At 34.4% G+C, this 72089-nt stretch overlaps 5 protein-coding genes across 35 annotated transcripts; 1 reads left to right on the top strand and 4 right to left on the bottom strand.

The window, feature by feature from the left end:
* Positions 1-11500: 11500 nt before the first annotated feature.
* LOC114323590 (ARM repeat superfamily protein) lies at positions 11501-14402 on the bottom strand. 3 transcript variants are annotated; one of them, XM_028271222.2, is made up of 2 exons: positions 14289-14402; positions 11501-13041 (listed from the first exon to the last, which is right to left on the bottom strand). In XM_028271222.2, exon 2 carries the CDS (start codon positions 13024-13026, stop codon positions 11614-11616), a length of 1413 nt encoding a protein of 470 aa, XP_028127023.2. In that variant the 5' UTR covers positions 13027-13041; positions 14289-14402; the 3' UTR covers positions 11501-11613. The 3 variants fall into 3 exon arrangements, with proteins under 3 accessions (XP_028127023.2, XP_082740584.1, XP_028127024.2); XM_082884458.1 differs by having other exon boundaries at positions 11501-13728; positions 14289-14394; XM_028271223.2 differs by lacking the exon at positions 14289-14402 and adding an exon at positions 14048-14274.
* A 27885-nt stretch (positions 14403-42287) lies between these two features.
* On the top strand, positions 42288-46835 carry LOC114323591 (zinc finger CCCH domain-containing protein 18). Of its 24 annotated transcripts, none has more exons than XM_082884471.1 (10): positions 42396-42580; positions 43243-43327; positions 43625-44238; positions 44335-44553; positions 44650-44817; positions 44899-45078; positions 45331-45407; positions 45761-45922; positions 46042-46177; positions 46342-46835. In XM_082884471.1, the coding sequence occupies exons 3-10, from the start codon at positions 43643-43645 to the stop codon at positions 46391-46393; spliced, it is 1590 nt and encodes a 529-aa protein (XP_082740597.1). In that variant the 5' UTR covers positions 42396-42580; positions 43243-43327; positions 43625-43642; the 3' UTR covers positions 46394-46835. The 24 variants fall into 24 exon arrangements, 16 of the variants coding, with proteins under 16 accessions (XP_028127028.2, XP_082740593.1, XP_028127026.2 ...); XM_082884466.1 differs by having other exon boundaries at positions 46339-46835; XM_082884467.1 differs by lacking the exon at positions 43243-43327 and having other exon boundaries at positions 42304-42580.
* A 2218-nt stretch (positions 46836-49053) lies between these two features.
* On the bottom strand, positions 49054-53658 carry LOC114323593 (Mitochondrial transcription termination factor family protein). 5 transcript variants are annotated; one of them, XM_028271231.2, is made up of 7 exons: positions 53186-53658; positions 52298-52370; positions 52127-52230; positions 51364-52056; positions 50502-50976; positions 50257-50424; positions 49054-49392 (listed from the first exon to the last, which is right to left on the bottom strand). In XM_028271231.2, the coding sequence occupies exons 1-5, from the start codon at positions 53501-53503 to the stop codon at positions 50665-50667; spliced, it is 1500 nt and encodes a 499-aa protein (XP_028127032.2). In that variant the 5' UTR covers positions 53504-53658; the 3' UTR covers positions 49054-49392; positions 50257-50424; positions 50502-50664. The 5 variants fall into 5 exon arrangements, with proteins under 5 accessions (XP_028127032.2, XP_082740598.1, XP_028127031.2 ...); XM_082884472.1 differs by having other exon boundaries at positions 50257-50400; XM_028271230.2 differs by having other exon boundaries at positions 50257-50394.
* A 968-nt stretch (positions 53659-54626) lies between these two features.
* Positions 54627-59896, bottom strand: WRKY20 (WRKY family transcription factor family protein). Of its 2 annotated transcripts, none has more exons than XM_028271233.2 (6): positions 59429-59896; positions 58053-58247; positions 56904-57453; positions 56658-56820; positions 56400-56558; positions 54627-55496 (listed from the first exon to the last, which is right to left on the bottom strand). In XM_028271233.2, the coding sequence occupies exons 1-6, from the start codon at positions 59672-59674 to the stop codon at positions 54995-54997; spliced, it is 1815 nt and encodes a 604-aa protein (XP_028127034.2). In that variant the 5' UTR covers positions 59675-59896; the 3' UTR covers positions 54627-54994. The 2 variants fall into 2 exon arrangements, with proteins under 2 accessions (XP_028127034.2, XP_028127035.2); XM_028271234.2 differs by having other exon boundaries at positions 58053-58225; positions 59429-59850.
* A 2452-nt stretch (positions 59897-62348) lies between these two features.
* On the bottom strand, positions 62349-65504 carry LOC114323596 (truncated FRIGIDA-like protein 1). Its single transcript, XM_028271235.2, has 3 exons — positions 64481-65504; positions 63188-63363; positions 62349-63089 (listed from the first exon to the last, which is right to left on the bottom strand). The coding sequence occupies exons 1-3, from the start codon at positions 65277-65279 to the stop codon at positions 62541-62543; spliced, it is 1524 nt and encodes a 507-aa protein (XP_028127036.2). The 5' UTR covers positions 65280-65504; the 3' UTR covers positions 62349-62540.
* Positions 65505-72089: the final 6585 nt, after the last annotated feature.

Genomic DNA, 72089 nt, shown 5'->3' with positions numbered 1-72089 from the left:
TAAACTTCCTCTTTTTGTTATGTGGTTTGTGAACTTGTTCAACCACATTAGCCTTAGACTCGATGGGATTTTTCCCATTCCTCTTTTCAGCCTTTCGGTTATCTTCCTCAATTCTGAATCTTACAATTAATTCATCCATGGTCATCTCCTTGCATTTATGTTTTAAATAATTTTTGAAATCTTTCCAAGCCGGTGGTAACTTTTCCATTAGAGTAGCGACTTGGAAAGACTCACTAAGAGACATACCTTCTGAATGAATATCATGCAAAATTATTTGAAAATTTTGAACTTGAGAAATTACTGTTTAGGAGTCTACTATAACAAAGTCCAGAAATTTACCGACAACAAATTTCTTCATACCGACATCCTCTGTCTTGTATTTCTTCTCCAAAGAATCCCACAATTCTTTTGCTGACTTCAGAGGGCTATAAACATTATACGGCATGTTGTCAAGGCCATTAAGGATGTAGTTTCTGCATAAGAAATCTGAATGTTTCCAAGCATCTACAGCGGCAACAACTTGCCGATCACTTTCACCCTCTTTAAGTGCTGGAGCCTTTTCATGGAGAAACCGGGCCAAATTTAGAGTTGTAAGATAGAACAGCATCTTTTGCTGCCACCTCTTAAACTCAGTACCGTTAAGTTTTTCCCGTTTTTCTTCATGATTTATTGGTACTTGAACATGGTTCTGGATAGGGACCGGTGTTGGTGTAACAATTGGAGTACCACTTCCAGTTGCAGTAGCCATAATATCTGATTACAAAAAATTAGGAAAAACAAATCACAAATTAATTTTCTAGTTACTAAATCCAGAAAATAAATTATAACACAGAATAATTTTATTTTCCTTGTTACTAAAACCAGAAAAATAAAATACCACAATAATTTTCTATAACACCAAATAATATTCTGCAATTGTTAATGACACCAGTATATTACTACTAGTTGTCAAAGAAAATAGACAATATATTACTACTATCTGTCAAATAGTTTATAAATACTATTTGTATTTTCCAACTAGAATATCACTTTGTGAAAACACAAAAAATTAAATACAATAAAGATACAAAAAATATTAGGTCTTAAGATTGTAAGACAATCTTTACTGTATTTGAAAAATAAATTATGTTGTGTACTTAACAACAAACAAAGTATATAAGAAATAAAAAAAATGAGAGAATTTGTTTGATTACAAAAATCAAACAAGAAAGATAAAACAAAATAAATAAAAACAGATTTTTATTTTGTTACAAAAATAAAATCAAAATCTGATTTAAATAAATAAATAAAACACAAAATAAATAATCAACTTACTTGATTAATTCCTTGAATAATATTCTGATCAAGTCCAGTGTTCGATACTGTGTCCTTAAGACAGATTCGTCCTCTCCACAGTGCTTTCAGAATACGGACGTCTATCTCCCAAGATAAAATGATCAATCTACGAATAAATGCAGCACTACAATTTATTTGTATAACGCACACACAAAGTGTATATACTCTTTCTCACTGAAAACTAATGCAGCAATATGAAGAGAATAATAGCATAATTATTAGGGATGAAAATATTAGTGTAATGATCGAATTGAGGGACTAGTCTATTTATAGAGATGAAGTGGTGGCTACTAGTTTTGAATTAAACAGGTACAATACCTGTTTAATTTAAATTAAACAAATACAAAATCTGTAGGCACTATTTGGTTTTGAATTTCAAACAATTCAAAAACCTATTTTGGTTGGATTTGAAATCTGAACAGATTCGGTTTAGACAGATCCAAAACTGTACAATATTTCTGAAGAGGTGCAATAATTTCGAATTCAAAAATTTGAAATTAATCTGGACAGAAATTCGGAATGCATTCTTGGAAAAATTTAATTCAAAAAATAAAATTTAAATTCAAAATTTTTTGGCCCAAAAGGATTAGTATTGGGCCGAAAGCCCAACCCAATCTCACACCACGCACCCAAGCCAGCCCGACCGGACGGTGGCAGCGTGCGCTTGGTGATTTTTGGGTCCAATGGGTCTAGCCCATTTTGCCCATAACCTCCCTCTCTACAAAACTTGGGTACCCCTTGGGGCACACCCCAAGTTCCAATCCCATGCCTTATAAACCTACTCAAAACTTTCCACCAAATCAATATGGGACAAGTCATTTTTCAATCCTTTAAGAATTTTCCAAACTGCATTTCCATGGAGCACACTTTGGCTTCAATTTCTCATTCAACCGATAATGGTTTTGAGCAACCAAATGTACCACGTGATTCACAACGCGGCATAGAACGCGTTACCACTTTGACCCACTAAATTCGGCATACAGGTCCTACCTAAATAATAGACCAAAGTTAGGGAAAAATTATGTTTTTACCTAATATTTTCCAACCATTTCTAACATTACCAAACTCTTATGATGCATTGAAGACTTCAATCAAAACACGATCTCAAGGAATCACTATGGAAAAGCTTTCTTCATTATTGTACTCGAAAGCTATTCATATCGAGTCTAAACTCAAGATTCCTTTCAATTCGGATTTGACAATGGCCTTTTTTGCTATTAAAGGTAATAACTCTTCAAGCTATTCTCCTTCTACACAGTTCAGAATGTTTAATAACACCAATTAACGACGGAATCGATCTCCAAATCAGTCACAAAGAGGTGGACATTTCTCTAATTCTAGACAGAGAAGTAGTAATGGAAGAAACTCTGGCTATGGTAATTGCAATAGTAGACAGTACTCATAAATTTCCAGCTTGCCAAATCTGTGGCAGAACAAATCACATTTCCATTGATTGTTACCATAGACTGAATTTGGATTATCAATCCTGCCATTATCAAAATGTATCATCTGGTCCTCCCTCTGCTACCAATTCCAAAGCTTATGCAGCTAATAGTGCTGGTATTCCCGCTTGTTCTATACAGTCCATTTAGTTTGTTGATTTTCCTACTTCCACACATATGACCAATGAATTTGGTAATCTACAAATTCATGAACCCTATTATAGTCCTGATCAGGTAACTATTGGAGATGGCACTACTATTTCAATTCAACACCCAGGTATGTGTATCTTACCAACTCAACACATGATTTCTCTTTGAATAATCTTCTTCATGTTTCTCATTTGTCTTCTAATCTCCTATCCATGCATCAATTGACCAAAGATAACAACTGCACAAATACTTTTGATTCTGATTCCTTTGTGATCCAGGACAATGATACCCAGCATATCCTTTCTAGAGGCCTTCATTCTCAAGGTCTTCATCATCTCACTTCCAAGTCAGCTGTTCTGTTACCTGATTGCTCTCTTGCTTCCGTCATAAGCTCTACATGGCACCAACGGTTGGACCATCCTTCCTCTTATGAACCTTGATAAACCAAACCAAGCCTTAAATTCCATCAAATGGGGTTGTACTAGAAAAGATTTTCAAACTTTATGTACTTCTTGTTGTGTTTTTAAGTCACATTGACTACCTTTTTATTTGTCTATCACAACTAGTAATTAGCCCTTGTCACTGATTCACAGTGATGTGTGGGGCCCCTTTTCCCCTTATGAAGATGGCTATCACTACTACGTACTGTTTATTGATGACTATAGTCAATTCACTTGGGTTTTTCCTCTCTATAAAAGTGATGTAACACTTCGTACTCTTGGGACTAGTGGGATTGCTTTTGACTCTCTTATTATTGTAATTAGAGCCTCCTTGAGTGACATTAGAGTATTGATCGATGTGGTATCGTGATGGTAAAGTAGGATTGAACTAAAAACATTGATTCGAATAATCGTCCTTTGAGTAGTCATCACTTTTTTACCTTTTTCTCTTCACACTTTGAATCTTGATGCAAGACTAGAACCATTGGAAAACTTATTTTTGGGGCTTCGATTTAGACACAAGAACGACCCAAAAAGGAGTCCGGACAAGAGAGTTATGCCCATTTGAAAAACTAGCACCTGAGTTGAATTGTATAGTTTGCTTGAGCACAAGGATTGCTCGAGCGGTCTTTTATAGGCCTAAGATACTGGGAGCTCGAATTTACCGCTCAAGCTCAAGAATGAACATTCGAGTGGTCAATTCATTTTGTCTTCGCCACTATAGCACAAGAATGAGCGCTCGAGCGGTTTGTTTAAAATTTTGCATGTAAAAAGGCTTTTTCTCTCTTTTTCATCACTTTTCACACACACCCTCTCTCTCTTCTCTCATTCTACCATTGTTGAGCCCCAAGGTTCTTTAAACATTGATTTTATCTCTTTTTACAAAAAAATCTCACCCTAGTTCTTAAGAACTAAATGCGTGGATCGTCAAGGGCTATGTTTTGAGCCAAGTAAATCACATTTTCATCACTGTCAAAGTTTGGGTCTTCACCCATTCACTCTCATCTTTGAGGTAGGAGTTCTCTTAACTCTATATATCTATGATTTGGTATGATTAAAGGACATTTTTGTAATTATGAGTTTGTATAAGAGATTTTTTAATATAAATGTATTATTGTATGAAAAGGAGTTTTCATTGACATCGTGCAAATGTTTTGTATAAATCTTGAGTGTGTGGTGTTAAATTATAGATTTTGAAAGAAAAGTTGTTGAAAAATAGGAAAACTCTCAATTTTCTCTAAAACCCTTAGTTTGGAATTTGTTTAAAAGAGGGTTTGCAAACTAATCAAGGTTTCATAGTGAAATTGAGATTGATTTTATGTTGAAAACACTTGGGAATGTTTGGAATCACATAAAGATTGAATTTGGTTTAAATTGTTGACAATGATGGAGATTATTGAGTTATACAAATAGGATAATTTTGCTCATGTACTATATCATTATGAAAGATGAATTTTTATAAAGGACGAATTACATTAACAGTTCATATAGTTTGAGACTTGTGTCACTTTAGTCCTGACCTTTCAATTGTGATACATTTGATCATGAATTTTGAATCTCATTCTAAATAAGGACAATTGAAGACATTGTTACTCCATTTGAAGGGCAAAGTCGTCATACAACTTATTTTGTATTGGTTAACTTATATGTTGTTTGAAATATAATGGCCTTTTTTTTTAATGAATTAGAACTTTTTTTGTTATGAAATTCTGTTTGGTTTGGTTTTTAGAATCTATTTTTAAAAAAATAAAAATATAAATTTTTATATAATTTTATCTTTTGGGAGGGTAGAAATAATTTTTTAAAATTTTTTTTTATATATTTATTTTCGTTAAATTAGTTTTTATTTTTTTCAAAAGTCAAACATGACGACAACTTTGATATCATTATTAAACCAATCCATTAAATCTAAAAATTCAAAATTAAAAATATTTCATATATTAAACATATTGATTCTACATTAAAAGTCTAATAACCACCCATTACATGATAACCATCCAAAAATATCTATTAACAACAAATGCAACGATCTATTATATGATAACGATAAAAAAATATCAACAAAATAACCACCCATTAAATGATCATCATTCAAACGCATACTAAAAATTAATTTGGTAAAAAAATTAAAATGTAAAAGATTTTATCATTTTATATAATTTTATATTTGGTGAGTAAAAATAATTTTTAAAAATTTAAAAATATTTTTTGATATTTATTTTTGTTAAACTACTTTATATTTTATCAAATTGATGGCTTTGCTCTTAAAATTGAGTGACAATGTCTTCAATTGTTTTTATTGGGAACGAGATTCAAATTCAAGATCAAATATATCACAATTGAAATGTCAGGAATCAAAGTGACACAAGCCCCAAACTACAGGGACCGTTAGCATAATTCGCCCTTTTATAAATAAAAGAGGATGGAAATGATGAAATGGAGCAAGGATGAGAAAATTAAGAGGATGTTGATGACTTGAGATATGCTTGGAAGTGATGAAAGATAGGTGATGATGATGACAATGATGATAATGTTGTTTTCAATATAATAGTTATGTAGTTATTTATTTATTTATTTTTTATTTTTTTATATTTTGTAGAAGATAATGTTTCGATTATCAATGGAGTATGGCATGTGATTATAATAAAATGGAAATTGAACCTTAAATAATTTATGAAATTGAAATCCATGCATTTCATCACACCCTCATGGTTTTGGGACATGTGTCAAGTCATGAAAAAGTGTGTTCTTGAAAATGCATTGTGTGTGTTGAGGTTTTCCTAATTGCCTTTCTGTGCTCGGAGATCAGAAAATGCGGAATGTTTTCGGAATATAATTGCGGTGCCCAATTGCCCTTATGTACTTGATGCTGGTAAATTTGGGTGATATTGTTGAATATGTTATCGAAGTGCCCAATTGCCCTTCCGTGCCTAAGGCCAATAAATGTGGGAACGTGGTTGGAAATGTTGTTGGGTGTTCAACTGCCCATCCGTGCTTGATGCCGGTAAATGTGGAGATGGATTTGGAAATGCAAAAAGGTACCCAATTGCCCTTCCGTGCTCGATGGCCAGTAAATGTGAGAGTATTTTGACAAACGTATTGTGAACTTTGTTACTAAAAGATTTTTAAAACATTTTAACTAAAATACTAGTGCTGAGTTGAACGTGGGTGACATTCGCATGTTGAGCATTAGTTTTCTTTTTCTTAAAAGAAGTAAAATTATAGTTCTCGTTCATGACACGGGCAGTATATTGCATGAGCATAATCATAAGAAACATATATATAGTGTTAAGATTATTTCTACTAGGCGTAAATGCTCAATCCATTTTATGGACTAGATATACAAAATTCTAGGTTTTGATGATGTGCCTCCACCCTGTTGACGAGCGAGCGAAGATCTAGATGGAGCACGAAAGCTCATTTTGATGTTTTCTTTGTTTACAACTATTGAGCTCTTACTTGTCTGGGATAGGATTTATAATTTTGTTGAAATCAAGACCTTAGTCTTGAAAGATGTATGCCCTTAGGGAACCTTGGATGTGCTTTCTTTTCCTTTTTATTTTACATGTATTGTAATCTAATGTATGTAATCTTATGAGGAATTTATTAGAAAAGATGTATTTATTTATAAAATTGTTGTATTTATTTTCCTTATTCACACTTATATTATGAAATTGGATAACAATAATGGATTGGTAATTATAAAATGAGTTATAAATATCGGTGCATTAAAGATGTGTTTTCTAAGTTTTTACTCTTTAAATCCTATGCTAAAATCAATTTGCCACTGCACTTGAGATCCTTAGAACTGATGGTGGTGGTGAATATGATAATAATAAATTTCATGATTTTATTTCCTCTAAAGGTGTACTTCACCAACTATCTTGTCCCTACACTCCACCCTAGAATGGAATAGCTGAAAGAAAACATTGCCATCTTGTTGAAACCACTATCACATTACTCCATCAATCTTCTCTTCCTATCCTAAATTGGTTTGATGCCTTTGCAACTGCAACTTTTCTTATCAATAGGACCCCTAGCTCCAAGCTTCAGTTCCTTGCTCCTTTTGAAAAACTTTTTCACCAACGTCCTGATTTTCAGTCCTTTAGAGTGTTTCCCAGTAGGTGTTTTCCATGGCTCAAACCCTATACATCTCATAAACTTCAGCCCCTATCCATCCCTTGTTTTTTTTCTTGGTTATCATCCTACTGTCAAGGGCTAAAGATCCCACAAGTGGTAAGATTTATATGTGGACATGTTTTTTATGAGAACCTCTTTCCTTTCTCTAGTACTATTTCTAACATCACTTATCACTCCTTCTTTACATCAACTTAGTTCCTTCTTTTGGTCTCCTCAATCTCCTTCTTTTAATTCCTCCTCGTCTAGTCTTCCTGTTTGTCACGCCCCGATATTTATACCACAATATGCTACCAACTCAATATCTAAACAATAAGCAAAGGTATACAATTCAATAACTGGAATCTATCACATTCTCATAAATTTTTTGTCAAGCTCAAAGTAATGAAATTACAATACATGATAATATAAAAATATCTATCTAAATTGCCATAAGGGCTTACACCTTTCTAGACTAAGATCCTTCATTTAACAAATAAAATTCCTAACTCGACAAACAAGCTTAATGATTGTAGGCAAACAACATTAAAGAAGATTCGGCGCTCCGCATTAAATTCCATTCATTTTTCGACACTACATGGTACACATTCAACACTTGGATTTTTAGGATATCCAACCCATAAAAAAGGAGTAAGCTTTGACGCTCAGTAGGATATAAACTTAACAACAAATAAGTATGCTCAAAGTGATTATGTTCATGCAATGTCATGCCATGCATATAACTTGACTTTATTAGAAAAGCAATTTGTAAAACGCTAAATTCGTATTCCAAGTTTGACCCAATTTGTTAACCATTGATTTAACCATGAACCATCATTTTGTAACTAATTCTACGTTACTTGTCACAAACACTCGCCACATTTACTGGCCACCAAGCACAGTAGGGCAAGTGGGCAACTCTTACTTCTAGAAACCTCTACATTTACCAGCCACCAAACACGAAGAGGCAATTGGACACCCATTTCATTCTTAAAATATCTCCACATTTTCCGGCCACCGAGCACGGAGGGGCAATTGGACACCCATCAACCATTGTAACTTTTCCCCCATATTTACCAGCCTACAAGCACGGAAGGACAATTGGGCACCTTTATCAACATACCGTTAACATCCCATATTTCCCGGCCTACAAGCATGGAAAGGCAATTGGGCACCTTTACCAACATACCGATAACATCCCCACATTTTCCAGCCTACAAGTACGGAAGGGCAATTGGGCACCTTTACCAACATACACAACACATTTCAAAATAACCCATTTTTAATTAACTCTACACACTTGCTCCCAAAACCATGAAGATACGATGCAATGCAATACAATTGGTTTGCCAACATCATAGTTTGCCTAAGGTTCAAATCATTACTATAAAAATAATTAACATGAAATATAAGCAATGCAATCTTAACAATTTCCATAATCATCTAATATAGCAACATCAATCCCAAATTCTCTATCGTTCCAACATCATGTGAATATCAACACAAAATGACTCCAATTCCACTTATAAACATTACTCAGGTAAGTTATCTCATTTCCATTAAACTCCCAAGCTAAGGTTCCAAAATGATTTAATTCACAACTTCTATCCCCACACTAATTTCATCAACTTATTAGGATTTACCCATTTCATAATCTCCATGTATTCCAATACCTTATTAATGTCAATATTAACATAAAACTATCAATTAGTTTCAAAAACCCCTTTTTACTCAACATTTTAAACCTGGGGTTTTAAAGAAAATTTGGGGTTTTCCTCTTTTCTTAGTCAAATCATCAATTATTATTTATCAATATGCCAAAACATTCAACACCCTTTAAAAATTTGAGTGAAAACCCCATTTGTACTTAAACAACTAGCCATTAATGTTTTCTAACCCATAATCAACTCAAAATCCCAAAATGTTACCAAAATCACTTTGAATCATAAATATTTAAGGCTAAGATAACTCCTTACCTCAAGATTGGAAGTTAAAGGTGAAGACCCAACTTGATACTCCAATGAAATCGCAAAACAATCGGTAGAAATCTTAATCTATGCTTGCTCTTCAACCTTCCTGAAAGATTTGGGGTGAATCTTGGGTAAAAAGAAGAGAAATCAAGAGTTTGGAAGTTAGGGTTTGGGGTTTGGATGATGGAAGGAGAAGAGAGGGAGAAAAACAAAGTTTTTGGGTGTTTGCTAGCGACCTGGTCGCTCGAGCGAAGGAAGGTTGGCTCGAGCATAGAAAATAAGCTCCCAGAATCTCTAAAAATCGTGCAGTTCGCTCGAGCGAGGAAAAGCTCGCTCGAGCAAGCGACGAGAATGCTTTCAGCACAGAAACTCAAAATTCAAACAGGCATAACTCTCTTGTTCGAACTCCGTTTTAGGTAGTTCTTGTGCCCAAATCGAAGCCCCGAAAACAAGCTTTCCAATGGTTCTAGTCTTACATCCAACTTCAAAGTGTGGAAAGAGAAAAGGGTAAAAGAGTGAACATTGGTCAAAAACAAAAACTCAAATTTGGAGCTTTTGATCTAATTTTGCCTAAATACCTTGTTAAGGCTTCAATCAATGTTCCAAACATCACCCAAGGGTCCTCAATTATAATATTTAAGGTTCAGTTTGCCAACCCATCAATACCAAGAGTCCAACAACCATACAAGTTTTAAGGTGACGGGCACCACTTTACACTAATCCGATACGTATTAAAATCCGAGTCATTACACTGTTTCTCCTTTTTCTGGTTCTCATTCTTTGTTCTCTAGTTTTCATTCTTCATCTTCTATAGTCAGTTCTCCACCAGTTCTTCCTCAGCAACCCAACTCGTCCTTTATTGACAATCCTACTTCTTCAGTGCAACATCATACTCTCTCCAGCTTCTCCAAGTCAAAACATTCATCCTATGGTCACTAGGGCTAAAGTCGACATTTCTAAACCTAAACACCCTCTGTGTCTTTCTGCTTCTGTTCCCACCTCCATCTCTACTCCATCTCCATCTTCGTCTGTCGTTGTTCCAACTGAGCCTTATCAGGAAGCTCTTAAGTCCACTACGTACCAAACATTGCAAAAACATAGAACCTGGTCCCTTGTCCCTTTACCACCCGGAACCTGGTCCCATGTCCCTTTACCACCCGGCAAGTCTCCTATTGGCTACAAGTGGATTTTTAAACTTGAGAGAAATTCAAATGGGTCCATTCCGTTCTATATATGTAATGGAAGATTTTCATTACATATCTAATAATTATAAAATAAGAATGTAAATTTATAATTAATTTAAATTAAAAAAAAATCATTACACTCATCGTTGGATGATGGAATGGAACATCTCCATTACAAATATAGAATGGAGAGGATCACAATCCCTCTAGGCGAATCAAACGCTTCATGAAATTCAAAATTTGAGGATTTGTGACTTGCACTTCTTGAGATTGCAGAGATGCGCAAACAAGTTGGGAAGGGGAGAATTATCTCAAAGAGAATAAGGAAAATAAGAACTGCAACATTTGAAGGGAGGGCATGCATGCATGCATGCAACACGTGTGTTTTGCTCCTAATTTACCAACCCAAAAAACATAAAACCGAAAAAGAAACAAAAGTAAACTTTACCCAGAAAAAAGATCTCTAATTTGATTTGAGGTTTTCTTGTCCTTGTACTATTATGTCACAGGTGTGATCTCAGTGACATTGTGAAGGAAGGAAAAAGACCAGGTGGTGGTGACCAGAGATCAAGCTGACACAGCTGGCTTGACTTAGCTCATCGAGGAAGAAGATTGGGTTCGCGAGCCTGGGAGGTGCCGAAGAAGTCAAGGAAAAAGTTGGGAATAAAAATGACTCCATTCATGGCAAGCAATGACCTATTCAAGTGGTTTATGATCCAAATGACCATTTTAAGCAACACTTGACAAGAACACTGCCTAAAAAACTACTACGTGACAAGCTACAAGCAATAGTCTCTTATTTGAAATCATATTTTGGATAGTTATTAGATCCATCACCAGCCAGCCAATCACTGAACCTACCCTTTGTCAACATTTTTCTTACATTGATGCCATATTATTACAAAACAGACAAGTTTCACTCGTTTTAGAAGTTGAAAGAATTTACAAGGAGAAAGGGTGTTGGGAGGAAGAGTAATTAGATGAGACCTGGGTCCCAAGTGAGTTGATCAATGCTCATCTGTCTCAAAGACCTAACCAAATGCACATTAGAATCATGAGCCTGAATCATTACACCTCGCATATTCTGAAAACCGGACATACTGAATCCATCTGATACTCTATCATGCAGTAACGGGTCTTCTGAAAAACTGGCAAGTGCTTCGGCAGCATTATCTCTCACCTCCTCTGACTCGTCGTCCAACGTGTCAAGGAGAAGTGGAATTGCCCCTGCATCAGCAAGGGCAACTCGATCAGCCCCATGGTAACTCAACTGCGAAACAGCCCCAGAAACCTTCTCTCTAATATCAACACTGCCATGTCTCAAAAGCTCGACCAGAACAGGAATCGCACCAGAGTTCCGAACAACAAATGATGCATGCTTGTAACCCAAGAGATCCCAAAGAACATCAGCAGCCGCGGCTTTGGCTCCGTCATCGCCCCCTTTAAGGACTCTCACCAAGTGTTCAGCGATTGTAACAGCATTTGCTTCGGCAACAGCTAAAATGCAAAACACGTCCTGCGCTATCTCCTTACCCATTGGTTCAGGTCCCTGAATAAGCTCGACATATAAAGGAATTGCCCCGGCTTGAGCAACTGGCCGAATATAATCGACGTGAGATGAGATTACACCAAGCGCATTACCTGCTACTAGTTTTGTTGATAAATCTCCAACCCGAAGCAATTCGATAAGCACAGGTATAGAACCTGAATCGATAAGCATACGCCTTGCTCTTCTAACCAACCCGAGTAATCCAATCGCTTGAGCAGCTCTTGTTCTAGAGATCATGCTGCCAAACGTAGCAGACTCAACAAGAAAAGGTAGACCTCCCAAACTGATGATGACCCTCCTAACTTCTCTCAACAGAGCCAATGCGCTAAAAATTTCTAACAAGAACCGCCTCAAACCATCTGAGGAGGCACTAAACATATTCAGTACAACTTCTAGCCCACCATTTTCAACCACAATTATGCAATTAGCATCTGCAAATGTAACCATATTGCGAAGGCATTTTAACAGAACTTTCTGTAAACGACCCTCAGAATGTGGTAACAACTTCAAGAGAGAAGGAATGGCACCAGATTGGCCTACGACTACAGCCAATTTACCCTCTCCTTGACAAGTAATGCATTTTAAGCAGAATGCGACAGCTTCCTGGATCGACAGACTCGAGGAGCCACTAAAAGGACTTCCAAGAAGTTTCACAAGTATTGGTATGGAGCCTGCTAATATACTCTCAGGTGCATGGTTGGCAAGATGAGCAAGCTTGATTGCAGCTCTTACTTGCAAAATCTCATTTCCACAGGCAATCACATTCTCAAAACGATGAAATGCTTGCTCCCAATCAGTGCCTATCACTTGTTGGCTTCTCTCTAGCTCTGACCGATCCATAAAGAAAATTCAAGCCTGGTAATTATCAACACCTCCAACTCAATCTTTGGAACTTAAGATAAAAACCATCAATTTCTACAACTTCAGAAATACCACACAGAAAGTAACATAATATGCAGTCTTTATAATAACTTGGGGATATATATCAACAGCTAAAAGAACAAGATTGATATAAAGGCCAAATAAATCACTGTAATGTGCAATTCAATAGAATAAACTTGACTTTAAACATTGACTACCCAAGAAATTCCTGCACATCACAGTAAGGACTCTGCCCGTGATTATGTTCATAAAACATAATACATAAAAGCAAACTTTCAGTAAGTCCAGCATTTCTTTGTGACAAATTTTTCCACAGCTAGACATTTTTTTGGGGAAAATCTGAATCCCTGATTCTATAATTAACAATTTGACCAAATTAATTTTGTGTCAAAAGTATAATTGACCAGAATAAGAAAAAGCCCCAATTCCTGACTCTATAAAATACCCACATAGAACAGGTCAGCATTTTCAAGCAAATAGCAATAGTAAGTGCCCTATCATCATAAATTCACTTTTACAAGACAAATCCTATCGAAGCAACCATGTAAATCCCACATTTTCTAATTCTAAAAAATTGATGAATTCTTGATTCTCAAAACCACATATCCAGAAAACCAAGGATTGTTTTTCTTCTTCTGAATCCTTTTGTACTTCGAAACCCTGTAAACCCAACAACAAAATGCACATCACAGCGTAAAAGACCAGTTTTTTATTTACTATACTGACGGGAAATCGAAAAAATCAACCCAAAAAAAAAATGAAAAAGTAAACACATTTCTTACACTTTATTCAAGAGGTGTCAACATAAACAACATTCAAGTTAACAACCAGAGAACCAAATGAAGAACAGTTAGAATCATCAAAATTACTTTACATAGCTAATTTTGCTTTGGTGTAATTTGAACTTGATCTTTAACTCATAAATCCCAGAAACAATACCAACCCAGTTGATGAACCAGTGTTTCCTAAAAAGGGTTACCTCAAATTTCATAAAAAAAATTTATAGCAGGATTCAAAATTTTGAGCTGAGACTGAATTTCCTGCTAATATTCGAATTGAATTGCAATCTAAACCAGAAAAGCCATCAAGCGATCAGATTATCAGAAAGATTATATGAAAACATCAACAACGAATTAAAGAATTTCATGAATTTGTAAAACCACTATAGAGATACACAAATACAGAGAGAGAGAGAGAGAGAGAGAGAGAGAGAGACTCGCCTTGCTTCGTAAAGATTTTGCCATTGAAAGCATCTCGCACCGACTCAAAGCATCTCGCCTTGCTTCGTAAAGACTCGGTAGTGTAGTTTGGAAGTGGGTTGTTTTTTTTTTTTTCAATTTTTAAGCTGGGTTAAAAAGTTTAGTTTGGAAAGGACTTTTTAGTTTTTTAGTTTTTTTATTTTTTTTTTAGAGAAGAGTGTAATGATTATGAGTTGGATGTAATGTTTTGTTTGTTGTTGTTAAAATAACATATTTTGTCTTTTGTAGCTAAAATAGTCACAAACCATCTTCTCAAACCTAGCCTTCGTTTGGAAAGTATACGGTGTTTTGAAAAGTTGGTAAAAAGTTTATTTTTGACTTTTTTAGCTAAAAAAGTTAGTTTTTTTTGTAGTGACTTGGATAAAAAAGTTAATTTTTTTTGCTAAAAAAGCTAAAAGCTAAGGATGCGTTTGGTAACGTTTACGTTTTCAGTTTATATTTACAAAAATTTTATAAATTGGTTTTTGTTTATTTTTAGAAAAATATAAACTATAAACGCGTTTGGTAATTGACAAAATGTTTTAAAAAATTTAAAAATATAAAAAAAGTGAGAAATGGCAAGTTACGGCCGAAGACGGTGGTGGAAAGTGGTGACGGTGGGTAGTGGGTAGCTGGTGGTAGTGGGTGGTGGCGAGTGGGTGGTGGTAGTGGTGGTAGGTGGGTGGGTGGGTGGGTGGTGGTGGTGGTGGTGGTGGTGGTGGTGGTTGTGGTTGTGGTTGTGGCGGGTGGTGGTGGCAAGTGAGTGGCGAGTGGTAGTGGTGGTGGAGGGTAGGCGATAGATGGTGATGGTGGGTGGGTGGGTGACAGTGGCGAGTGGTGGGTGGTAGCGAGTGGGTGGTGGTGGTGGTGGTGGGTGGTGGTGGTAGGTGTGTGGCGAATGGCGGGTAATGGTGGGTGGGTGGTGGTGACGGGTGGTGGTGGTGGATGGGTGGGCGACGGTAGCGGGTGGTAGCAAGTGAGTGATGGTGGTGGCGGGTGAGTGGCGAGTGGTGATGGTGGATGGGTGGGTGGGTGACGATGGCGGGTGGTGGGTGGTAGCGAGTGAGTGGTGGTAGTAGTGGTGGTGGTGGAAGCGGGTGGTGGGTGACGGTGGCAAGTGGGTGGCGGATGGCGGGTGGTGGTAGTGGTGGGTGGGTGGCTGGTGATGGCAGGTGGTGGATGGTGGGTGGTGAGTTGTGGTGGCAAGTAGGTGGCGGGTGGTGGTGCCGAGTGGTGGATGGTAATGGCGGGTGGATGGCAGGTGAGTGGGGGTGGTGGCGGCGAGGGGTAGGTGGTGGTGGCGAGTGGGTGGTGGCTGGTGGTGCCAGGTGGACGGTGAGTAGTGGTGGCAGGTGATGGTGGTGGGGGTTGAGTGGTGGGTGGTAGTGGCGGAAGACGGTGATGGAAAATGGTGGCGGGTGGTGGCTAGTGTTGGGTGGTAAAAAAAAAAATTAAAAACGACAACACATTTTTTGTGTTTTCATTTTTTGGTCAAATTTATAAACTGAGACCACTAATTTATAAATCAAAAATTTTACCAAACAAATTTTTATTTGAGTTTTTTTAATTTTTGTAAATATAACAGAAAACTGAAAACGTAAGTATTATCAAACGGCACCTAACTTTTTGCTAGCTTGCCAAAGCAAGGCTATGTGTTTTTGAGTTTTTAGCTTTTGGTTATTTTAGTTTGGGTTAAAAAGTTTTATTGATGATTTATTTTTTTGTTTTTTTGTGAAAAAAAAAATTTATAATGATTATGAATTAGATATGACATTTTGTCTTATTAAATTAAAAAGCTTGTTTTATTTTTTTTAGAACTAAAATAATCTCAAATCTAACCCAACCTGAGTTACTAGACGAAAGCAAAATATTTTTTTAGAGTTAAACTGAAAATATGACATTTAACTGTGCCATCATGAAATTTTTGATAAATTAAATTTATTTTCAAAAAAAATTTATTTTTATTTTTATTTTTATTTTGTTATAAAAGTAACACTAAATTAAAAAATATTATAAACATATATGTGGCAAATATTGTTTAAAAAATATTTAAATAAAAACATGTAGAATTGTCCCCTAGTTTTCTCTTGGATGAAAAAAAAAATTAAAAAAAATATAATAATACAGTAGTGTAAGATTTAAATTTATTTTCGGCCCATAGCAAAGCAAAATCGGAAATTGGGGAACTTACGGTAATTATTGCATTGTGATGTCCCTTTGGGCTCCACCCAGAAAATATGTGGGCTTAGGGTGGGATGGTTACTTGAAAACCAAAAGTTTGATCACTTCAAACTTAAGGCCCTGCAACCCAAGCTTTATTGGGCCGACCACACGCCCATTGAGCTTGAGTTGTTGGGTTTAATTTTACTGGAGTATTAAGGTTGTGTTTTGGGCCTTGAATTTTGTAAAAAAATTCAAGGAAATACTTCATTCCTCTTCCTATATTTTTCTCTCTTTTTTTGGCTGTATAAATCAAATACAATCACATTTTTTTCTCGACAAATTTAAGATTCAAATAAAATTTGAATTTTTTTTTTCCTTTCAAGTTATATAAATGGGAATGAGACTACAAACTCAAATCCAACTGGTAAGGATGTAAGAAAAATTGACTAATCCGATTGAACCTGACTAAATCAACTATATTTGGTATGTTTTTTAACAAGAATTTGTTTGTGCGATTTTTAAATTTGATTTTTTTGGATTTTCAGTTCAGTATCAATTAAACCGAAACCGACCACTTCAACATATATTGTATTTATAATATATATATATATATATATAACTAATAATATAATGAAATTAATAAGTATAATAAATTACTAACCTTAATTAATTAACCATATCATCTTTATAATTTAAGTTTGTAAACTCTTATTATATATAATCTTAACTCTAACTCATTATTCTTGAAACTTTAGTATTTTTTAACTTTTTTTTTGTTTTTAATAATTTAAAAATATTTATTAAATGGATTGATTGAATATGTTTGAAATGGTGGACAAATAACTAATTTAATATTTTTATATAGATTAGTCATTATATTTAAAAATGGCTCAAATTTGAAAGATCTTAGACCGATTAAACCGCACCGAACCGAACCAAACCATTTCAATCGATTCAGTTCGGTATGGTTTGATTGGAAAAGCCGTCTGTATCGGTATTCAAAATAATAAAACTGACATTATCGATTCAGTAAATTTTTTTACGTAAATATCGATCATACCGAACCGATTACATTCCTACCAACAGGTATTTAAATCCAACATACCAACAAAAAGCATACAAAATCAACTAAGGCTTCTAAGAATTAGGTAAAAAAAAAACTAATTTATTAACTAAAAATAAATCTGCAAAAAAAATTAATGCCTAAAAAATTAATTTATTTGACACGCTTCTAACTTTTTCAACTTTTCTAATAATATTTTAGAAAAGCAAAAATAATTTTTTTTGACAGAAAATATTTATCAAATGAGCTAAAGAGGATTTTTTTTTTTTTTTTTTTTTTTCTAACATGTGAGTTTGTAATTATTATATACCAACCAAACTTTCAAAACTTCAATTAAAGTACATGCATGTATTATTATCCACTCTTAAAGGTCTTAGCTCAATCAAGCACATGCTCAAAATACAATTTCAGACGACGCTCATTAAGTATGTGGTCTTCAATTGAGTATGTGGCCTTCGATTCACGAACATGCAATGCAAACGGGGCATTTCATTTCAGTTGGGGACAGTCTCCAGTCAATACAGCGTAGGAGTACCAATTTGCAATTTTTCATGTCTTCAAAAATTGTGGCACACGTTGTTGTGGCCCGTATGTTTCTCTTTTTTTGTCAATTGGCAAACTAAAACATCTATCTACATATCTTGTCTTAATTACAAGATCACATGAAATGTTGAAGACAGTTGAGAAGGAAAAACTAGTGTTAGAATGTAATGCAAGACTTGGTTGCTTAATTTGTCTCTTATTCACTGACATTCTCATTCACTTTGTTTGTTTTTGGTATTTCAAAAACATTTTTCAGAAAATTTTATTTTTTTATTTTTTGTGTTTTTTTATTTTTTTATTTTTTTTGAATATTTTTAATATTTTAAGTAACTTTTTTAATTTTTAGACACACTTAACATAAATTCACATAAAAAGTATAATTTTTGTAAAAAAAAATCTTTTAAAAATTCACTAAATATCAAAAATACAAAAAAAAAAATTACAAGAATTCAGTATATTTTTCATATTTTTATGTATTTAGTAATTTTTTAAAATATTTTTTCACAAATTTTATACTTTTTAGATAAATCTAAGTAAGGTGCATCTAAAAAAGTAAAAAAAAAAATCTTAAAATTTTAAAAATATTCAATAAAAAAATGAAAAATAAAGAACTCAGTTTTCAAAAAACTTAATTCAAAAAACTCAAACCAAACACAAACATTTGCTTGGTTCCTCTTTTCTAAAAACACTTTTCAGAAAATTCTATTTTTTTATTTTCCGTATTTTTTTGTTTTCACTGAATTTTTTTAATATTTTAAGTAATTTTTTTTACTTTTTAGACATACCTAACATAAATATACCTAAAAAGTAAAAAAATTGTGAAAAAAAACCTTTTAAAAATTCACTAAATACAAAAATACAAAAAAAAAAAGAGAATTCAGTACATTTTTTATATTTTTATATATTTATTAATTTTTTAAAATATTTTTTCACAAATTTTTTACTTTTTAGATACATCTAAATAAGGTGCATCTAAAAAAATAAAAATAAAATGTTTAAAATTTTAAAAATATTCACTAAAAACAAAAAAACACAAAAATCAAAAAATTCAATTTTCAAAAAACTTAATCTAAAAAACTCAAACTAAACACACTGATATGACATAATTCAAAACCCATAAGAAAAGATCCAGTCAAAGAGGATTTGGATTAACTTATTCTAAGAATAAAGTGTAAATAACCCACACTATCTATTTCTTTTATTATATAGGGTTGTGGGTGATTATAATCCTCTCATATAATAATACTTGGGACTCCCATGACCTCCAAAATGATGTGGACCAATCATGTGTTTTTCTTTTTTTTTTTCTTTTCGGACCAATCACAGGTGAGTAAAGATTGTAGGGGCTGTGTTTTTTGAGGGTCTGCAACATTGTTGAATTTAAGCCTATCTAATGAGTCTTCTGCAATCTTATCTTTTTCTTCTCTCTCCATAGAAATACAAAACAACCTTTGTACTATGAATAGTATGGATAATTCTCTACTAGTTCTATCTCACTATTGAGAACTATTCGAGTTCATCATGGAGGCATGTGATTCACCCACATAATTCATGAATTCAGTTTGAGTATAAAAGGTATGACCAAATTCGTTTATTTCCACGGTATATTACTTATAATTTTCCTACAATTTTCTTAAATTATTTTTTGTTACATCTCACACGAGTTAATGATGAATTTAACTATGTGGTGTTATTAGGAAATTGGTAAAAAGTTGACTTTTGACTTTTTAACGAAAAAAACTAACTTTTTGAGTAGTGACTTGGATAAAAAAGCTAGCTTTTTTGACTAAAAAAGTCAAAAACTAACTTTTTGCTAGCTTGCCAAAGTAATCTTATGTGAATATAAATATTTTTGAATATTCTCCCCTTGTGTAAATTTTTATTCAAAGAATTAATATCATATAGTATTAGAGTCAACTAGCACGTTGAGTATGAGATTAAATAAGCTTCTTGTTTAACATAGAATTATAAATACAGTTACACTCACTCAATGATAGAGGCTAGGTCACTATTTTGTTTTAAAGTATGAACAAAGTAAACACTTGAAAATGTATAATTATGACCTACGAGATAATTTACTATAATTAGGGATTAAAATTCTTTACCATGAATCTCTGCACAATAGTCTTGCTATAGTAATTCAATGAATTAGGTTTAAAGGTAAAACCAAATTATATTATTTTAGGTTGTGTAGTTTAAAATATACCCAATATTTTTAATACTATTTTACTTTAATTTTAAACTTAAACTATTAAATTACGTATTATGTTGCGTCTTATCCTGATTAAAAGAAAAAAATAAAATAAAATAAAATAACAAATGATCCTTATTATCAAGTAATTAGAGTGACATTGCAAGTACTATACTATTGCATGAGATCAAACTATTGCATGGGATCAACATTCATCTAAATCATCAGATCATGAAAATAAGATAACATTGTATGGGTTAAACACACACATGCTAAGATCTTGCTTTTTCTTCCCTTTTGCCTTGTTTGTCAAATATGTATTTTTTCAACATATGTTGCCAGAAAAATCTAGCAATGATTGGAGGGACAAACATGTGAAGCAGCTAAGCAAAAGAGACCTTTAACATGTTGTGTGGTCTATTTATATGTACTCATTTGAAATAAAAAAATTATATCACCATAATTTGCAAATGTAAAATTATCATTATTATATTATTCTGTATAATTTTTTTATATAAAAATTTTGTATGCTTAAATTTTTCCTTTTTTTACATATCCTCATGAGCTTTCTATCTTTTTTGTTTTACTAAACAATTTTCATGCCCGAACTATCTAAGCACGTGTTTGAAGTAGTTAATTGCCTCCTAATCTTCTTGCACGTGGTTTTCTACTTTCAGTCTCATGGTTGAGGGAAAAAAATACTCAGCAATGAAAGTTGAGAAATGTTTTAAATTCTAAATTATCCCCATTTAGAATTTTTAAATACAATGAAATACATTCAATTCAATACTTGTATTTATTTGGATAGATTACATGAATAGTTTGTGTAGTTTAAAACTCATGTCACTTTAGTCCTTAACATTTTAATTGTGTTACATTTTATCATGAATTTTAAATCTTATTTTAAATAATAATAATTGAAGACACTGTTGCTTTATTCAAAGACATAGTGGTCAATTTGATAAAACATAAATTAAATTTGACAAAATATATGTCAAAAAATTATTTTTATCCACCAAAGATAAAATTATATAAAAATGATGTATTTTTTTATTTTTTTTTCACAAATTTAATTTTTAATTTTTTAGAAAAAATTTCTGAAAATATATTCTGAAAACCAAACCAAATAAAACTTTATAACCAAGAAAGTTCTAACATTATTTATTAAAAAATAAAAGCAATTACATTACAAACAACATACAAGTAAACCAATACAAAATAAATTGTATGACGACTTTGTCTTTGAAATAGACCGTTTGTAAAAGAAATATTTTTTATTACCCTTATTTGGAATAAGATTCAAAATTTATGGTCAATCAAAATTGAAGTGACACAAGACCCAAATTATAAAGATTATTAGTGTAATTCTTCTTATTTATTTTCATAACTCATTTTCAATGGATTGTTAATATTAACTTGAAATTTGGAACAATAAATGGGGATTTACGTATAGGTCTTAGTATGTAGACTTATTATCCAATAGGTCTTGTAAAAATTAATGACATTTTTCATTAAACACTATTAAAAAATGTCACTAATTGTTATTTTTCAGCGACAGTTTGAAAATTGTGTCACAAAAAATATCATTAATTACAAGTTTTAGTGACAATTTAAAAAAATTGTTACAAAAATATTAATTTTTAACTTTCAGCGACAGTTTAAAAATTTGTTACAAAAAATATCATTAATTATAAATTTTAACGGCAATTTATATAAATCGTGACAAAAAAGAGTCACTAATTGTCAATTTTTAACAATATGTGCAAAAAAAATTGTCACAAAAAATTATTTTTAGTGACGGTTTTACTATGACTTATTTTTAATAGGACTGGATAGGAATTAATTCCAACTATTAAGACCTATTAATAATTTATTTAACAATAAATTTGTACATATAACAATAAGACAACATAAGATGTTACAATAAAAACGATGTTTACGTGAGAATAAAATCAACTTATGCAAAAGAAAAAATTGCGTAAAATGGTAGTGTATGTTGCATTGTCGTATGAATCATGATAAAAGCCATTGGGCGGTTTCAACCTAATTGAAGTGTCCAAATTTGTTTTAGTGAAATTCTAAATTATGAACAACAAACAAAACAAATATGATTCTTGAAAAACATTTAACTTTGTTCGAGAAACTATATTAAATCACTCAAATCATGATATGAAACATCATTTGTCTACTTGACCCGACCCGGGAATATGATACGGTCAGACAAATAATACTCCCTCCGTCCCAAAATATTAGTCCCTTATTCCATTTTTATTGTTCCAAAATATTAGTCCCTCTTCAAAAATCAAGTACAAAAATAATATAAATTTCCTATTTTACCCTTCTTTTAAATTAATAAACAACATAAAAAGTACAATTATGCATTGATATTCCTAAAAAATGTACTATCAAAAGGATAATTTTGGAAAATCAACTTTTTTCAAATACAATAATTGTACTACCAAAAAAAATTGGATTCCCTAAAAGGGACCATTATTTTGGGACGGAGGGAGTATATAAGTTAGTGAAATCATACAAGTGGGTGTCCCTTGCTTGAGACTATGAGCTTCTAATTAGATTAACTATTTCACAATTTATATATTTACATAAATGACAATGAAAAGGACTGTTTTATAAGAGGTTATAGTAATAGGAGCATCCCAGCCATCCATTTTTTTTTTTTTTCCTACTTTGGATGGCCGTATATTTTTAATCGGATAATAACAAAAATAAATAAATAAACATGAACTCATCTTTTGGTATTACATGTGAATTAATGGTCCTTTTCAACATTATTCATTCTTTCATAAATAAGCAATTTTTTTACAATTAATACATGCATCAATTTTCTTAGATTTTATTTGGATATTGAATTTGGGGTTAATTTGTGAAGAATAAAAAAAGCAACGTGATGGAAATATTAACAAAAATTTATTTATAATTTTCTTTTTTGTCCACAAACTTCTCATCAAATTCAAGATTTATAATATATTGGAATTGAATAAATGTAACATGAAAGATAGAATACATAAGGTGCCGTTTGGTAACACTTACGTTTTCAGTTTTCTGTTTATATTTACAAAAATTTAAAAAACTCAAATAAAAACTTGTTTCGTAAAATTTTTGATTTATAAATCAGTGGTCTCAGTTTATAAATTTGGCCAAAAAATGAAAACACAAAAAATGTGTTTCCATTTTGAGTTTTCAGTTTTTTTTTTTTTTTTTTACCACCCAACACTAGCCACCACCCGCCACCATTTTCCATCACCATTTTCCGCCACCACCACCCACCACCCACCTGCCATCCACCCGCCACCACCCACCACTCGCCACTACCATCCACCGCCCGCCACCACCACCTACTTGCCACCACCACTCACCACCCACTTGCCACCACCACCATCCACCACCTGCCACCACCAGCCACCCACCACCACCACCAGCCACCTGCCACTCACCCGCCACCACCACCGACCAGCACCACCACCATCACCCACTACCTACCCGCCACCCACTTGCCACCACCACCTGCCACCACCCACTCGTTACCACCTGCCACCGTCACCCACCCACCTATCAAACCCACCCACCACCACCACCATCCGCCACCTACCCGCCACCACCCACCACCACCTGCCATCCGCCACCCACCTGCCACCACCACCCACCACTACCCACCACCCACCACCCGCCACCACCACCACCACCACCCGCCACCGTCACCCACCCACCCACCCACCATCACCACCCGCCATCTGCCACCCACCACCCACCACCGTCACCCATCCACTCACTACCACCACCCGCCACCACCACCCACCTACCACCACCACTCGCCACCACCACCACCCACTCGCTACCACCCGCTACTATCACCCACCCACCCACCACCACCGCCACCAGCTACCCACCACCCACACCGTCACCACTTTCCACCACCGTCTTTCATCGCTACTTGCCACCACTCGCCATTTCTCACTCTTTTTTATATTTTAAATTTTTTTTAAACATTTTGTCGATTACCAAACGCGTTTGTAGTTTATGTTTTTGTAAAAATAAACAAAAAATAAACAAAAACCAGTTTATAAAATTTTTGTAAATATAAACTGAAAACGTAAACGTTACCAAACACACCAACAATCCATTTTTATTTTATTATTTGACTATCATCACGAGAAATTTAGAAATAAATGACCACTTTATTTCAAAATTTGATTATGGACTATGATTCAACTAATCAATGAGTTAATTTGTTGATTAGAATTCTTACATCTTAAGGGTCCGTTTGGGGAGGATTTTTCCGGACTTTTTTGGCTATTTTAGTCATAAAAGACAAAATAGGCTATTTTAGCCACAAAAAACAAAACATCACATCCAACCCATAATCATTACACTCTTCTCTCACAAAAAAAGTCAAAAAAGCCAAAAAGCCCTTCCCAAACCAAGCTTTTTAGCCCAGGCTAAAATAGCCAAAAAAGCCAAAAAGCCAACCCACTTCCCAAAACGAAAGCTTAAATAGATAATAAGAATTTGACTCTTTTAATTCGAGTTTTATTCTTTAATGTTTATTTTGAATATGTTTCTTTCAGATTGAGAGTTGATCTAATTATAGTTTATGATATACTAGATTTTATTATAATTACTAATTTGTTGTATTATGAAATATTATAATATTAATAATATTGAAAAGTAACCACTTACATTGATTGGACACCTATACCACATAATTAAATAGTTGTATCAATTTTTTTTTTTTTTAAAAAAAAAAAATCATTTTGTTGGCATGAACTACTCTCTCTGGTGATCTTTCCCTGTCAGCCCTTTGGCCGTATATGTCCCTGTCAAAACTGTTGAACCGGTCACCCCATGATTAATACTCTCACCTATTTACCAAAATATCCTTAATCTTCTTGCATTTTTTTTTTTAAAATTTGTAAATCAGTATTAAAAGAATAAAAAGAAAAAGTAATTACAGAAATATGAAAGTGCAAATGGGTCTATAACATGGTATAAATAAAAATTATATTTTTACTTGCATCAAGATACATACCTTACTTGCACCCCCAATTATTATTATTATTATTATTATTATTTTTATTTTTTATTTTTATTTATTTTTTTTTTTGCATCTTTTGCTCGTAACCAATTGAAATTTACACTATACCTCAAAAGTTGCTTAAATTCAAAGATATTTTTGGCATCTAGCTGCATTCAAATACTTTCTTTCATTTGAGTGAAAACCCACCAAAATATTTACAATGTCTTTCCATTTTAGTTGCTCCTTGTAAGAGAAGCTAATTTAAACTCATTAAATTAATTAGGCTTAGTAGTCCAAGATTGGTAAGTCTGAATTTATTGCAAGTTCAAGATTGGTGAGCCTGGATTTATTGTCATCAAACAGGATGAATCGTTCTAAGCCTCGAAAGGGTTCGGATCCACGAACTTAGAGACTTACTCAGACCCGGACTCGAAAGGATATTGAGCAAGCCAAAAGATCCAAGGCATTCGAACTCGAAAGGGTTCGGATCCATGAACCTAGAGATCCGAAACACTTGGCTTCGAACAGTTTCAGACGCAATCTAGAAGTCGCTCCGTTAATGAGTCCAAGAACATTTGCGGGCTCGGAGCTTTCCGGGATCTACGCACTAGAACCATGGGCGTAATGGAGTCCGAACAAAGAACCCGATCCCGAGGACGGTGAGTAGAGATAAATTCACTCTTCAGTTAAACTGGCCTATACCCGGGTCGAGGTGACACGATCTAGAGGGTCCCTGAGACTCAGCAATATTTGTGGCAGGGCATTCTCTTGAACTACCCATGACCCTTCTGCGGCAGGATGTCCTCTGCGAATACCCCTGACCCTTTGGGATAATTAGGGATCATTGGTTAGGTGTGGCTAAGAAGAAGGATTCGCCGAGAGGTTGATCTCCTCTTTGAGATTTTTCTCATCCTCGGAGAGGTCACCTCCTCGGACAAGGTGGTTACAGAGAATATTCCCCATGTGCCTTACACATGGACTCCATCCTACATCATGAGCTGCCTATACATAGCATCCACCCATAGCTTTACAATGGATGGATTTTAGAGAGATAACTCATGGGAAAGAACTAATTTTCCTTCTCCATTAACAACCTTAAGAGTGAAAGTGGGAGATCCATGGGAGAGCCTTGCCATTATTCTTTCTCTAACTACTTTGCCTTCTTCTTCACCCAATCTCTTATCTTTATCATCTTTTTGCTTTTATGTTCTTAGTTGTGACTATTGAAGAATCTAAGCCTCTTATCTTATTTCTAGAGAATTCGAATTTTCTTCAAAGATCTTGAAGATCTTCAAATTTTTCAACGATATTCTTGAACCCTCTCATACACTCATTTACTAAACCATGTCGTTTCTTGAATATTTACAATGTTCACTACTTCTAGTTCTCTCTCTCTCTTTCTCTCTCTCTCTCTCTTAAATTTTAAAAAAGTGCAGTATAATAGTTTAGGACAATTATTATTTTATTTTTTATTTTGTTTGGGATATTTAAATTTGGACAACTTGAACCTATCGGACTTGATCTTGAGCTAATTCTTATACACTTTAGGTTGAGTCGGGACATGCCCCAACTCACTCGAACATACCTAAGTTGCAATCTTATATAAAACTAAAAATAAACAAATAAATAAATTATTCATTCAACTTGTAATTGGTTGGATTGAAACACGTTTAAAATTAAGTTAAAAATAGATAAATTAAATTTAATATTTTTTAACTTTCAAAAATTTAAATTTGAACAATTCCCTACACTATTTAATTGGACTTGCTTTCAACCTAAAGTTGACTTTTGGATCATCTGATGATGGTTAGTGGCCCTCAATGATCAAAGGGTATCCCTTAATCACTACTAAGGTCCGTTTAGGAACAGGTTAATTTAATAATTTTTTAATTATTTGACTAAAATATGAATTAAAAAAATTAATATATTTGGGATGACTTTTTAATTTTTTACGAAAAGATATGCAAAAAGTATAGAGAAAAGAAAATTTTTGACTTTTTGGTATGAATTGTTAGATTTTTTGACTAATTTAAAAAGTAGGTTTGGCATTTTTTTATTTTTTGGATTATTTTAGTCATAAAAAAATAGAATAAGTTAAAAAATTAATAAGATAAAATATCACATTCAAATCATAATCATTTCATTTTTTCTTTTACAAAAGTCATAAAAAAAAATCATTATAAACGAAACTTTTTAACACCAAATTAAAATAATCAAAATCCCAAATGAAATACGTAAATAAAGTTGCTCACTACCCTAAAGTTTAAACAACTTACAGAAACAAAACTTTTCAGACCTCCCAAGGAGTATATAGACTTTGTCCAAAATATATATATCTATATATTTTAGAGAGAGAGTGTAGGGGTGAGCAGCGGATATACCGATCCATCAAAACCGACCGAACCGAACCGATCCGTCGCATTTTGGACGGATGCGTGATGACGAGCGGACGATTGCGGATTGATTTTCTCAAATCCGCCAATTTGGCGGACGGATGGCGGATTTGAGATTTTGTGGCCGCAACCGAACCGCCAAACTGCCAAATCATGAGCACCCCTAGTAATTTATAAAACTTTGTATTTTCAATTTGTTTAAATATTATGTTTGTGTTTTCAATTGAAAAAGAGTTTAAATATTCTGTTGAAAAAAAGTTTTCAACTTAAATATATTTTTTGAATTGAGAAAAATAAACGTATTATTCATCTATATTTTTTAGTTTTTAAATCTAACTCTAAAAATAATAAATAGAAAATATGATATATGCTGGTTGGTTTTTGTTTTCAAAAACATATGTAGACACTGCTCTGTTCATGATTTTGGTGGTTTGAATTGTTATTATATTTTAAGAATCACATATTATAATACTTTATGTAGATGAATCATGCTATGATTGTAATATGTGGATGAGGCATGCAGTGATCGTGATATTCTAAAGTTTTAAACTTTCTTTCTTTGAATAAGGCATACAGTGATTGTAATACTTTTTTAAGTCATTGATTGTAATACTTTTTTTTTTTTTTTTTGAGGAAGTGCACAAGTTGAATTATGTTGAAAATTTATAAAATTTTAAACCGCCAAATCGATTCGCATCCATCCGCCAAACTGCCAATCCGCTCAATCCACATCCGTCGGATTGGCGGACGGATGGCGGATTGGAGGTTCCGTGGCCGCAACCGACCCGCGCCCACCCCTAAGAGAGAGAGAGAGAGAGAGAGAAATTAAGGCCCTTCTAAAGAATTAGCTTTGGGTTGATAAATAACTTTTTTAGCTTGATTTTTTTAATTATTATTATTTTAATTTGAGTAAAATAATTTTGTTTAAGATGAATTTTTATTTTATTTTTTTATAAATTTATGATAGAAAAAATGAAATAATTATAATTTAGATGTAACATTTTATCTTATTAATTTTTTAATCTATTTTATCTTTTAATAAATTAATTTAGTTTCAACTATTTTGCCAAACAAAACCTTAATAAGATGAATATCAAAAGATTAATAATGTGAAATATTGTCGAACCATTTGTTTGGTGTGGCTTATCTAAATTATTTACTATTTTTTTTAATTTTGGATTGCAGCCTTTAATTACAATTTACAAGGTAAAAATAATTTAAATAAGTTAAAAATTTTAATTATCTAAAAATTAAAATAAAATACTTTTAATTTTTGATTTTAGTTATCAATTTTTAACTTACAATAAAGGGTGTTTTAGAAAGATGGTTAAAAGTTAATTTTTTAGTTTTTTTTTTTTATTTTTTTGAAAAAATGTGTAAAAAATGTGAAAAATGATGAGACCAAAATAGGTTAAAGCTGGGAAGTGATTTTTAACCAATTTCCCAAAAGATGTCTAAGTTATACCAAACAAATTCAAATCTCAAAATTGCAAAAAAAATTTGTATGTCAATAGGATACAACGTGATGTTAGAAAAATAATACCAAACTATCTTAAAAATATAATTTAAAAATATATAAACTGTTTTTGGGCAAAACCAAAACTGAAACAAATTGACAAAATAACCTAACAAAACTTACAGTACATAAAAAGATAAAACATGATCGAGTCGAGTGTGTGACACTCTTTCCTTAAGACAGATTCATCCTCCTACCAGTGCTTAGGATTTAATGGACGTCTATCTCCTAGGATACAACGATCAATGTGTTGCACTAGCAGCACTACTATTGCAAGCCTATCAAACTTCGTTGTGCATGTATTCTCTTTAAAGGAAAATTAGACTCAGAAAATATGAAGAATAAATGCAAAGTGAAGAAAAAAATTACAATTCACTATACAAATTGAAGTGAGGGGGATGGAATATATAGATTCCTTCATGACTCTTAAAAAATGTTGTGACTCTTAAAAAATGTTGTGACCCTTCAAAATGACACACCCTTCCATCTCAAGAGACACAACCATAGGAGTAAATTTTAATTCAAATTTTCCAACAATCCCCCACATGAATGAAATTTACGGAAAGGACATGCAACAACAGACAGAGAAAGAGAGAGTACATTAACGAAATACCCTGCATCGGGATAGGTAGCTTTTGGCTTTGAACCTTCCCTAGTGAAAGCCTATCGGACTTACTAGCTAATTAGTGGATGTGATGCCTTGAACTATTCAGCCATTTGTGTAAGCCAAGACAATAGAATTCACACAGAATATCTCCAAACATAGTTTAGTTCTCACGATTGTACCCGTTTTGGCCTTGGGCATCTCCTGATATTTCATGAGTGCTTCAAAGAATTTTGCCTTATCAATTCTCATAGAAGCGGCTCCTTCATACTCATATAGATGATCCTTATTTCGAGTCTCTTAAACACTCTTTTTGAAAGATATTTGTCTAGGGTTTTCAAGATATAAGTGATCATCAAAAGTATAGCTTACCCTAAGTTCCCTGCATATCACACATGTTGCAGACATCACTCTCATCATAGGAATAGATAGGAGTTAAACTTCTTTAGTAATTTTTGGCGAGCCACACATAACTTAGTTGTCCCTTTGAACTTGGTTCTTCGGATCTCCAATTATCTAAGTAGGGTTACCATTATGATGACTCTGATGTAATCGGCTTTAATCACATTTACCTTGCTGAACTTCCCTCATTTGCTCTGTGACGCCCCAAAATTTGAGGACATCATGATAGGGTTTAAAGCTTAAAATCAATTTTCTTAATTAAGAATCCTCATCAATGTTGCCTTCCAACACCTCGGTGTTTCCTTCGGTTTCTTCGATACCTGGCATGAAACGAAATAATAAGTAGAATGCACACTTTTCACAAATACCCACCTCGATAACTTAAAATACCCACCTCGATAATAATATTCACAAATAATAAATATTGTGCAATAACAGAATAATAAGCAGCATTTAATAAGCATAACAGAAATGTCAACAGTTAAAATAATAACAATAGATAAATAAAAAAAATGGCAAACGGAAATAGTGATTCATCATAAGGAAAATGCACACTTTTCTTTTTAAAGTCACATAGATTTAGTTTAACAGGTAAGTTTAAGTAACTCTCCACGGAGCACTATTTCCACTCAACCGCTAAGCAATGGCCACGGGCAATTCTGACTCCCCCTTGGTCAAATATTCAAATGTTACTTGCTGTAACTACCAATGATGCCCACGCACCAGGGTTACGTACCCGAGTCGTGATATCATGGTCTGCCCCAAGGGAACGATCTATGTTGTGACACCCGTACCACCAAGCTTATATCGCCTACACCGATAAGAGCCGAAATACCTTCCCGTGCCATGTTAGGGTTCACAACTCACTTGCGCAAGATTCTAAACCGGTCTCACCCCATCACTTTTAAATTTTATATGTATCGTCGGTTCAATTTCGTGTTTTTTTACTTCGTTGAATTCACATTTTTATGCATGTGTGAGTTTTAGTTCGAGAACCACAGTGACATAACGTTTATATAGCACAACAAAATCATATATGGCAACCAAAATAAATGTGATAGAATCTCTTAGGAATCATCACAAGATTTCTTAAGAATTCACACACTTCTTCTTTCAGTACTGTATGACCAGACAAAAAAAAATGAAACCCATACCAAATGAAGTTCAACCATTATAATATTTTAACTGGTGCTAGTTCATCGAGTTAGGAAAATATTTCGAGAAGAATACCAGGACTAAAAATGATTTTAAAATGGAGAAATAATTTTTGGAAGAAAACTGGTTTTCTGGACAATGAGTTACTTTAACCTCCAGCATAGGTGTTCTGTGTTTGAAAAATAAAAAGGGTCCTCAAACGGTGTCGAAAAGAGGCATAGTCAGAACGGTTTGCTAAATTTTTGAGTTTAGAACATATTTCCAGTAGAGTGTGAAGACTGAAAACTAGTCAAAGATGGTCAAATAATTTTTATAAGAAAATTGGACAGATTTTGTCACATTTTGGAAAAATTGGCGTTTCTCTCTCAATACTTAATAAACAATTATGAAACCAGTGGCGTTTGAAAGGTAACTTAAAAATATAACTTTTTCGATTTGAATTACTTGAAAATTTATTATGGGGAATAAACGGTGACCTGGTAAAGTCAGCATTGCTGCTTCCTCCAAACAGCAATGAAGTAAAAATATATTCAGGCCATGAAAACGTCAGCACAAGTGTTCTATGTTCGAAAAATAAAAAGTGTCCTCAAACGGGGTCGAAAAGAGGCATGGTCAGAACAGTTTGTTAGATACTTGAGTTTAGAACATATTTCCAGAAGGATTTGAAGACTGAAAATCAACGGAAGATGGTCAAATAATTTTTATAAGAAAACTGGACAGATTCTGTCGCATTTTAGTAAAACTACAATTTCTCCTTTTAGGCTTATCCATTTTTTGTGAAATCAGTGGAAAATGAACGATAAATCTTATATCTAACTATTCCAAGTGGTCGTGTAGAAAAATACCATTTGTAGATAAAATGGGACCTGTTTGAAGCCACTGCTTCTGCTGTGTTGTAGGCGAGCTTAGGGAAATTATTTGTTTCGGTAAGAAAATGGTGTCCAATGATTTTATAAAAAATTTACACAGTGTATAACACCTATATCTACTTCCAGTATACACAGATTTTAAACATCAATTATTTTCAATTTATTAGAGCCCTCTTTTTATCCGATAAAGTCTGAAACAGTGAAGAAGAATCCAAGTTTCAGATAAAAAGAAGCCATTCTCATCTCATTTTACTCTCTTGTAAGATTATTTCAACAATGGAAAATATTGAACACATAAAAACAGTAGCTAAGCCATATATCTATATTTGCAAGAAGGAATATGAAATTATAACATAATGAAACCCTCACCCTATCAAAATTTCAAACATGCATGGTACTATTTTGCTATATATGACTTAACCATGCTTAGTCTTGCATATATAATTTATATAAATTCAGTTAGAAGTATCTAAGGGAGGATAGAGGTGATATATTCTTACCTCAATGAAGTAAAAAAAAAATCCCAAGTGTTGAGCTTTTCTTCCCCTCTCTTCTCTCATTTCCCTCTTGCTTTCTCTCCCTCTTTCTCTTCTTTCACAGCTATGTGTATGTATTATGGCTAATGGTGAGGTTCCTTATATAGGGAATATGGGAGCCACATTTGTTTTATTTTATTATTTCATTTCTTTAGCAAAAAAATTTCTATTGGCTTGGAATTACCATCCTATGCCATGCTTACTTCTCTTGGGGATGTTGAGTGTGAAATTGGGAAACCAAGCATGCTTGCATGCAACATAGCAGCCTAGGGAAAAAGAAGTGGCAGTCAACCACTTTTCTTGCAATTTGACACCTTTTTTTTAATTTTTTTTCTTTTTATTTATTTATTTTTTGAACTGAATTGAAATTGATGCCAATACAATATTAGTATATAGATATAACCTTTTATACATATATATATGATTTTGAGTCACTTTAATATTATAATATTATTTTATGTCACTAAAAGACATGAGATTGAACCAATTAATCTCCATGGGTAAATTTTCTTGTACACAAATTATTAATACAAAACTTTATACAGAACAATTATACAGAATAATATATATTAAGAATTAGATTTATGTAGTCATAAAAGTGATGACAACGACGATGACAATAACAACAATAATAATAATACTATGAAGATAAAAATTACACTAATTAAATAATTAAAAGTTAATTATAGAATTTCGTAACAAAATGTTGTTATGGAATTGGATTATGGATTGTTGATTACAAAATTTAAGTAGCTAAATATAATTACCAAAATAATTTTTAATATGCAAAAATATGGGTTCTCACATGCTCTTAGGTCAAACTTTTTGTTTAGCGGCCGCTATTTTTCCGTTTGACCTTCTCAGTTATGTATCATTGAGTAGTTTGTGGATCCACTATATTATCCTTAGACAATATGCACAACTAAAAGCAAATGTCTTACGGTATTAAGTCTTTGATTACATCAAGACTTACCGTTACTCTATGTCACTCCCATTTTTTCAAATTTAAATAATAAACATAGAGGTGTTTTTTAGAAGTTAATAAAACTATTTTTGCTTCTACTCCAACTTTGTCCTATAGAAAGAATTGAAATTCTTTGTGGACCTATTATCGAAACCGTTACTTTGGTAACATCCTCCAAGCGCCCCTACATTCCTGATATAAATCAGTATATAACATCCATCATTTATTGACTATGGTGTGCTTGAATCAAGAAATTCCAAATCAAATTTATGAAATAGAAAAATCCAGAATAATTATGACTACCACGAGTCACAATTAATACTTTAACAAAATCATATCTTCATAAAGATTTTGCCCAATAATCAAACAATTCAAAAATCTCATTTAATTGAATAAATCTTTAAAAAGCATTCAAGGAAAAATACTTGTACAATGTATTTAAGAAAAAGTACTTGTACATCCAAATTAAGATTTAAACTCTTAAATTTGAATACTCCTTGTTTGAGTTTCTATGGATAACATTGCATAGAATATGATTAGCGGACAATTCTACTCCTGTCCCCCACATTTGTGATAATACATAAATTAACACAAATAACATGACTCATTTTCGAACAAGCGTCACTGTCACAAATAATAACTCATTCAAAAATATTTGGAACAAAAATGGAATTATCTCTTCTAATTCAAAAGATAAACTCTCACATTAAGAACATGATTCACGGTTAAAACTAAGTCTGACACACAAGTGAAATAAAGATTGAATACGTCCTATCTCACAAATTCAAAGTTACTTTAAAAATAACTTTCAATTAATTATTAAAAAATAATAATCAACCCAAAAGATTCCTCAATCTAATTTCAATTAAATGGAAGACACTACTATTTAAATTAGCACGTTTAAATATCTCCGGTGATCCAGATTGCGTTGATATTGCACGGATACTACTACCACAATCAAACAAAAGTTATTTACACATAATTTTTCTCATAATACTCCAAAAGAAATTCATTGATGATGTCATTATTACGGTCACAAATTAATTAAAAATTTCACAGTATATAGATTTGTATACAAAATATTTTCAATTAAACTTTAATCATAAAATTAATCAATCAATTCTATCAGCATATATTTGATTATCGACATCAAATTAATTTATCTTACAGAACCATATAAATTTACCAACTGATACAAAAGCACTATCTATCATGATATTAAAAGGAAACGAATAAATATACTCCCTCTGTCTCAAAATAATGGTCCTTTTTGGGAAATCCAAATTTTTTTGGTAATACAAATATTACACTTTAAAAAAATTGACTTTTCAAAATTATCCTTTTGATAGTACATTTTTTGGGAATATTAATGTCATAAATGTACTTTTTATATTGTTTATTAATTTAAAAGAATGACAAAATAGGAAATTTATATTATTTTTGTACTTGATTTTTGAAGAAGGACTAATATTTTAGGACAATGAAAAATGAAATAAGGGACTAATATTTTGAGACGGATGGAGTAATATATATAGTTACCACGCAATTGATAGAAGTTACACAACTTTTCAGAAAAAAAAACCACCAATCGACATATCTATATATACATACATATATGTATGTATCTATATATTTTCCACAAACTAACAACTAACATAAACAAAATTATAACAGATAATAACATCATATTATAAGGATTTATAAAATCAATAATGTCTATAAATAACATCTCTTCATCATATCCATACATGAACATTATGATTAACTAATCAAATCAACAGTTCCTCATCAATCTGCAATTTCTAAATAACACAATCTGTTTTTTTTAATAAAACAAAACCAGAAAATCATATATGGATAGAAATTTAATACAGAATAAACATTTTCTATAAAAAAATAACCAAAAGATTGATTGGAAATCTGTCTTTAACTGATTCTATACGACCAACTTATGATTACGACGAACAGAACGGAACACAATTACGACGGGACGCCGAACGGGACGTTACACACAACCCACATTCTCTCTCTCACTTTCTCTTTCCACAGAGGCACGCATCTTTTTCTTCCTCTTTTTTACTCACCAAACACACACCACATCTTTACCCCCTTTTCTCTATTTTCCCCACACAAATCCCAAAAGGACACAGTGAGGGCATTTTTGGATGAGTACACATCAGAAAGGAGTGTTTTATCTAGAATGATTGATCTAGAAATGGAAGTGGACAAGGCAAGGAGGATCATGGCCTATTGGATGTACTTACAGTCATTAGGGTGCAAAGATTTTCTCAAGAATCTATCATCTCATGATGATGATTTCATCTTGGCAACCCTTGAACCCAATTCTGTAACTCCCATTTCGTCCCCCCCCCCCTCGAGGACTGTCTAACTTGCAAACCTTAGTTCCTCTATCTAAGAGATTGTTGAGGGTAAAGAGAGAGTCTCTAGAGGGGTGAATAACTTCTATGAACATGATAGATATAACAAATGACATATTTATATACACACACACGCACAGAAACATTTTGATAAGATTAGAGATATATTAATCGAATTAATCAGAAGCGTAGCGTATCAATCATGAACATATATATATATATATATATATATGAGAGACAAAATTTTGCAGAAACAACAGTTTTTTTTTTAAAAAAAAAATAATAGTAATCGGATCCTATTTAATAATAGGTCCAATTCTGTTTAATCAAACAGTTCTGATTTACAAAACATTATTTTCCCAAAAATCATAACATGGACGAATCTGTCTTAAGATTGTTAGAAAAATAGTACCAAACTATCTGAAAAATATAATTTAAAAATATATAAACGATTTTTGGACAAAACCAAAACTGAAATAAATTGACAAAATAACGTAACAAAACTTACGGTACATAAAAAGATAAAACCTGATCGAGTCGAGTGTGTAACTGTAACGCCCTCAAAATAATACATAAAACCCATCACTTTAGACATGCATTGATATAAAAGAAACCAACCACTTCTATTCATCAGAGTAATTCTTACAACAGTATTACATGTTAACAACAAAAGGAAATGCCCTATGGGCTTACAGCTTTCCAAGTCAACACCTGGTCACACAAAAGAAGAGTACTAACTCTATACAAAATAAGCCCTTGGCTTGATATACATGTAATACAAACAAAATAAACAAAAAGAGTCTTCAACTCTCATCATCATCCAAACTATGTCCTTGGAGGTGACATATTACCTGTACCTGAAAATAATGTCCCATAAAGGGTGAGCCAACGCCCAATAAAGATATGCTAAACACAGTATGAGCAATAACTAAGACATTAGCAATTGATAAATGTTCAATTTCCATAAATCAATTCATAACCCATTTCCATTTCATGACCACTATGTTCATGTTTCATTTCAGTTTCCATTTCTTATCAATTTCACAATTTACATCAACGACTCAGAACCTGGCCAACCACTTATATGATACAGTGACTCATTTTAAACGTTTCTCATTTTACAATAGATAAACATACTAGTTGTATCAACATCTCAACAAATAAGCATACAAGCTGTATCCACATTTCAACAGATATGCATATTAGCAGTATCTACCTTTCAACAGATATGCATATTAGCTATATCAACACTTCCAAAGATAAGCATATGAGCTGTATCAACACTTCCATAGATAAGCATATAAGCTATATCAACGCGTTAACTGACAAGCATATGAGCTGTATCAGTGGAGTCTATCCCCTATCTCCTCCCAAACAATATCCGGTTTAGAGGTCTATCCCCTATCTTCCCCTAAACCGTGGAGTACATCCCCTATCTTCTCCCATACACACAACGTATATACACATAAGCCATATACACAATCAATCAATACATAACGTTAATGTATTCTATCAACCGTCATACCCTATGACATATCCAATTGATTAGTTTTAGTTTGCCTAATCATCATGCATTGTCTACAACAATCAAAACTACCCTCCACCGGTAGCCCAAGCAATTATTTCTAAACAGATAATAAATGCTCCAACAGATAAAATATCAATGTTTTCAAAAGTGAGCGATTAATAAATCCAATTCCACTATTCTACTATATAATGAGTCAATTTCATTATTTCCAACTCAATTCCATACAACCACAATTTTCCCAAATTAATTATACCAATTAATTTATACAACCAATTAGGATTTTCTACCACATTTCCCAATAATAACCCAATGGTCTATATATCAACAACCCACAACAATATCATTATTTTGAAACTTGCAATACACATTTTTAGAATCAAAATAACAAACCATCTTTTAACATTTTGAAACCCTAAGTCCCAAAATTACCCAACTTCAACACTTTATCAAAACAACCAAAAATCTATGTCAAAGACCATAAGAGTGAGTAGGAATCCCTACCTCAAAAGATGACACCCAATGAAGAAGATGACGAAAACGAAGTTGCTCCAAATCACAAGTTTCTCGGATCAAAATGTAGTCCTCGACGATCAACCCAACTTTTACAAAGGTCAAAGAGGAGGGAAACACTCTAACTAGATCAAACCCTAGAGAGAAGGGAGTTTCTAGAGAGAGAAGCTCTCAAATGGCGGTTTGGAAAAGTAAGAGAGAGAGAGGAAGTGTAGAAAATTATTCAAAAATGCCCAGCTGCTCTCTGTTATACGACATTCCCGCTTGAGCGGAAAACACAGCGCTCGAGCGTCAAGCACAAAAATCTAGACACGCTCGAGCACAAGAAGGCCCGCTCGAGCTCCAAGACACAAGAATAAAGTACATCCGCTTGAGCGCGAAAACCAGTCCGCTTGAGCGTAGATTTTCATCTCCCAGAACTTTCACCAACGAGGTACTACCCGCTCGAGCGCCAACAAGCCCGCTCGAGCGCAAGAAACCCGCTCGAGCGTAGAAAACACACCTGCAGAAGTTTTGCAGGGACACAAAAAGCTAGAAGGGTGTAAACCCCGCTCGAGCGGACCACTCAAAAACTGAGCAACAACAATGAGAGCCAAAGCTCTACCAACCTGTAACATCCAAGCCCAACACATCTTAAAACTCAAACAAAAGGATATAAAGGACGACAACAAGATAGATACAACTACCAACGCCACGGAATCGAGTCCGGAATACAACTGAACAGTAAAGGAACAACCGGGATCGCTATAGTAACACTCTTTCCTTAAGACAGATTCGTCCTCTCACCGGTGCTTAGGATTCAATGGACGTATATCTCCTAGGATACAACAATCAATGTCTTGCACTAGCAACACTACCATTGCAAGCCTAGCGAACTTCGTTGTGCATGTACTCAGGCCCAGCCCTGAGATTTTCGGGGTCCAAAGCAGATAATTAATTACTAAATTTCTGGGGTCCTTCACATTTTTTTTCATTGATTGAAAAAAAAAATTAAGGTAAAGGACAAAAGATTTGTATTAAAATCACAAAAAATACTTAGCATTACATTATAACAACTAATAAGTATCACTTGATCGTCGCTCTTATTGCATTTTTAGAAGCAAATAAATCAATCATATTTGCATAATTTAATTTTTTTTGCAAAATCATTTTCAATGGATAACAATGCTAATCCATTCAATTTTTTTTTTTTTGTGACATGGTTGATCGAAGATAATTTTTGATGATTTTTAATTTTTTAATGGGTCAATTTATTTTAAGTTAATTTGAGCCTTTTTTTAATTTTTTTTTTGAACTTAAAGCATACCTAATATATTATACTAAATTATAATAAGAGGGGTCCCTTTTTTGAGTTTATTTTGAGGGGTCCTAAGCCATGACTTTGTGGGCCTATGGTCAGGGCCGGTACTGCATATACTTTCTTTATAGGAAAATTAGATTAAGAAAATATGAAGAATAAATGCAAAGTAAAGAAGAAAATTACAATTCTCTATACAAATTGAAGTGAGGGGATGTAATATATAGATTCTTCCATGACTTTTAAGAAAAGTTGTGACCCTTCAAAAGGACACACTCTTCCATTTCAAGAGACACAACTATATGAGTAAATTTTAATTCAAATTTTTCAACACGTGACACTACATTTTATCAATTACAAATGTATATATTCTTTGTTGTTTTCCAAACACCTAATATAATAAAAAGTCACATGACATATACTATATTTTTGTGTGCAAAGAGGGTACTTGCCATGTGGTACCTTTATCTTCTTTAATTGGTTGAGAGAGTGAGAGTTACATTTATGTATTGAGTGATGAGAAGACAATGGCGCTGTTTGGGAAGCCGGAAATGAGGCTATTATAGCCTCATTTGAGAAAAAAGACCAAAAGCAACATTGTTCACAGGTTTTCAAAAAAAAAAAAAAAAAAAAATAAGCTGCAGCCCGGACTGTCACAGCCTCAAAAGTCATCATGACGGCTAAATTACCATTTTACCCCTTCACATCATTTTAAAAAATTATAATTCAGAGACAAATTTGTCATTTTAAATTCAAATATCATTTCAACACACTTTCTAATACAACAACTCAACTAAAAATTCATCTTATCTTTCTAAACACAAAAACTAAAATAACTTACTAAAATAGTCAAAAAAAACCAAATAACTTATTAAAATAATCACTTCTCAAACGAGGCCAATATAAAGACCATAATTTTTATAATTAATTGAAGACATTATGTGAGTTTGATCTAGGAGATGGCAAATCTAACGGTGTAAATCTAACGGTGTAGATACGAGGAGGACCAACTCCGACGTAAAGACAAAAGTACCACGTTCGTCCCACTCGTCCCACTCGAAAGATGCGATCAGCTGACGTGGTTACTTGACGAAGCTCTATTTCATCACATTGGAGTTTCCAAAGAATTCCCATCAAATTACTAATTATTATCTTATTTATATAATACTAACTTTATCTGGAATTATATTAATTACACAAGATTAATTAGGTATTAAAAATTTTTAGCTGTCCTCAAACGAATTGAGAGTTACTATTTACAAATAATAAATTCTTCATTATATCCATACTAGGAGGAGTACTTATATATTATGCAAATATAATAAAATATTTATTATGTGTAAATCTCACTCAAACGAATTTGTTGATCTATTTTTTAAAAGAAAAAACAAGTTTTGTGGTAAATTTGAAAAGAGATTAAAAAAAAAAAGTGACTAGTGAAATGGTTTTTGTTTGTTTTGTTTTTTTTTTTTTATAGCAATGGGATAAAAAATTTCTGTCTAAGTATTCTAAATTTATATGATATTCAAATTAGAGTTGTGATATAGTGGGTATTTGGGAAGTGGATTTTTTTGTAAGTATTTTTAGTTGTACAATATTATTGGTGAATTTTTTTTTGTGTTTGAGAAGATAGTTGAGTTTTTTTGTGATTGGATGTAATGTTTGTGAGAGAAAAAGTGAAATGATTATGAGGTTTGACGTGATATTTTGTTTGGATTTTTTTTTTGATTTTGTAAAATATTTGTCTTCTAGTGTAAAAAAAAAAAAAAAAAAAAACCCAAAATGGAACAAATAACTAATAATTTTTTGAAAAAAATTAGTGAAACATTTTTCTTCAACTTTGTATAGTAAAAGAGATCTAAAATATTTTTTTTATTAACTAAGGTCCCTCAATTAAATTTCTATATAATCATATCAAAGAAATTTTGAAATTTCTCAGTAATCATATCAAAGAAATTTCTCTGTGTCAGGGCCAAAAATTTTCTAAGTCGGACCAAAAATTTTCTGAGTCAAGCACAAATTTCTCTGAGTTAAATTTTCACTGTGAAGATGTTGAGAGACTCTAACTACTATAAAATTATTGTATGTCATTTATTTTATAAAATTTTAATATCAGAAAATTAAAAAATAATTCCTAATTTTTTGTTATAGTCCATAATTTATATTTACAGAGAATAAGATAAAAAGTCAAACATTTTAATATTTTACGATTTTTGATATAACAAAAAAAATTTATTTCAAATACATTAAATTTTTTCATCTCATAAAATAAGACCAAAAAAAATTAAAAAATAGTAAAAAATAAAAAATAAATTCCCAAAGCCTACGTGAGATATTCAGCTTGCTTGGTTAGGTTTTTCAATAAATACTTTTTAGAAAATTTTATTTCCTTATTTTTCGTATTTTTTTTATTTTTACTAATTTTTTTTAATATTTTAAGTAATTTTTTTACTTTTTAGACATAGCTAACATAAATATACCTAAAAAGTAAAAAAATTATGAAAAAACCTTTTAAAAATTCACTAAATATAAAAAATATGAGAATTCAGTATATTTTTTGCATTTTTATGTATTTTTTAATTTTTTAAAATATTTTTTCACAATTTTTTTACTTTTTAAATATATCTGAGTAAGGTGTATCTAAAAAAGTAAAAAAATGTTTCAAATTTTAAAAATATTCACTACCAATAAAAAAAATACGAAAACCAAAAAATTTAAAATTTAAAAAATTTAATCTAAAAAATTCAAACCAAACACATTGATTAGTTTCCAGTTATGATTTGACTTACCCTAATAAATTTATAAATAATTTTTTTTTCTATTTTTACTAATTTATTATAATTCCACCACAATAATTTATTATAGTTTAACTTTAGAGCACTTTCCGTCATCTATGTCATTTTATTTTTCTGGGGATTAAAAAGATGTCGTTTTTGCAGTGTATTGAAGGCATGAGATGGCCGAGTAGAGAAACTAGAGAGAGAAAGACAAAGAGAAGAGAGGCCGAGACGAGTACTGGTTTCTGAGAGTGTTTTTTTTTTTTTTTCTGTTTTTCTTTTCTATTCTATTCTCTCTATGTTGCTTTTCCTGACAATTTTCTCTTCTACCACAGACTGAGAAAGATTTGGTTGGTTTGCCTATCTCTTGCTCCTTCTTATAGTTTGTTTCGCTATAAAATCACTCTTCTTCACTCATAGGCTTCAAAATTTTTGGTTTTTTTAGAGAGTTTCTTGAGATTCCCTTGTAAAGGTGTGTTTTTTGGATACGAATACTGCTCAAATAAGTGGAAATGAAGTCGTCTTCTGCTTCTTTGCCTTTTTCTTCTTGTTATGAATATTGTTTCTGTTTTTTTCATTCTGGAAATACTGGGTTTTTTTTTTTTTTAATTTTAATTTTTAAATTTGGGGCGTGTGAAAAGAATTTAATTTGTAGAGGGTTTTGAATCTGGAAAGAAAGAACTTTGAAGGTCAAGTTTGAAAAAAGAGCAAATGAATATTTTTGATTGGAGGGTTTTTCAAATCTTACTATTTTTTTTTTGGAAGTAGATGTGTAGACTACTTATGTGGGTTTTCATCAGTATGATATAAAGATTCATACAAGTAGTTCCCCCCCCCCCCCCCCCCCCCCCCCCCCCCCCCACATATTCTTTCAATTGATTGTATCTTGACGAATATTCAATCTTTCTTGTTTCTATATCTGGATAAATCTGTTCTGTGTGATCTGTTATCTGTACATGCCTTTTTCTGTGTAAGAGTATATATATGTTCTAATATTTTTTTCCAAATCTAGGAAGAAGAAAAAAAAAGATTCTGTCTCACCTTACCGCTTTATGGAGTTTAATTTGTGCAAAAGAAAAAGAAAAAAAAAGTTATGGGTATGCAGATTTTCTTTCTGAAACTTCTGACAAAAAGAGAGAAATTTCTCTGTCCTTTCTTTTCCTATTCTTTTTTAAACCAGTAAAGGGTTTATTGTGATTGTTTCCCTAGATTTGCTTATACTTTTCTTTTTGACAGTAAAGTTTGACACAAATCACTTATCACTCTTACTTGATCACTATGTATAATTTTCTGTTCTTGAATCATAGATTATTTGGATTGGCAAGTTCTTTCTCTATACGGGTCTTTATTTTTTTTCAATTAAATTAATATTCTATTTTATATTTATTATTCAGGAGTGACTAGATGTGAAAATGGACTCTTTTGAGGCTTCTAATATTGTGTTTAGTAGAATCCGGAAGTTTGAACCAGAGAATGTTACAAAGAAGATAATAGGGTATCTTCTTTTACAAGACCGCGGTCATGAAATGATTCGTTTGGCTTTTGGACCGGACACTTTAATCCACAATTTGATATACAAAACCAAAATTCAACTTGGTTTATTGGCGAAACCAGTTGTTTCGCCTCCGATTTCACCTTCGATGAACTTGGCTAAACCAGTTGTTTCACCTCCAATTTCACCTTCTATGAACCCGGGTTTTAATCCCTTCTCACCGGTTTCATCCCCTGTAACATTGAAGGTTCCGTATCCCTCCTGGGACCCCCAAGTCAACCCCGATCACCAACCAATGCATAACCCCCATTTCATACTCCAAAATCAGACTCAATTCATGGGTTTGGATGATCAATTAGAGCCAGTTAATCCAGGAATTTCAGCTTTTTCGAGTGATTATTATTACCCGGAAGCTACGTGCGCGAGAAGCCCATGGTCTCCAACCCTATCCGAGTTCCCAACGAAAGCTTGTCACTATTTTAATAAGGGGTTTTGTAAGCATGGAAGTAACTGTAGGTACTTTCATGGACAACCTTTCCCAGAGAGCCTCACTCAGATGTTTAGTCCTAGTACAAATGATGTTGTTAATGAAGATCTGATTTTTTCACCTAGGTCACTTGAAAAGTTAGAATTCGAAATTACAGAGCTGTTGAAATCAAGAAGAGGTCATCCCGTGTCAATTGCCTCGCTGCCCATGTTGTACTATGAGAAATACGGGAGGACCCTTCAGGCCGAAGGGTACCTCACTGAAAGCCAGAGGCATGGTAAAGCAGGTTTTAGTTTGACGAAGCTCCTTGCTCGATTGAAGAACAGTATTCGGTTGATTGACAGGTGAAATTATAATTTCCATGGCATTTTGAACGTGTATTCATTCTTGTTTTTTTTCCTAAAATAACAGTTTTACTGATTTAATGGCTTGAGTTACAGACCTCATGGGCAGCATTCAGTAATTTTGGCAGAAGATGCATCGAAATATATGGAAAACCGGAGTGAAAGAAATGACCCAGGCCCAATTGTTAGTGGATCACGGCAGATATATCTAACTTTTCCAGCTGAGAGCACTTTTACAGAGGAAGATGTCGCCAACTACTTCAAGTAATTCAATGTCCTATCGATAACTTGTTGGGATTGTTTGTACTTTCTTTTCTCACTTTTGTTCTTTTTGGTTTGTTGTAGCACCTTTGGGCTAGTTCAAGATGTAAGAATTCCTTGCCAACAAAGACGGATGTTTGGGTTCGTGACTTTTGCTAGTGCAGATACCGTGAAGATGATTTTGTCGAAGGGAAATCCGCATTATGTTTGTGGAGCTCGTGTTCTTGTGAAACCTTATAGGGAAAAGTCGAAGCTTTCTGATAGGTATAATTTTCTCTTTTCTTTCGCGTATTGAAAAAAAAAAACTTCCATATGTTGTGAAAGCTATTGATGCTTGGATAACAGTTGATAAGTGTCACAAATCAGAAATTAACACATTAAGGTTGTGGTGAGTAGAAATTTATAGAGGGAAAGGAAAATGAAGGGAAATTGACAAAAAAATGAACCGTTTTCCCAACAGTGCAACTTCATAACCCGCTCTCTTCTGCCCTCATTCGGTGTTGTATTTTAATGCAGGAAATATGCGGAGAAACTGGAGCTTCCGATGACTTGCGGTTCACACTATACAGACATGGATTCTGATTTTCACTCAAGTGAGTAAGAAATTGCAGTAATTTGAGTGGAAGATGCAAGAATTTTTTTTTTTTTTTTTCCTTCTAATTAACAATATAAGCTATAGGTTTAGTCTGAAAGTACAGTAAGTTCTTCATGGATAGGAACTTGAATGTAATTGTCGGCTCACTTTGTGTCAATCAATGTTTTCCTACTAATAATATAAAAAGTCACCGATTGGTTTTATTTCTGTGATTAACAGTTGGGTGTAGATCCTCCCACTCTATACACATGTTCGAGCTCATATCATGCAAGCATTTACAACCCATGCCTTCAATTCAATCTTAATAGCATTGTCATATCACCTAATATATGTTTCTCATTGTGCCAACAGGATGGGAGTCTTCAAGACTGCTTGGGAAGCTGTTTATGGAAGAGCAAGAACAGGACATTGAAGTTCAGACTAGGCGATTCTCAGAGCTACAGTTAGCACAAAAACCTACTTCCAATCAGTCCTATTTTGGGTACTCTGTGGATGAGCTGAAAGCTTCAGAAGGTATAATATCATCTCTTTCATCTAATATATTGCTCAAGTTTTCCGTCTTCATTCGCGTTTTCTTTGTTGCTTTATCGGTTACTTTGGCACTTTTTTCGTTTTTTTGATTCTTATTGAAGCCATTGCTCGTGCCTGTCATTCCAAGTTCCCATCAGCAGAACGGTTCAACTATCTGTTGGATGTCCTTAATAGTAGCTCCGCCAGTGATGATATTAATCCCAAGCATTCTGGAACCAATCACAGTGATTCGGAGAGGTAGGAATGAAAACGTTTTTTCACCTGGAAATTACACGTGGACTGTCATTCTAATCTGTTTAATCAGCAAATATTCATTGGTTGCTTTGCAGCGAATTTTTTTTTGGTTTTGTTTTGCTCATGATTAGAACTACTGTTTTCTGATTTGGGCTTTTATTCAGCAGCCAAGGCTTTAATCTCCCGGAGAGCCCATTTGCATCTCCAATAGTTACATAGGTTCGGCAACAAACAGAAGAATTAGAGTTCAGAGTACTACTAGTACTGGTTTTGAACGGCAACACCATTACTTCAAATTTCGAAAGAATACAACACACAGCTCTTTCTTTCCCTTTCCGATTTCTCAACTCGTTTGTTTATCCATCAATCAAATCCCCCTGCAAATACATACTCGCTATCTTCCCCATTACGTGGGGTCAAAAGCGGTAGGAAAGAAGAATATGACACAAGAAAGAACCATGTAAAAGAAAGTTCTACAGTTTTCGTAATGTTTTCACAGAAGGTAAAGAAAATCTGAATCTTTAGAAGAGAATGTAATATAGTCTTTAAGCTAATGAAAAGAAGCTAGTATAATATATGTACGTGTAATCTCTGATCTGTAACACCAAGCAATGGACAGAAAGTAACTTATTGTATACAAATTAATGCGGGGTTGTTCTTTTGTTCTGTTGTCTCCGAACCACGTTTTTGCATAATATGTTCAGTTTGATTGTTCACATGGCTCTGCCCACATAAAGATGAAACAGTAACATTGAAGTTTTCATATTCTTTTAGCAGATGCTAGATAGAGATGAACTATTCTTAGAAGTATGCAGGAGTCTGTGTGCGTGTGGTTGTGTGCTGGTCAAATATCTGTTTCTTGGGTTTCTGGGAATTTTATCTGAAGCTTATTATTATTGGTGTTTGAAATTGAAAAACAAAATCCAAAGTTTGACTGACTTTGTATTGTGCCTATGCGGTCATGACATTAAAAATTATGCGTTGAAGCTATCAATTGGTCATATTGGAACCAAGCCCATATGGTAAGATATCGAAAGGATTGGCCTTTAAATTGTTGAGAAATTTCTCAGTTTTTTTGTTTCAAGATATAAAAATTTCCAGATATGATTAAATGATTAGTCTATTAAAAATAGAAAGATGTGATGGGTCCTTGTTGGATATGAAGCAATCCAGTGGTTTTGGAAAGTGACTTGCAGATTAGAAATATTTTACCAAAATATTAGAAAATAATTTTAAAAGACTCAAAGTAGTACTGAAAAGCCACAACGTGAATGATTTAATAAACTATACCAAACCCAACACGAGAGAGAGAGAGAGAGAGAGAGAGAGCGCTGACTTATTCAACTCAATCTCGCATTCCTTGTATTGCCCACGTTCTCAATAATATGTATAATGTATCTGGTCTGAATTTTATATTTGTGGAAAAGTAAAAGAGAAAATAATTTAGGTTTTGTATGATTATGTTTTCGTTGTCTTCCTTTTATATGTTTTTCTAAAATAAAACAATGAAAGTTCAAAAAACACTCATTGTTTCCATTACTTCTTCAAAAAACACTCATTCCTGAAAGAATTGTTCTCATAAAAAATAAAAAATAAAAAATAAAAAATAATTGAAAGAAAACAGTTAAAATATTTCACCAAGCAAGTTTTGTGTGTTTTTCAAAAAATTATAACAGAAAAACAAAAAAATAAAAACATAACCAAACAAGCCTTTAGTTTTTTGTTCTTTTATTTTTGTCCTCGACAAATCTCATATCCAATTGCAACCTAAGTGACCACTTAATCAGCAAATGGACTTGATTTTGGATCAATCCCCTTTTCTTTTGAAAAACAAAAATAATATACCAAATAAATTTTTATTCAGTTTTAAAAAAAAAAAAAAAAAAAAACTATGATTAATGGACACACCCACCCAGTCACCAACTGACGTGTCCCTCGTGATAAAATCTTCCCCCACAGCCGGAAAAAGGCTTTAATTTCATGATTGACTTTCTAATCTCAACCACCCCCCTTTTAATTTCTTATTAATAATTCAATTTTTTTTTATTTAAAAAAAAAAAAAAAAAAAACTTTTAACAAACCCGCAATCTTCGGAAAAGAAAATGAGTTGTACAGAGCAGCTGAGGGAGACATGGTATCCAAATTGGATCACAAAGTTTCCCCTAAAATTCTCAACCTTTTAAAATGGTTACAGATCTTTAGTCCTCATCACATAACTATGACAACAACCCTTCAATTTGCTGAGAAGACAGACAGACAAAAATGAAAAAAATTTCACATTGGCAGTGGCTCAACCACCATTTGGACCCCAGATTGTAGATATTATACTTTCAAAACTTTTCTTATCCCTTATCTTCTGCACAACCAAATTAGAACAATAATGACAAACAGATCTAAATCCCTGAAAGAGTTCAACAGTAGGAATAGTAAACAGAGTGGGATGGGATGGGATGGGATGGGACTGGGTTTGTGGAGTCTATTCCTTGTTGAGGTAGGGATAGGGTGAGAAAAATCGAGGAGGTGACAGAAGCAGGGAGGTGATACTGATAATTGAGAGAGATTGATGAATGACGACAACTAAAAAGATATATGTATATGAATATTTTGACATTATATTCTTATTATATTTAATAAATTAAATTACAAAATATATTAATTATAATTTAATCAGGGCGAGGAAGGAAAAACAAGATGGGGGACGCAAATCTCATCCTAATCCTATTTTCCTAGAGCAGCAAAAAGGATATGATGACGAGATAGGGCAGGACAAATTGCCATTTCTATGAATCAACAACACACCCCACTTGTACTTCTCTTGTTTAAGCCCAAAAAACACATATATACTGATAATTAAGAATGAAATACAAGTTCAATCTATAAAAATAAAAAAAAGAATGAAATATTAGTTCAAAAAGATTTTAAAATTTAGTTTCACTTCCAAAAATAATAAACACCCTACTTTACATAATGATATTCAAGCACAATTCTATAAATTTAACACCTAATTTATGGTATCCTAAGCCAATCATTGTTGTTTCTCACCATTCAACAGATTAAGACATTTTCAACTCCAACTCAACTCTCTCTTGATTAGGTGAGGGGTAACCTTCACCCACCAGTAAGAAAACAATAATGTTTATAATCAAACTGCTGGACGCGTTGAGCACTCACTGGTGGGTCCTCCACAAAGAGCCCCATCACAAACCAGTTGAGCATATCTGAATAAGAGAAGAAATTAATTTAGTGTCAAACATAATTATTGGCGACAAGAATTGCCAAACTTCAAAGCTTACACTTCACTCATACGATATCAAGAAGAAACGATGTCCTATTCCATGTCATGAAAGAGCACACCATCAGAAAACCACAACTACAATACTGCACTTATCAGAAGCAAACATAATAACAATGCACATCTTTGGCAGCCAGGTCACAAAAGTACCACTCATATAAAACAAATCAAACTTGATTAACTTTTCTATTGTGCATTTACAAGAAAACAAAATCAACAGTATCTTATACAAGCTACTATACTATTTTCAATTTTCAAAGTAGCTAAGGAACAAAAAAATGTCTCGGTTATGTAAATATAAGTTAATCAAGCAAATTACAAAAATATCCAAGGGGGGGAAATGGAGAATATGGAAGTTCTCTTTAAACAAGAAAGATTCCAACAAGTAAAGCCTGCCACTTCAAAACTATATTGTCTGACAAGTTGTAGTTAAAAAATAAACCTGCAATGAGTTAGGAAACAGTCATAAGCAGCATTTTGCATTGAAGATCGGAAGGAGATGCCTCATTAAAAACATTTTGCATATCCTCTAATGGTGGAGGAAACCAAATCAATTTGGTATATCTGTAAGATAGCCATCAAATCATAAAGGCATGCATGCTACATGTAACAATCATCTAACAACAAATTTTTTTATTTACTGTGCCTAATGATTGTCAATATTAGGCCATGAAGCCACTGTCTCACAACTGGGATAGTGCCCATCTGCTACAACAATCTGAATCGTGCTTGTCTAAAGAAATGAATTGCATTTTTTTTTGCTTTCCAAATTCATTGAGTAAGAACAAACCTTGAAAACAAAGGTTTGAAGTTGGAGCCACTGGCTTTTAGCAAACACCTGAAGTTAGTAAACAACTGCCTACTTCTTGCTAAGTTGCTACACTGAGAAAGTGAGAAAATATTTGCTAACTGTAGAGCAAAACTTGACCTGTTCCTGGCAGCAATAATAGAAGTAAAACTGGAGTCAAGTTGTACAAGGAAAGAAAAAATGAACCAATTCTCAGGAAAATAACAGCAACCCAGAAGTTTGCTTACCAGGAGTTTGGACTGATCGCAGACATCTGAACTTTACCCTAGATGCTCATAATATTTCCAAGAAGATAAATATATAGTCGCTTAGGTTATCGGAGAGACCATTCTGATCTTCCACTACATATGTTGATGGACTTGTAAGGAACTTGAAGTCAGCAAATCACTATTATCGCTCATACTTCTCAGCAAACTCTTTCAGCAGTAAATTCTGACGAAATGCCAAATATTTATCCACACTAGTTCCAGCCCACTGCTGACAAAAGCTTTCATCAGTTGGAACCAAAGAACTCAGAGGAAATGGCCCCTTTGGAGCTTTCTTTAGGGAAACCAGAAACCTATGGCGAGGACGGATTCTCTGGTCTAGAGACAAGCTTAGGTACATGGGATATTTGGCCAATGATTGCACCTCATTTCGAAGCTCATGGATCAAGTACATGTACTTGGGCTTCAGATTCCCCTCCAGTGAGAGAGAGAATACCTGCACATATTGTTAAAATTATTTGAAAGTTTCATGAGATGACAGTGAGCAAGATACTAATGAAATAACGTTGCTAAAGATCATGAGATAGCATCAAGGGGTTTCTCTCTCTTTCTCTCTCTTTCTCTCTCTATGCCAACATCAACAAAAATTTAACATGTCTTGTCATATAGTAGAATTACTAAATATATCATGGGATGTCCCAAAAATACTCAATAAGAATGAGGAGAAATAAATATTTTACCACTTTCTGCAACGAGTAACTCAATTGTGCAAACAAAACAGAAAAGTGAATAAGAAAGAGCAAATAACAAAACTGAATAAAATGAACACAAAAATGTAACTCAAATGATGTGAGAAATGTCAAAGTGTATAGAGGAAAATAACCTGTGTGAGGCTAGTCAATACTTTCAAAATGTCAGAATTGCGCATCCCAATACTCCTTAGAAAATTAATTCTTGGCAGTAAACCATCCTCAATGCTGTAGTGAAGTAGTTGAGGATGTTTTCTGACCATCTTCACTATATTATCTCTAGGTGCTCCCAATTCCTTTGTAAGAAAACTGAAACGAGTGGTCCAAGAACTATCAATCCGCTGAACCAGGATTTGAGGACTCAGCTGCACAACTTTACTTAGATCACTCTTCTTAATGCCAACCTCTTCAACTAAGTACCTCACAGTTGGTTTTAATGAATTCTCCACACTATAAGAAAACAGGGATGGAGTAGCAGTGATTATCTGGCCCATTCTGGAATCTGGAATACCTAAACTCACCAAAAAAGCAACATGTGATTTCATATTGTTCTCCACCGTGTACTCTAAGATTTGTGGCTGCCTCAAAAGTATCTTTCTCATGTCTCCGTGTTTGACACCAACACTCAACAGGAACTCCAACCTTTCCTGTGCAGAACCCACATTTATCTGAAGGGAAGGCATGTGCCTCTCATACATTTGGATGAAGTGTGATTCCTTGAGTCCAAAGGTGCTCAGGTAATCAAGAAGAGGAAACCATTTCTCGTCCAAATCTAGTTCTTCCCACAGACGACAAAATCTGTTCTTTGTAGAGCTCCCAACCTCCAGCTGCAACCAGATAAAACATTTCATTCTATTCACTAGTAAGATTAGACAACTCATTTTATTAATATAATACCTTTCCTCTGCCATCTGCACCTAAGGAACCAATATCGTTTGGTTTGGTTTGACCCACTTTTATTGATCCCACACCCCATTCCTTTTTTGAATGCCTGTGGCTTCCTACACAAATGAATATATGTTATGTCAATCTCCGTCTAGAAAACTTTATTTCAGCTTCAATTCATACCTTGACTCTTGTTGGCTGGATTCCATGACTTGAATCTTTGTTTATCAGATGCTTTTGTCTCTGCAAACTCATCCTGGATAAACACCCTTAAGTGAGAAGAAAGCAGTGCCAATCAAGAAAAAGCAAAAGTCATTGCTAACAGACTGCAAAACCAGATGTTTATGTAGCCAGAAAAGAACTCTTAGCAAAGAAGTCTCTAGAAATAAAGCAAAGCATATGAAGAAGGCAAAAGATACCTAGGCCAAAAATTCAAATCAAAGCAGTACTTGCTTGGGTACATAGGCAGATGATCACCACTAAGATATGGCATCATAACACCAATTTTGGCCAGTGAAACTGCCACTTTTGAGATGACAGAAATTGGATGTTCATCCGTGAAAATCGAGTTCGGAGATTGAGAACACTAGTCTAGAGCAACCAGATTCACTCTTCTGCACCATTTCCCGATTAACTCTACTAGCAACTCCTATCGACGTGAAAAGTAGCAATACTTACTTCACAACAAGTTTCTGGGAGTTTTGCTAAAATTTGTGAGTGGTACATATTCCCAGTGAAAGCACTTTTTAGAAAGTCTGTATGTATAATCAAAGGCAGTACATATAACCTCCCCATTAAACCCCAAACGAATATGAAGCAAGCAACAAAATTGAATTGACGGATGATGCACAATTCAAATATTGCTACAGTTTTATGAACTCAACATATCATATCCCAAGTGCTGTCATTTTTCACAAAAATAAGTTCCATTTATTCTGTTTTTTCAATTAAAGGTGAAATTCCCTAATTCGATCAAACAAGACAAGTTCAACGATAATTTGCAGATAATACAAGATAATTATGATCAATAAACTCTAAAATAGCACTAAAACTCAACAACAGAGAGATTACATCAGAAAGCCAGTCGTCCTCATCCCAATCATCGTCGTATTCGAAACCGTCACCGCCAGCGTCGTCGTCGCTATCGTAAGGGGACAGTGTTTTGCCGTACCGTGACCTGCGATTAGACTTGAGAATTTTAGGGTTGGAATGCGAAGACAGAACAAAGAGCCTAGTAGTGGCTTTGCTTTTGCTTTTGCTTTTGCTTCTTCTTCTTCTTCGTCTACCAATCCATGCTCTCGAAAGCAAATCTCCAGTGAAGTCATGAAAATAGGAAGAGGAATAAGAGGGAGGAAAGGAAGTGAATGTGTAGATTGAGAAAACGGCCATTGTAAGAGAGAGGAGAGGAATATACCCTAAAACCCTAAAATAGGAAAGGAATATCTGTATTGACACAAATGTGCAAATGTCAACCTTATCCTTGACTGGTTTATCTGCTTCCTAATCCTACACCATTGTTTCTTGTTAGGTATGTTTGTGTTCAGATTAGTGAGTGGCCGTTGTTAGTTGTTATTGTTTAGCCAGTACGACTTGTGCGACGTCGTCTTCGTTGCATAGACAAATTACTGACATATAGAAAGTACAAGTGACACATGCACCTCACATCCTTACATTTGCACCCCACCACATATATGAGTTTGGGATTACTGCTACGCAGGGTGACTATTGCCAATTTTATGGTCTAATTCGATAATCTGAACCGTTCACATTTTAAAAAGTATTGAGTAAAATATATCTGTAAAAAATTACGTCAATCGGAGATCTATCTCTTTCATTAAATCACATTTGCATTAAGTTTTATATTTTAAATTACATTTATTTTTATTTTTTTAAATACAAATGTTATTTAATGAAAATGCCAACGATATCCAATTGACGTGATTTTTTACAATTATATTCTACTTGATACCTTCTAAAATGTGCTCGGTTCAGATTATCAAATTAAGCCCTGAAATGGGCCCAATAAAATGCGCCACAGTTGCTGCGCAGCAACAATCCCAAACTGGCACATATAGCCATGTGGTGATAATTTTTACAAGTAACTCTTACACCCCTACACCCTTTATTTGCATCTCATCACATACACATTACACCGCCACGTGAAAATATATATACATTTTTTTCTATCACCCACCTAGATGAAATTCCCCCTTTCTACAAAGACTTCTCTCTGCTTTTCACTTAATCATTTTGAATAATAATATTTACACTTCATTTTAAATATACATATATATATATATATATATTCATTTGTATATATATTTGAAAATTGTGAATTTACCCAATTAATAGTGTGAATGATTCGTAAGAATAGCGTCCGAACCTGAAAGATTGATCCAAGAAATAGGAACTTACGGTTTAATAAAAGACCACTTTTATTAGATTATATAGTAATTTCCTTTTAACAGTTCATGTTGCTCCTCAAGAAAAGGAAAAAACAAAAAGGATGAGATTGAGAGAATGCAAAGCTCTATAACTCAAAACCATAATAATTATTACAAGCCTTTGTAACAGGCCAAATATAGAATATACGTATGTATGTATGTATTTCCCCCAAAGTACATTCCATTTCAAGCACTGTTAAAGAGTTACAATATGTCTGTTGGTCAGAAAATGTGCCCTGTTCTAACTCCATATTGTACAAACTTTTTTTACCTAAGATTAATAATGTTGTAGTAGTATAAGCAAGGCTTAATACAAGAAGAAATGATACAGAACAGAGCAGAGCAGCCTCAGATATTTCACCCACTGGCCACCAAGAAGGGGCAGAACCCCGCAGCGTTGCATTTTTATTCTTCCTTCACTTCACAAAACAAAACTCTACGGGCCCAAAAGTATTCTTTCCAAGTTTTGTGGATACGGAATAGATGAATGGTTTAAAGGTTGAGTCTGGAAGTTAAGACTACTTTCAACGCTGTTATCTCTGGATCCATACACACCGCCACCATTTACAACACCATAGTATGTTGGAATTGGGTTCACTTGGAGAACCTTGAAATTGGAGCCGACACTGTTAGCTTGGTTTTGCAGAACTTCAGTATCCATCACTTGTTGATGCCGCTCATTGGATCTATTTTCAGCAACAGAGCCGCTGATCCCAACCCCAAGATCAAGGCTGATTGAATCACTCTCTTCTGATCTAACCCTTGACACTCCATTCACAGTTGTGGGTCCCACCATGTCATGGCTACTATTCCTTGCAGTAGGTACATCATGATTGTGTTTTCCCTCATAGGTAGTTATAACAGCTTTGGGATCGTGCGATGCCCTTTCCACATGTTTCCTGACTGGGCATCCAGCATTTGTACACTTGTAATAACTCCTGCATAACATGCAAAAACAAAATGACAGTTAAATATAGTGCCTAAATATGGAACAAATATTGGTAGACAAGACACTTAATTTTCAGACCAAAACTTTTAAGTGCCCATAAAAGGTGAAGATTTGAAGGAGGGGGGGGGGGGGGGGGGGGGGGGTGCGGCGCACACGCAGTTGCAAGCATTTAGATGCTAGCAGTTTGCCAGTACAATATTAATAAGAAGGCATCACTAATCTGTAAAATCACTTGGATACAAGATCCATTATCATTGCCCCCTTTTTCCTTCCCACAATAAACCCAAATTTGCTCTCTAGCTCACAGAAAATGATAATGTAGTCCAATTCACTGAGGTACTACATGAATAAAGCTTACTCATGGAGTTGAGAGTATTATAGTTTTTCTTAAAACTTGAGAGCTGAACACGTATATTTTTCTTTTTTCATTTGCAAAGTAGATCCAGGAGAATCACAAGCATCCATCAGAGTTACTGTTTCACAGGTTTCAGACCAGAATTAGGCAATAAACTTCAACTTGTTCTTGAATTACATTGACTCATTGAGTCTTAAAGTTTAATTTTATACTTCATAAAAATGGCTCAATGGACCTAAATTAAGAACAGGTTTCATGGCTACATTGTCTATCTAAATATTACTTGATTTATGACAATTAGTTGCCATATGATTGTCCAAAGAAATCAGCAAGTGTCAAATATGGATCCACAGATCTAAAAGAATTGCCCATTCTGATACAGAGACTTCAAACTGACAAGTTGACAACTGATAAGAGAAGCCAAGTCAATTGTAATCAATATTCCAAAATGTCTAGGCAAAATTTAGAGATTATATTGGAAAAACAGAGACAAACATTCCTAGTAATTGTACACCTGGTTAGAAAACTGAGACATACCTTGGATTAGGATTGCCTCTCACCACTTTCTGCCCGTATTTACGCCACCTATAGCCGTCATCCAGTATATCAACCTCACTCACAGTTTGAACAACAACACGCGGTTCACGAATAGGCTTAACCACCGACGTGACATCAATACCAACACCGTCCAATTTCCTGCAAGAAGTTTTTGGAAAGTTTGTTTGAAGTTAGTATATGAATTATGGATATAACTATTTCAATAAAAAAACTAAGGCCTTCTTTGAACTACATCACCTCCGCTTTGAGAATGGGTCATCTTCATCACCCTCATCGTTAGTGCTGTTGAATTGGGAAGCTGCACCCTCTACACAATCATCATTTGTTCCATAAGCAGATAGCTCGGGAATGCCATTTGATTCAATGTGATGAGATATTTGGGCATTTATGGCAGATTTGTCTTCAAGAAAGAACAATAAGGAATCAGTTCAGTACACCAAAATCTTTGAAAAAGAGAAATCCTACGAAAATTTCTCTAGTTACCTTCTTGAGCGGTTAAAGATGAAAACTTATCAGTTTTCTCTTGGACAGACATAATACCACCAGCAGTATATCGGCGGGCAGGTTGAGGTTTAGGGTGATCATGTGTACCCTTATACACAATCTCTGTAATTTGTCCTTCGTGAGAGCGTTCAAAAATCTTCTTCACCTCACAGTTAGGATGTGTACATTTGTAATAGCTTCGTGGAAATTCACATCCTTTCACTAGTTTCTGCCCATATTTCCGCCAGTTATATCCATCATCAGATGATCTCTCAGCAGTGACTGAAGGCCCAATATCTTTATGGTCAGGTTGTGATGCTTGGACCCCTGTACTTGGGGGCACTCCCTCGTTTAATTCATCAGAATCAACTCCAGTATGTACAGTAGCTCTTGAAGCAAACATATGAACAGATGCAGGTAGACTCAATTCTTTTGAGGAAGATGCCATCTCACTTTTAACAGAAGGCAATGATGCAAAAGATTGAGACTGACATTGAGTTTGAACTTGTTCATATGGTTCATTTTTCTGGTTGTTTGTACCTGCAGTGATCTTTAAAAAAATGAAGTGTCAAGTAACCAGTGTCCAGAATCAGTTCTAGGATAGTCACAGACACATCAAACTGAAATCCATAAATAACTGTTCAGGATTCTTCTTTTGCACAAAAAAAGAGGTGTTTTTAGACTGAAAAATATTATTCATTTTTTTCAAGCCTACAGAATCATTAGTTGTAGGCATTCGCTGTGATGTACATGATAGACAAACTTATATTATGCCTAACTAACAAACGTAAATAAATTGAACTTGGTAATTGCTTGCTTGTAAGTTGTAACATTGGTTCAAGGAGGAACATTTTAGAAGTATGCAAAAAGGTGGGTAGCTCTCACATAGAACCTAAGTTATATCATATATGCTTTAGATGTTCTAGTCAATTGGATGCTCAAACCAAGAATCAAACACAAGTCAAGCGGCTTAAATCTCCCCAAAATGATTTCTGATTCACATATAACACAATAAACAAGAACCACATACAAACCCACTGGATTACAGTTTAAACCAATAATAACATCAATTGTCATGTAGTGTAAATTTTTTCAGCAGGGACAAAACAAAACTAGTAATAACCATTTGTTAGTTCATTAGGGCATTACCGTAGGTGCTGCTGGTGGTAATCCTGAAACAGAATCAGATCCAGTGTGGGGTCTAAACTCAAAACAGCTGTTTTGTCTTCCATCAACACTATTTCTATTGGAGGAATTTGCAGACAATGAGAAACCAGCTGTACCGCCAGAGCACTGCATCAAGTGAGGCTTCAAAAATGAACCTGTAGTTGGAGAAGGCTCAGCCTGCAGGATTCAGAAGTTTGTAAAAAATAAAAATAAAAAAATAGATTGGGAATCTCCATATTGTGTTCAATCACCAGCACGCACACACATACACCAGTACACACACACTCGAGGCACTGATTTACATTTGGGGTAAAAAAAAATTGTGGGTGGCGGTTCTCAAGGAAGGCTTAAGTGGTATTCCATTTCCGGCAAGCCTCAGAGCCTTAACCTTGCAATAACAAATGAACATAGCAAGCTAACCAAAATTCTTCATATGATTTTATACAAATTTAGCACATACTGATTTCAGTTATATAAAGAGTATGATTGTGAAAGTCATCCATATGCGATTCTTTTCTTTTTTCATCATACATCAAATCACAAAGCAGGAACAATACATGAAAAAAAAAATTAAAAAGACCAAGCACAAACAAAAAGAAGGATTCACACTGTGGAAAAACAACAATGAAGTCTATAAACAAGAAAAAGGTTCGAAATATTGGCAGGAAGACATATATTCTAGGGCAAGAATGAGCATAATTCTAAGAAGCAGCTAATATAGAATCCCCTAATGCAAGCATAAAGAATCTATTGGTCCCAGCAATAGCATACATAATTAGTTCCAATAGCCAATCAAACAAACAAAAAGCACAACATATTGTGAAGTGGTGAAACGAACCCAACTTCTTATCAGAATCTCAAATCATACTTTACTTAAACAAACTCCTGGAATTATTTTCTTTCTTGGGGGAATTAGCATCCAGTGGTAATATAAATGAATATATATATATATATATATATTACAAATACATGGAAAAGTTTAATACTTTCATTATTAATATAAAGTTTTCAACTAATTTGTAATTTATTTTTGAAATCTATTATTTCCCCTTTTTTCTTTCTCAACTAACAAACATTAAAAATCAAATTCACGTCAAAATTCTCTATTACAGCTTACTGTGATGTAACCCAATCCTCCGTTTGATAGCTGAGATAATAATGCACGATAAATAAAAACAAAATTACAATATTGAACTCAATTAAGGGATATATCTAGAACACAAAAGTAAATCAAAATCTTTTCTTTCTTTCTTTATTTATTTTTCAATTTCCGCTAACTTTCTATGCATCGGATTCGAATCTGTGATTAAAGGTAGTGAAATTGAAAGTAATAGTGAGAGATTCGAAGAAGACCTAACCTTCATGTTGGAGAGGAGAACAGGGGATTCGAGGAAGGATGTCGGGCTGAGACCTGGGGGGATCGTGATGCAGGGGGACCTAGAGATCGGGAGTTTGGCCGGAGAGAAGAGCTTGTACTTGGCAGAGCTCGATCCGGCGGCGGAGTCGGAATTAGCATCTCGGAGAGGGTTGGAGGAGTAGAATCGGAGGTCGAAAGGTTGGTCTTCGGAAAGAGAGAGAGAGTGAGAGTGAAGAGAGTCGGCCATTAGAGGAGGAGAGTGGAGAAGAGAGACGATTCGATGATGGAGGAAGAAAGGGGAAGAGGTAGTTTGGGCATTTTATTGTCTTAGGCTGCGATTGTGTGTGACCTTGTAGCTTTGTCGGAGAGAGAGAGAGATGAGAGATAACCAAGCAGGGTTAGGCTATAACATTGTATCTAGATGTCATTTGTCTGTCTCTGTTTTGTTTTTATTAAAACCCCATGTGACACTAAAGTGGTGTTGCCAATGCGGCGCTTTTTTTATTTGTTTTTTAGAAATATTCAAGAACTCGTATGGAGTGGTAGACTTTGCATTTTCATAAATATATATATATATATATATATATTTATTATCCAGTTGTTTTGAAATGTTTCCTTTAATTTTGCTTGATTAAATAAAGGGGATGTACCAATAAATCCCAAATTAATAACTTATGCACTGTTTAGTCCTAAAAGTTTTCTTATAGACTGAAAGGTCCCATTACAAAGTTAATAACATCAGATACAATGTTAATAACATCAGAGTCATGTTACAAACATTGGATTTCAAACATCTAATGTTCATCAAATTTCAATAATGTTTGAAAATATAGGATGAAAAACATCTAATGTTCATCAGATTTCAATAAATTTTGAAATTATAGAATGAAACATCAGATCATTTACATCATTCACATCATGTTGATGTAAAAATAGGACTAAATGGAGCATAAAAAAACTTTTAGGACTAAATGGTTCAACGTTTCAAAAACTAGGACTTATGGGTAAATTTTCCTTAAATAAATTTGATTTTTTTAATATAACAAAATGAGTTTAGATAGGCATGTAACAAAATGAGTTTTAAGACATTACTTATTTCAATTTTACTAAAGTTTTAATAAGTAAAAATTAAGATCAAAGATAAATGAGAATTACATCATTTTATAATCAAAAGTGAAATCTATAATTATTTTTTTGCCAAATTCGATGGAACTGAGCTCGCACTCACTAAACTGTCACCTAATTTGCTGTTTTTTAATCTAAAATTTGACACATCCACCATAATCCCAAGATAAAGCCGTCATTTTTATTGATTTAATTGTTTTTGCTTTAGTTTCTTTGAAATAAATTTATACTAATAAGAGAGACTATATGCGAGAAATATTTAATACCACGTATCTCATCAGCTTTGCTGGGATTTAACCTCCAATCGAATTGTTTGTTTTCCCTTTTTTCAATAATTTGAAATAATTATACTTTCTTATCACGATCTTTATTTTCTTCTTATTTTAACCAAACATAATACAAATAGTTATATATGATATATAATTCTTTTCTTCTTCTTATCATATGAAATAATCTCTCTCTTGTAGATAAGAGAAAACATGGCCAAACGGTTTTGTAATCTAATGGCATCATCACCCCAATATTTTCAAAAAGAGGTTTGGATTGAAGTCCTCAAAATTTCTTCTTAAAAAAATCCTGTGAATTCCTATAAAAAAAAATAAATCGACCAGCCATAAATTTTGGCGCTACTGAACTGAATTACCAAAAAAGAAAAAAAAAATGTCATTGAATTTTGTAAAATTTCAACCACCTTTATTAAAGGAGCATGGATTTTCCAAAACAGCCTATTCTTTTTGGAAAACAAAAAAAAGTGCGAGTGTTTGGATGAGTTGTGAACACTACTAAAGCATAATGATTCCTGTTCCCGCACGAAGATGGTATCCCAAAATTTGATTATGATTTGCATTGTTGAACATTAGACAAGGCCCACTGCAGCAAGAAAATGACAACTTCAAGGTATCCCAAAATTTGATTATGATTTGCATTGTTGAACATTAGACAAGGCCCACTGCAGCAAGAAAATGACAACTTCAACCAACTTGAATCAACCGATGTTAAATAAAGGGGCAAAATTTTTTAAGTTGTGTCTTAATCTCAAATTTGAGTAGAGAATTGCGAAGGGATAAAAATAAGTGACAACAAATTTTGATCCAAACACAGTATAAAGAAAAAAAGAAATGCATGTTTGCAATGTTTTTTTACTTTTAACTCCTAACATTGTGTTTGGATCTTAACAATCTAGAGACCAACTGAACACCACCAAGCCATATTAGGCAGTGGTGTTGTCTAAAATTTTTTTGTAAAATGACATACCGAGTGAATATAACCCAACAATGACACTTCCTCAGCACAGATCATCTTATTATGTTTAGACATAACCTTCACTGGAGTTCAGACCATCAATTGAATTGTTTCAACAGGAAACTAAATTAGGAAGGAACCAAACCTACTGTCCAGAATTAAGCCAGAACCATCATCATTAAAGAGAGATAAAACAAGAATACTCACAGACTGAAAGCACGAAGGGACCACATAATTTCCTCAACACAATCGCTCATCAGATACATGTCCTTATGCCATCATCATCACTGTTAAAAACAGCATACGAAGTGAAAAGGGAAAGAGAGGTGGGGTAAAGGAGGGATACTGTCATTGTAGGGATGCAGAACACAAGCTTAACATAGCACCCCTTAAAAAAATTAACTCACTGCAAAAATTTCATAGAACGAAAATGCTCAATAGAACTACTGGAGAATAAACAAAAAGAAATGGTTCCAGTTCCAAAAACCCTTGAAATAACTAATCTCAAATGAAATAATTGATGATCGATTCCAAAAACATCTAAAGCTTTATGGTTCAGGTAAACTTATTGTGATGCTAGGCTAGGCCACGCACACACTTAATATAACCAAATCTAGTTTGTGCTACATTCACTGTGATAAATTTATATAATATACATTGTAAATTATCAGTGCAACAAAGTAAGGCAAATGCTACGATACCACCAAATATTATTATACTACCAGAAAGACAGATTGTACAAGGAACTACTGAGGATAGTAAGGCAAATGATATTGTGGCGGCAAACCATACCCACCATAGGCAATTGGCCTATCAAAATAACTAGATGGCAGGTGCGATTCAGAAGGGTTGACATGTGGCTGTGTAGGCACCACATTCCCAGGGATACCCAAAGGGGCTCGTGCCGAATCATACAAGCCAGCAGATGAACCTGCATATGGGACAGCAGAAGTTGAACCTGCCAAGCCATACAGCCCAGCCAGTGAGCTTGAGTATGGAGCATGAGGTTCTGGCAACAAACCTGCTGGCTGTAATTGAGATTGCTGAGATGCAAGAACAGTTGAATTGGCAGTAATTCGAGGACGCTTGGTTCCACTCATTTCCTGTGGCTTTGACTGCTGCTGAATCATGGAAACAGGGGCTGTTACAGCGCGTTTCCTGTCTGCCTTCAGCTTCTCTAGTGTCTCAATGCGCTTCATAAGCTTCTCCGTCGGATACTCAGATTCAAGTTTATGATCCTCAATGACTTTCACAACAGATTTCAATGCACAGACTTCTTTGGTTGCGGCCTCATTCTACAGGAGAAAGTAAAGAAATATCACATAGAAACCTATTTGATTCGAAAGTTGAAAATGAGTATTTTTAATATTCATAAAGGGAAATACAACATTACCTGTGATTGAAAAGAGTTCTTTCCACCCTTGAAAACTTTTTGAGCAAGTTTCTTGGACTCCTTCACATGTTCTTTTAAAAGGGGTACTGGTGGGAATTTGTCAGCAAGGTCAAATTCAAAAATAAATTTGACTGCCAGAAGTTGTTTGCCTTTACTAATAAGTTTTATAATAAGATCTGTGACAAACCAAATAACATGGATGAGTTGACTTGAGCTCATAATGTATACAAAAGTCATTGAATATTTTTTAATAGTAGAAAACAACAAACACTTTCCTTACTACCACAGATCACAACAATAACAAAATAAGAAAATTGCGAATGAATTTAAAAATAATTGTTATAGCAGTCAAACATTGGTTCTGTCCGGTCCCATGAAACCTACAAAATGGTTCAATGCTGAAACAAAATCCAAGTCAAAAAAGGAAGAACAACCACATGGGGTAGCCCCCTTCATAATCATCAGACCATTCCAGCAATGTCATTTTATTTACTACTACTAGGTAAGAAAATATTAAAACTGATTATTGGATTAACTTAGTGAAAGATATGTAGCCCCAGTGAAAGATGCTTTCAACACACCAAGGTGGATGTGCATTGATCACAGAGGTATTTTGAGGTTAACCTTACATAACAGTTGGCTAAAGCATAGAAGTACAATTAGAGAATTCTGGTAGGTATGCACAATAATATGTTCTAAAACCATAGCTGACAAGAATATGAAGAGGAATTCAATACCCAACCAACAAGTATGACCCAGCCACAACCAACATATCATCACCTTCGTCAAACAAAGACTGCACAAGCATTAATGCACATAAAGATAAACACGAGAAGCTAATTTCTCAAATCCAGGTTTAAATTCACCTACTCCTTGGATGGAATTAACCATCACATTTATACAAATCTTCAATCTCAAAAGACAGTGTAGAAAGATATTAACATCATTACATTTAATCAAAAACTAAAATTTAACAATCCTTTGTCTTTCCCAACACCTAATTCTAAGACATGACAGAGAAATTACCTATCACCGATCAAACCTAAAGAGTGCAGAAACACAGTCATAATAAGAGATGAACAATGAACTTATTCCAATATATAGAGGTGTTGTTAGTAAAAATATCAATATATAGAAGTTATTCCAATAATGCGTTCAAAATTCAAACTCATCAATGCATTCATTCACACATCAGCTGAAATTGGTAATCTACAATGTAGGCTTTAACTAAAGGGGTTATGAAAAGATATACAGAACACGAGTGAATTTGAGAGGGAAATTCAAGAAGCTCACCAGATATCTTATCCCCAAAACCAAGCACCCGACACAATTCAGTAGCTTGCCGAAACTTGGCCGCTATGACAGCAAATTCAAGAAGCTCCTCCACATCAAACCCATCCGCCAACCCATACGCAGCCAGGAGATGCAGAAACGCCAATGCCTCAAGCGGATTCTCCCCACCAACACTCACCTTCCCCTTCCACTCCGCCGCCAACTTCATCGCTCTCACCTTCACCTCAGCCCTAATAATCTCAACCTTCAACCCCTGCAATTCCTCCAACAAAACCACACAGCATCTCCTCACAGTACACAATTCAAAATCCTTATCCCCCTTCGAATTCGCCACATAGAACCCCTCCATCGCGTCCAGAACCATCGCCGCCGCGTCCGGAGCTCCCCGCAAGGCATCCGGCAACTCAACCCTAATCGAATTCCGCACTTTGGGCCGCTCAATCATGTACTTCCTCAATCCCAACCCGTCCATGTTCTCACAGAACGATTTCAACTCCGGCCGAGCCGAATTGACGATCACAGAAGATTTGGGGGACTGAGATTGGGGTTCGATTTGAAGAAGTTGTTGGGATTGGGGTTGGGGTTGGGATTGGGATTGGGATTGGGATTGGAGGAGATTGAAGTTGTGTTGGAGGGAGGATTGGAGGGAGGTGAAGTAGGAATCGAGGTCGGACCAAGTGAGATTGAAAGAAGAGAGAGAAGAGGAGTGGGATTGAAGATCTTCGAAGGCTTTTTTGAGATTCTCTTTCTTGACGTCGACGAGTTTCAGAGCTGCTGAGATTATTTTCAATGTCGCCATTGTTTAGGGAACCAAACAGAGAAACCCTAGTTTGCCGATTCAAGCACCGGAGGCTGAGAACTCGTTCCGATTTCCGACGACGACGCTCTGAAGAGGAGTCCCCTCCCCGCTACAAGTTTCATGGGGTCTATGCACGACGTCGTGTTGGGAGTAAATCAATAGGAAACAAGTTACATGTGATGTCTAAATTGCTTCATGATGGCGTTTGTACAATCTTATTTATTTATTTACTTTATTTTTTGTTAGGAGTGTTTTATGGGATTTTTATTGATAAGTCTAATTTAGAAATATTTTAATCTAAAAAGTTTATGAAGGAATTTTTTAATCCATTTAGTCCCATGTATATATAGTTTTATTCCATAAAGTCCATTTTCTTGATTTACATTATTTTCTTGGACACTTATGCCCTTATATTCAATTTAGATACTTTTATAAATATTTTTTGAACGATTAGCAATATAATGATATGAACATTCATATTTTAAAATTCACATTAGTAGGAATGTAAAATTGGCCCGTGGGTGGCCCAAAACCCGCCGGCGAGCCGGGGCGGGCCTGGCCCGTTGACAATGTGAATATTCACATTGACATATTAACATTCACATTAATAGGAGTGTAAAATTGGCCCGCGTCCCGTGGCGGCGCGAAACCCGCTCGCGGCCCATGGGCGGCCCAGGGCGAGCCCGATCCGGCCCATTGACAATGTGAATATTCATATTGACATGTTAACATTCACATTGATAAGAGTATAAAATTGGCCCGCAGCCCATAGGCGGCCAAAAACCCCGCCCACGGCCCGGGGCAGGGCCGGCCCGGCCTGCTGACAATGTGAATATTCACATTGACATGTTAACATTCATATTGATAGGAGTGTAAAATTAGCCTGCGCCTCGTGGCTGCCCGAAATCCGCCCACGGCCCGAGGCGGGCCCTGCCCGACCTGTTGACAATGTGAATATTCACATTGACATGTTAACATTCACATTGATAAGAGTATAAAATTGGCTAGCAGCCCAGGGCGGACCCGACCCGGCTCGGCCCGTTGACAATGTGAATATTCACATTGACATGTTAACATTCACATAAATAGGAGTGTAAAATTGGCCCCCGTCTCGTGGCGGCGCGAAACCTGCCCGCAGCCCATGGGCGGCCCAGGGCGGGTCCGGTCCGGCCCGTTGACAATGTGAATATTCACATTGACATGTTAACATTCACATTGATAAGAGTATAAAATTGGTCTGCGGCCCATGGGCGGCCAAAAGCCCGCCTGTGGCCCGGGGCAGGCCTGGCCCGGCCCGTTGACAATGTGAATATTCGCATTGATATGTTAACATTCACATTGATAAGAGCGTAAAATTGGTCTGCAGCCCGTGGGCGGCTTGAAACCCGAGGCAGGCTTGGCCCGACCCGTAACAATGTGAATATTCACATTGACATGTTAACATTCACATTGATAGGACTGTAAAATTAGCCCGCGCCCCGTGGCTGCCGGAAACCCGTCCACGGCCCGTGGGCGGCCCGGGACGGGCCCGGCCCAACTTGTTGACAATGTGAATATTCACATTGACATGTTAACATTCACATTGATAAGAGTGTAAAATTGACCTGTGACCCGTGGGCAGCCGAAGCCCGACCACGGGCCGGAGTGGGCCCGGCCCGTTGGCAATGTGAATATTCACATTGACATGTTAACATTCACATTGGTAGGAGTGTAAAATTGGCCCGCAGCACGTGGGCGGCCCAAAGTCAGATCGCAGCCCGAGGCAGGCTTGGCCCGACCCGTGACAATGTGAATATTCACATTGACATGTTAACATTAACATTGATAGGAGTGTAAAATTTGTCCGCTGCCCGAAGTTCTCCCGCGGCCCGAGGTAGGCCTGAACCCAAACCCGGGCCGCCCATGTGACGCGAGTCAATTTTACACTCTTATCAATGTGAATGTTAATATGTTAATGTGAATATTCACATTGTCAACAGGCCGGGACGGGCCCGCCTCGGGCCGTCCACGAGCCGTGGGCGAGTTTCGGATAGCCACGGGGCACGGGTTAATGTTACACTCTTATCAATGTGAATGTTAACATGTCAATGTGAATATTCACGTTGTCAACGGACCGGACCCGCCCCGGTCCGAGGTCGGGCTTCTGGCTGCCCACGAGTCACGGGTTAATTTAACACTGTTATTAATGTTAATGTTAATATGTCAATGTGAATATTCACATTGTCAACGGGCCGGGCTGGGCCCGCCCTGGGCAGCGGGCGGGCTTCGGGCCGCCCACGGGCCACGAGCCAATTTTACACTTCTATCAATGTGAATGTTAATATGTCAATGTAAATATTCACATTGTCAACGGGCCGGGCCGAGCTCGCCCCGGGCCGCCCACGGGCTTCGGGCCGCCCATGGGACGCGAGTCAATTTTACACTCTTATCAATGTGAATGTTAACATATCAATGTGAATATTCACATTGTCAACAGGCCAGGTCGGGCCCGCCCCGGGCTGCCCACTGGCCGTGGGCTGGTTTCGGGCATTCACGGGGCGCAGGCTAATTTTATACTCTTATCAATGTGAATGTTAACATGTCAATGTGAATATTCACATTATCAACGGGACGGATCGGGCCGGACTCGCCCAAGGCAGCCCGCGAGCCACGGGCGCGTTTCGGGCCGGCCACAGGCCGCGGGCTAATTTTACACTCCTATCGATGTGAATGTTAACATGTCAATGTGAATATTCACATTGTCAACCGGCCGGGCCCGACTCAGCCCGGGCCGAGCCCGGGCTCGGGGTTTGGGCTGTCCACGGGTCACGGGCTAATTTTACACTCTTATCAATGTTAATGTTAATATGTCAATGTGAATATTCACATTATGAACGAGCCCGCCCCGGGCCGCAGGCTGGCTTCGGGCCGCCCACGGGCCACGGGCCAATTTTACACTCCTATCAATGTGAATGTTAACTTGTCAATGTGAATATTCACATTATCAACGGTCGGGCCGGGCCTATTTTTTTGGCCTATGGGCCGGCCCGGCCCGACTCGAATTTTTCCAGGCACCCACGAGGATCGACATGGGCCGGGCCCCTACACATTGATGATATGAACATTCACATTGACAGTGTGAACATTCACATTGACAGTGTGAACATTCACATTAGGGGCATTTTGGTAATTATATCACCCATAGGACTTATTGAAATATAAGAAAATAATGTGAACTAAATGGAACATAAGTAGATGAAAAATGATATTTTGGTCTTCTTATCTCAAATTGGACCTAATGGAATAGTCAAAAAGAATATGGGTTGAATAAAATAAAGCTCTTAGAAAATAGATTTATCAAAAAAACTCCCGTGTTTTATACTGTATTTATTTTAAAAAATTTGAAAATTATAAATGATTTTTTTAAAAAATTTATAATTCTTGTAAATTATATATATATATATATATATATGAAACAGTTTTTTCTAAAAATAAATTTAAATAATGTTTTTGGCACTCGTTTGGCATATCAAAATTTGGGGCTAAAAGGCTATTTCAGTTATAAAAAGACAAAAATAGATTAAAAAGTCAATAAAACAAAATGTCACATCTAAACTCTAATTATTTCACTTTTTCTCTCACAAAATTCAAAAAAGTCAAAAAATTTATCACAAACGAGACTTTTTTACCCCAAACTAGGCCTCGTTTGGAAACAGACTTTTTAAGTAACTTTTTGACTAAAATATGATGTAAAAAAAATTTTAGTATGTTTGGGATGTATTTTTGATTTTTTATGCAAAAATGTGCAAAAAGTAGAGAAAATGAAATCCTTGACTTTTTGATATATGCTGTTGGCTTTTTGTTTTTTTAGTGACTTTTTAACTAAAATCACCATTTGCCAAACGAGGCCTAAAATAACTAAAAAGTTAAAAAATCAACTTACATCCCAAACGAACCCTTAGTAAATAAAAATTATAGTGTAAGGGGTTGTTTGGATACACTACTTTAGCCTATCTTTTTATCTTATTTAAGTCACATCATATCTCTACTACATTGCACAACTTTTCATAAAAATTTAAAAAGTATACTTACTTAAATCAACCAAAACAACCCCTAAGACCCCGTTTGTTTTCAGAAGTAGAATGGAGGGAATTGATAGTGAGAGGATTAAGTAAAATTGTGTTTGTTTTGATGATAGTTGTTGGTGTAGGAATTGTTAAATTATTTTTATATAAAATAATAAAACAAATACAAAAATATTAAATATTAATGTTCAAAAAAAATGGCCAACATGTAAAAAATAAAAAATAAATATAAATATAAATCAATAAAACAAATAAAATAATGATTTTTACTTAACAAAAAATACAAAATAAATATAAATAAATGGAACAATGATTTTTACTTAACAAAAAATACAAAAAATTAAACATTAATGTTCAAAAAAAATGCCTAACATGTAAAAAATTTATAAAAAAAAAAAAATTAGTTCGGTAGACTATTTTTCTAATACCACCTTTGCCTCCTCCATGTCAATCTCCCTTTCATAGCCCAACCTAATCCGGAGATTCGTCTTAATCCTTTCTCTATCTCCCAAAATAAATACAACATTAGTGAGTCCTAGTTCCATCTCAAACCCAATCCCCTCTCCATCTCTTGAAACAAAAAAGGCCTAAATGTTATCCAACGCTGCTTAAATTTTTTAATTTTTTTTATAGTAATCTAATACTCCCGTTCAAAAATATTAGTAATTCTTTTTGAGAAATTAAACCTTTTTAGTAGTACAATTATTTAGTTTCTAAAATTATCCTTTAACTTTTTTTTATAACATTAATTGTCATAATTAATTAATTTAAGATAAGGGTAAAATAAAAAAATTCATATTATTTTAGTCATTATTTTTTTAAAATAAACTAATATTTGGAAATAATAAAATATGAAATAAATCTATATAATAAAAAAGAAGGTTTTTGAAAATGTCCTACACACATTTATCCTATTAGGACATTTGGACGGCTCAGATCTGTTTAAATTACAAAATAACGACTGTGATGTATCCTACGTGTACATTTTCTACTTTCCCGCTTCTTTCTTTTACTTTTTCCTTTTCTCACTCACTCTCCTATGAGTTTAGATCCTCTTCAGGCAAATCCTCCAATCAAGGGCCAGGATTTGGCCACGGCCCTTAAGAGAAGATCTACGGCTTAGATGTTAAAAAAAAAAAAAAAATGAATTTATTTCACTCAACACAGCAACAGCTTCCCTCCCATTCACTTCACTTTTTCCCTCCCTCTTCGAAGCTCTGGTGAACGACAATCGGCGAAGTCGGCGGCGAGCATCGACGACGATCAACGGCGAATCGAAGTCAGTGGAAAACATCAACGGCCTCTCCCTCTCTCCCGTTGTCCTACTCTGAAGGTTTCAACCACGATTTTAGCTGTCGGTCTCTCCCTCTGTCTTACTCCGGACATTTAAGCCGCGAGTTCAGCTGCGAACTAAGCTCCGGTGACCCCGCAAACCAAAGCTACACTTCATCAAACTGAAGGTAATATTTTTTTTCATTAATTTTTGCCCAAATAATCTGCCATGTTCAAAGCTGGCATTTTTTAACTTGTAGTTGATGTGTGTTTCCTATTCAAAGCAATTACATTTGATGGTTTGCCATTTTCATTGCTTAATAGGCCCAAATAAATAAATAAATATAATAAACGCAGAGGCAGAATGAAAATAGTAGAGAAGAGACTGAAAACATTGGACTTGATTTTTTCAATTTTTATGTCTAAGTTTGATGGTTTGGTGTAGAATTTCATAATATACATACATACATATATATATATATATATATATAGTGTAATCTATAATGTGGTTCTGCAATATCATGTTCTGAAAATAGCACAGTTGTTATTTGTATTTTTTTATTAATTGGTTCCAAATAAATAAATAAAATACTTCAAAGCAAACCTTCAAAACAATTATGATGGTTCTTAGAAAGCAATTAAAAATGTGGTAGAAGAAAATTATGCTAATGTATGCAAATTGAGTTCATATTAAGGTCAAAAAATTCCCTCCCAAAAAAAGCAGTCTTGAATTACTAAGAATACAGTGACTGAGCTAACAAAACCTTTAAAACCCAACTGATTTTACTTTATTATTCTATATTGATACTTCTCCCATTTCATTGCTTTTACTTTTCAGTTACGTTTTCATATGGATATGAACCTGACAATGATTGTCGTTGGAAGCCAAAAGAAGGAATGACCTTTGATTCAGAAGAAGGGGCTTACGGTTTTTATAATGCATATGGAGGAAGAATAGGATTTAGCATAAGAAGGGAATATTGTAAGAAGAACAAGTTTACAAAACAAATTATTTCTAAAAATTTTGTTTGAGGGATTTCGGACGGTTGACAAGCGAGACCTATTGACAAAAACCCCTAGAGCTAAAACTAGGATTGGTTGTGAGGCCCGGCTTTTTGTTAGATTGGATATTAGTACTGGGAAATTAGTTGTGACTGATTTCAAAGAAAAACATAGCCATGACCTTGTATCTCCTGATTGTGCCCATATGTTGCCATCTCAAAGAAAGATATCAGCTACACAAGCAATTCAGTTAGACTTAGCCTCAGATTCTGGCCTTCGTTTAGGGCAGTCTTTTGAACTCATGGGAAGGGAAGCTGGTGGGAGGCAGTCTCTTAGGTTTACGAAATTAGATCAAAAAAATTACTTGAGAACCAAAAGGCAAAAAAGTTTAGCATATGGGGAAGTAGGTCAAAAATCTTTGGAGAATCCATCATTTTTTTTATGCTTTTCAATTAGACAATGAGGAGCAAAT

This window comes from Camellia sinensis, chromosome 8, assembly GCF_055761805.1.
Source record: "Camellia sinensis isolate YWXY chromosome 8, ASM5576180v1, whole genome shotgun sequence".
Lineage (NCBI taxonomy): Eukaryota > Viridiplantae > Streptophyta > Magnoliopsida > Ericales > Theaceae > Camellia > Camellia sinensis.
This window is presented reverse-complemented; position numbering and strand designations above follow the sequence as displayed.

What these genes read in the sequence shown, in the direction of transcription:
- WRKY20 (XM_028271233.2), bottom strand. Translation starts at nt 59,674, where the DNA reads ATGGCCGACTCTCTTCACTCTCACTCTCTCTCTCTTTCCGAAGACCAA. An exon ending in TTCTCCTCTCCAACATGAAG is followed by an intron (nt 58,248 to 59,428) that starts GTTAGGTCTTCT and finishes TGAATCCTGCAG; the next exon opens with GCTGAGCCTTCTCCAACTAC. An exon ending in GACCCATTCTCAAAGCGGAG is followed by an intron (nt 56,559 to 56,657) that starts GTGATGTAGTTC and finishes AACTTCTTGCAG; the next exon opens with GAAATTGGACGGTGTTGGTA.
- LOC114323591 (XM_028271225.2), top strand. Translation starts at nt 43,643, where the DNA reads ATGGACTCTTTTGAGGCTTCTAATATTGTGTTTAGTAGAATCCGGAAG. An exon ending in AGTATTCGGTTGATTGACAG is followed by an intron (nt 44,554 to 44,649) that starts GTGAAATTATAA and finishes CTTGAGTTACAG; the next exon opens with ACCTCATGGGCAGCATTCAG. An exon ending in AATCACAGTGATTCGGAGAG is followed by an intron (nt 46,178 to 46,338) that starts GTAGGAATGAAA and finishes GCTTTTATTCAG; the next exon opens with CAGCCAAGGCTTTAATCTCC.
- LOC114323593 (XM_028271231.2), bottom strand. Translation starts at nt 53,503, where the DNA reads ATGGCCGTTTTCTCAATCTACACATTCACTTCCTTTCCTCCCTCTTAT. An exon ending in TCCAGCCAACAAGAGTCAAG is followed by an intron (nt 52,231 to 52,297) that starts GTATGAATTGAA and finishes TCATTTGTGTAG; the next exon opens with GAAGCCACAGGCATTCAAAA. An exon ending in TATTGACTAGCCTCACACAG is followed by an intron (nt 50,977 to 51,363) that starts GTTATTTTCCTC and finishes CAATATGTGCAG; the next exon opens with GTATTCTCTCTCTCACTGGA.
- LOC114323596 (XM_028271235.2), bottom strand. Translation starts at nt 65,279, where the DNA reads ATGGCGACATTGAAAATAATCTCAGCAGCTCTGAAACTCGTCGACGTC. An exon ending in TTTTGGGGATAAGATATCTG is followed by an intron (nt 63,364 to 64,480) that starts GTGAGCTTCTTG and finishes GGTTTGTCACAG; the next exon opens with ATCTTATTATAAAACTTATT. An exon ending in AGAACTCTTTTCAATCACAG is followed by an intron (nt 63,090 to 63,187) that starts GTAATGTTGTAT and finishes TTTCTCCTGTAG; the next exon opens with AATGAGGCCGCAACCAAAGA.
- LOC114323590 (XM_028271222.2), bottom strand. Translation starts at nt 13,026, where the DNA reads ATGGATCGGTCAGAGCTAGAGAGAAGCCAACAAGTGATAGGCACTGAT.